General features: G+C 51.8%; 1 protein-coding gene across 1 annotated transcript; it reads right to left on the bottom strand.

Annotated features, from left to right (window-relative positions):
• Window positions 1-35269: 35269 nt before the first annotated feature.
• Window positions 35270-47697, bottom strand: CPLX2 (complexin 2). The gene is made up of 4 exons (XM_058546273.1): window positions 47576-47697; window positions 40506-40624; window positions 40196-40371; window positions 35270-39493 (listed from the first exon to the last, which is right to left on the bottom strand). Exons 2-4 carry the CDS (start codon window positions 40534-40536, stop codon window positions 39296-39298), a joined length of 405 nt encoding a protein of 134 aa, XP_058402256.1. The 5' UTR covers window positions 40537-40624; window positions 47576-47697; the 3' UTR covers window positions 35270-39295.
• Window positions 47698-70709: the final 23012 nt, after the last annotated feature.

Below are 70709 nucleotides of genomic sequence, written 5' to 3'. Positions count from 1 at the left end.
TAGTCATCTCAAGACTTGAATGATGCTGAGGGATCCACTTTCAAGCTCATTCCATGGCTGATGTCTGGATGCTTCAGGTCCTTGCTTCATTGCTCTATCCATAGGGTACCTGAGTGTGCTCATGGCACAGCAAATGGCTTAGCCCAAAGCAAGGGATCTTACTTAGTGAGAGAGAGAGAGTGCAAGAGAGTGCCCAGGATGAAAGCTGTAATCTTTTGTAACCTAATTGTGGCAATGATGTACCATCCCTTCTGCACTAGGGTATTAGACACCCTGACCAACCTGGGTGTAATGTAGGAGGCCACTTCATTAGAGTGTAGAGGTAGGGATCATTGTGATCCATCTTGGAGGCCGGCTGCTTCATCATCTAATACTCATTCCATATTCAGATTTCTTATATGGCCTAATTATTTTTTTTAAATCAGGATCCATTGCATTTGGTTGTTATATCTCTTTAGTTTTTTTAATCTAGAACATTGACTTTTTGAAGAGGCCAGGCCAGTTATTTGTCTTCTAGAATATCCCACATTCTAGGTTTGCTGATTGTTTTCTTACTTGACTTGTTCTTCTCATCCCTGTATTCCCTGGAGACTAGAAGTTCAGTCTAAAAGCTTATTAGATTCAGGTTAAACATTCCAGCAAGAAGCCTTCATAGGTGAAACTATGTACTTCACTTGAAGTCCTATTATTAAAATAATGTCAGGAAGTCCTACTATTAGTGATGCTAAGTTTGATCATTTGATTCCAACTGCTTCTTAACCAGACTTTCAACCAATCCATCTGTTTTAAGCATCACCTTCACATCCCTGTCAGAAGTTCTTGCTGCTTTTACTTCCTGAGGCTTTCTGAAGATTCATGGTTCTAATTGTTAGCTTCTGGGCATCCCCCACAATTGGCCTAGGTTTCTGTTTTCTCTGGTCTGGGAAGACAGTTATGATCCATCCAGTTTCTTTCCAGTGTCCATAATTTTATTAGCTCCTTTGAGTTAATGCCCTTTAAAGCCTTCTTTGTCACTGTAGGGGCATTTTGGGAGGGAGCAGAGGAATACGTACATGCTTAATCCACCATATCAGACCAGAAGTTCATCTTTACTCAAGATCATTAGCTTAGGATTTTGTTACTTTAACTAGAGTTCTGACCAGTAAAATTATTACAGTCATGTGTCGCTTAATGATGGGGATATGTTCTGAGAAATGTGTCATTAGGCAATTTCATCATTGTGTGAACATCATAGAGTGTACTTACACACACCTAGATAGTATAACCTACTACACGCCTAGACTATATGGTACTGATCTTATGGGATCACTGTCATATATGCAGTCCATCGTTGACTGAAATGTTGCTATGCGGCACATGACTATTTCTTTTTGCAGATAAAGAATCTGAGGCCCTGGGGGGGAGCTAATTTATATGCCCAAAGTCACACAGCTGGTAGTTGGGGTGATGTCAGAATTGGATCTCGTATCTGCCTGATTCCACAGCCCGTGTTCTTCCCCAGTCCCTTCCACATACCCCCATGCCCAGTCCCACTGCTTCTAGCACTTAGATATTTTAGTAAATCAAAAGTTAATAAAATTCAGAGGAACTGAATCATGGAGGCCAAACATTTACATAAAAGTCTGACAAAAATCTGAAGTCAATATATTTTGTTCAGTAGAGGTGGGAGGTGGATAGCATTTTACACTGACTGGACGGACAGTGTCTGCATCTGAGGCCTCCCTTTTCCTAGAATTACAACGTAAGTGAGCCATGGGGAATCATAATGAAGTGTCTTCATGTCCAAAAATTCAGTCTGGTTGTGTTGTTATCAGCTGAATTGTGGCCTCCCAAAACGTCATATATTTGAAATCCCCAGTACCTCAGAATGTGACTGTATTTGGAGATGGGGCCTTTCAAGAGATACTTTAGGTAAAATGAGGTCGTATGGGTGGCCTTAATCTAATAAGACTGTAATCGTTACAGGAAGAGAAGATTAGAGACACCAGACACATGTGTGCACAGAGGGGGGACCATGTGAGGAGATGGCCACCTGCACTCCAAGGAGAGAGGCCTCAGAAGAAAGCACACCTGCTGACACCGTGGCCTCAGACTTCCAGCCTCCAGAACTATGAGGAAATAGATTTCTGTGGTTTAAGCCGCCTGGTTTGTGGTACTTTGTTATGGTGACCTTAGCAAACTAACACAGAGGGGTAGTAATTACTCTTAGCTTCTTTCTTTCACAACAGAAATACTGGTGTTGTGTTAGTCCACATTAATACCAGCTTCTGTAACAAACACCCCCCAAATATATAATGGCTCAGATAAAATCATACTTTATTTTTGCTCAAAATAGATATTTCTGATTGGTGGGCATTTCTCCTTCAATTGGTGATTCAGGGACTCGGGTTCCTGCCGTATTGTGGCTCCATTGTCCACCATATTCAAAGCTTGACCTCCAAGATGCTTTGTCTGCATCTAGCCACAGAAGAGGAAGAACATGGAGGAGAGTGCAGGGAAGGGTTTTCCGGGCAGTCCTGGGAGGGACATGCATTACTTCTGCTCACATTCCTTTGGTCAGAACGCAGTCACTGGGCCACGTGGAACTGCCAGGGAAATGTAGCCTAGTTGTGTGACCAGGAGGAAGAAGACAAGGTTTGGGGAAAGCCAATGATTTTTTGCCACAGATATGTCACAGAGAATGACCCCTTACCCATCCTGTTATTCCAGTCTGATAGGATACTCTGAATAAAATATGATTACATGGCTCAAATGTTTTTAAGAAGACAGTCTTTGGTTCTATAGCTTCTCAGAGATCCTGTTCAGAACCAAAGAAAACCAAAACCACATGTTGACTCTTGTTTCATTCTTGTGTCAGGGTGGCATTTTCTAGATTCCTTGGCTAAGACCTATGAAGCTTAGGGAATGACCTTGTGAGGAAAGTATTTTAGGCTCCATTTCAGAGATGTGGACATAGGTGAGGTTAAGTCATATAGTCACACTTGGCAGAGTCCAGATTCAAAACCAGGTCCCTTTGACTTAGAGTCTTTGTGCCAGAGTGTAGTTGTAGGGATGTGTGCTTTAAATAAGTGGAAGTCATTTGTAGAGGCTTTAATCTATCATCAGTTAATAGGAATTGATGGTTGAGTCTCAATTCTGTCTCTTATTAGCTTTGTGGGCTTGTGTGGGTTTCTTTGCCTCTTGGAGCCTAACGTTTTTCATCTATGACATGTGGACAGTAATACCTACCTCACAGAGGTTTCTTGTGGGCTAAAGAGGATGGTGCCAGTGAGCAGGCTTTCTGCGGTGCCCTGAGAATGGAAAACAGGGGACCTGCCTCACGTGCCTGTTGACTCCAGGCTGGAGATGGACATCACTGCAGCTTAGGAATAGGCACTGTGGGGACTGCGGGGGCTGGAGGACACTTGACAGGTGCCACTGAAAGGGACAAGGGGCAGCTGCAGTTCAGTCTCAGCTGACTGTCTCCACATGTGGAGACTTGACCTCAGAGTGTAATAAATCTTCTAATTTTCCAAGAGAAGCCAAAAACCTCAATTTGTTTATGAACTCTCTCAATTTTTGAATGTTGGCATCTAATTAAAACAGAAATCACATGAACTGAGCAATGGGTTCTCAACTACAGGCGAAGGAGTTTTGGGGAATGGAGTTCCTACAGTGTGCCAGGCTCTGTGCCGGGCCAGAGGAGACAGATGCAGGTCAGCCTGGCCTCCCCTGCGGCCATAAGCCAGCGGTGAGAGCAGCCTTCTATACAGGACAGTGGCACTGTAATAGGATTTGGCGTAATGGGATTTGACCCGCATTATCCTTGAACCCCTTGGCCTGGACCTGCAGAATGCTTTTTGTGGCTGAAATTGAAACAGTAAAGCAATTTGCAGCACTCGGAGGGCATGTCTTGGGAAACTTTTCTTGGGCTTTAGTGTTTCCTGAGGGCTTTCACTCTCTCATTTGATCCATTCTGTTAAATGAGCGGTAATCCCATTTTCCTGGTGGGGTGACCAAGGCTCCTAGAAAATAAGGATCTGAGTGTCACAGGAGCTGGCCTGAGACCCAGGTCTTGTGAGTCTGTTTCCCCCTCTCCCACACAGTGACTCAGGTAGGGCAGAGGGCGTGGGGGCTGACGATGTTTGAACATCAGGTGTTCATACTGATCTAGTTGGATCCTCCGTCAACCCTGCAGGGTCAGTCCCATTGTCCCCACATTAGAGCAGTGACTGAGGCTCAGAGGGCTGAGATGGCTCATCCAGAGACACAAGCCAGGGAGCTCAGGAAAGGTGTCAGACTGTCCGTGAGCTCCTTGAAGTCATCTGCAAATGTTTTACGTTTGCACTTCTGTGTGTTTCTCAGGGAAAAGGGCATGAAACTTCACATAGGTTCTCAAAGGTCAATGATTCCAAAGTGGCGAAGAGCCACTAATGTAAGCCGAGGTCTTTCTGACTCCAAAGGCTGAACCCTGAGTCCTCTGCACTGGATTCTGGTTAAAAGAACATTCTTTAAAGTCAAACTGACATAATCTCTGGGTCTGCATCGGCTCTACCACTTACTTGCTGTGACCTCATTTCCTCATCTATAAAATTGGGATTCATTTATTCAACAAATATTTCGTTGAGCCTCTGTTCTGACTCAGATACTGTTGTGGGCACCGAGGACACAGCAGCGAACAAAACAATGTCCCTGCTGCCATTGGTCTTATATTGTAGTAAGGGGATAAAGGCAGTGAACAAATAGATACATGTGAGGTGGTGATCAGTGCTGTGGAGAAGACCGAGGTGGGGTGAGGGGGACAGGTGTGCCGTGGGGTGGGGTTGCGTGACTGGTTTTATACAGCGTGGTCAGGGAAGCTCCTCTGTGGCCATTTAAGCAGAGACCTGAATGAAGGGGAGCATCACTGGGCTATGGAGCAGAGCCTTCCAGGCAGAGAGGGAAGAAGTGACGGCTGCATGTGGGGGAGGTGAAGAACTCTCAGTGGCCCGCAGAATCAAGTCTGAAATCCTTAAATTGGCATTCAAAGCTTTCCTCAGTCTGGTTCAGAATTACTTCTGATCCTCCTCCAGGTTTATTCGCTCATCCTTGTAGGTTTGCTTGAAACTTTTTTCTTATTAGCTAACTTATTAATCATCACTCATCAATACCCAGTTTGTGCCAGGCCAGTACAGATACAGAGGAGCTCCCTGTCGGGGGAGGGAGGACAATTAGGAAATGGCTAATTCCAACAGAGTTGGATAAACGTCATGAGATGGGGCCACTCAGGGGCTATAGGAGCACAGAAAAGGGAATAACTAGCCCTGCCCAAGAGAGAGGAGAGGTCTGCATAAGACTTCAGTGAAGAGGGGACGTTTGCATAAGGTCTTGAAGAATGAGTAGGAGTTGCCATGTGGCTAAAAAGCAGAGATGAGATAGGATATTCTGGATGCACTTACTATGAAGGGTCTCCTAGCCAGGAAATCACCACATGTTAGCAGTTAAATATACCTTGCTATTTTATACCTATTCTGTGGGATAAGCAGAGGTGACAAACCCCCGTCTCCAAGGTTCAGGCAGGTGAATGAGTCTGGCTGACTTGGTAGGGGCTAGAGGGACCTGGACAATAAATACGCTGCCTAAAGGGGGCTGTTGGTTGTGGCTTTGCAGGATTGTAGGTTCAATGTTGATAGAACTTCCTTTTGCTGTTTTTAATTGAAGCATAATTTACATACAATAAAAATTTACCCTTTTTAGTGTATAATTCAGTGAGTTTTCACAAAAAATATACAGTTGTGTAACCACCACCACAATCAAAATATAGAACAATTCTATTACTCCCCAAATTCCTCCATGCCCTTTATAGTCAGTCCTTTCCCCCACCCTTATGCCTAGAAGCTACTGATCTGTTTTCTGTCCTTATAATTTTGTCTCTGCAAGAATGTCATGTAAATATAATCCTAACATGTAGCCTTTTGAGTCTGGCTTCTTTCACTTAGCATAATACATTTAAATTACATCTGTGTGTACTGTTCATTTCTTTCATTTCTGAGTAGTACCCATTGAATGGATGTACCACAGTTTGTTTATCCATTCCCCAGTTGAGGGACATTAGGACTATTTTCCAGTTTTTGCTGATTACAAATAAAGTGACTATAAACATTTGTGTGCAGGTTTTTGTTTGAATATGAGTTTTCGTTTCACTTGGGTAACTATGTGGAAGTGAGATTGCTAGGTCATGTGATAAGTGTATGTTTAACCTCATAGGAAACTGCCAAATTGTTTTCCAAAGTGGCTGTTTGTATCATTTTGCATTCTGACCAGCAATGCTTCAGAGTTCAAGTTCCTTAGAGTGTTTGTCAGGACTTGGTATTGTCAGTATTTTTTTTAAAAGGCCATTCCAATAGGTGTGTAGTGGTATTTCATTATGGTTTTAATTTGCATTTCCTAATCACTAATTATGTTGAACATCTTTTCATGTGCTTATTAACCATCTGTACATTTTCTTTGGTGAAGTGTCTATTCAAATATTTTGCCCATTAAAATTTTTGTTTGTTTATTTTCTCATTATTGAGTTTTGAGAGTTCCTTTTTTTGAATAGGCTTATTGAATTATAATTTGTATACATAAATTTACTCATCTAAAGTATACAGTTCAATGATTTTTAGTATAGTCAAAGAGTTGTGCAACCATCACCACAGTTGACTTTAGAACATTTTCATCACCTCACAAAGAAACCCCGTACCCTTTAGCTATCACCCCAATCCCCCATAATCCCCCTTCCCCACCCCGAGCAACCGCTAATCTACTTTCTGTCTCTATGGATTTGCCCATTCTGGACATTTCATAGAAATGGAGTCATGCAATCTGTGTCCTTAAAGACTTGGAGGTTCTTTATACGGTCTGGATACAGATTGTTCTAAGTCAGGTATATGATCTGCAAACATCTTCTCCCAAGTGTGCGGTCTGTTTATTCTTTTAACAGTGTCTTGAAGAGCAGAAATTCTTAATTTTGATGACGTCTAATTTATCAACTTTTTCTTCTGAGTCATTCTATTAGTGTTATAACCAAGAAATCTTTGCCAAACCCATGATCACAAAGATTTTCGCCTGTGTTTTCTTGTAGAGATATTTTTTTCTAAAGAGAGACCAGAAATCTGTTTTTGATGTGAAATATCTCAATTTGTAAGTGTTTTTAAGATAAAACATGTCCATGGTCTAGGAAAGGGCCATGGGCGACCAGTTTTCATACATTAGCTTATGTTATATGCAACATTGCTTGTATTAGGCTGTTTTTGATCTGTTGAAATAGGAATTTCCTATGTTTCAACTTAATGCTCTTTGCAGGTTCTTAAATGACAGGCAACCAGCTGAGTCACAGATGTCTGTGCAGCACAGTGGCATGCCTGGTCTGTCCTTTTGTTTTTTTAATTTTTATTTCTCTGGTCAGATCCCTTGAGTCTGCTAGGCCATCCCTATGACAGAAGAGAAAACCATGGCCTAATGAAGTGAAGCCTCTTGCCTGCGGACACCCAGCAGGAGTCCATTTAGGTGCCCAGTGTAAAGCTCAGAGGTCACCTGGCACTGTGCTCTCCAAAGCAGAGGCCTCCAAAGACATTACCCTTGAACTTCACATTTTAAATGTGGTCAACTATTTAAACATCGTAATAAATGCAACAAGAGCCCTCAGTTATGTTGCTTGCGAAATATTAACATTTTGGAGAGGGCCAGCACTTTTTTTATGCTGTTACCTTGGTCGTGTGTAGGCTTGACGCTGAAGTTTCTCCTCCTATCTCTGTGTAATTAAAGAGAATATTGAAATTGCAAAGCAAACTTTTAAATACCGCTAGCATTTCCAATTCCTATTTCTTGCAACCTGGGATTTTCTTGATATTTACAATTTTAAAAACGATAGGGCTTTAAAAAGTCAGTGCTGAGGCTGAAACATGACTGCACCTGTCCTCCATAAAATCTAATTTCCTATTCTTTTCGTCCATTGAAACAACCTCATTGTTCTCAATGATTGACCTTATAATAAGTAAATGTTATAGAGTTTGGGGCAGAGGTACCACATTTGTGTCATTTTCCCTTTCCCAGCAGAGGAAGACTACATTTCCCAGAGTCCCTGGCATTTGAATTGAGGCAGGTGACTGGATGCTGAGGCCACTGGGATGTGGCTGGAAGTGGTATACCCTCTTTCTTCCCTTTCCACAGAGGCCAGGGCTTTGTCATAGCAGATCACAAGATGGTGGGATGGTGAGTGGCTGGGGGAGAAGGAGATGTGCCAAGAAGAGTTCCCTGATCTGCACTGAATGGTGACATGAGCAAGAAACAAACCAGTGTGTGGTTAGCCACTGAGATGTTGGAGTTTATTTGTTATTACAGCAAATCCTGGTCTACCCTGACTAATACAGGATTAAACAAATAAAATTCTAGTAAAACATCACTCTTATCTCTTCTATGGTGGGTTCCATGTATTATTTATTGAAAAGTAAAAAGTTCTGCTGCTATAAAAGATGTAAAATTCTGTGATTAAGTTTAATGTCTGAACTTTACAGGTGAGGAACTCAAAGGTCAGAGAGGAGCAGTGACTTGTCCAGGGTCACACAGACGAGGCAGGGCTAGAATCCAGTGTGGGGACATCTGACGCCTATAATTTTAGCCTGCCTTTCCTTTTAGTAATGGCAGTCAAACCTTCCCCATCCTCACACTCAGGCTGGATGCTTCACGCAAGACTCATCCTCATCCCTCACCTCCAGGCCTGCCTAATCTATGTAATCTATTCCTCAGGCCTCAACAATTAGCTTGACGATGGACATATGACCCAGTCTGGACCAATCAAAATTAATCCCTGAATTTTTGCTGGAGCTGCTGGAAAATAGTCACTCTTTATGGGTTATCGAACCAATAGGAAATAAATCTCAAGCTGCTGAGGGCCATCTAAGTACATCTAGGTTGAGAATGAAGCTAATGCAGGGGAAAGCAGAGCTGAAAGATGGAGAGACATATGATGCTTGATGATGTCGTTTGAGCACCTGGATCCAGCCATGCCTGAGCCTAAGCTTTTAGTCACATGAGCCAATCAATTTCCTTTTTTTGTTTATGTCAGTTTTGATTGATTTTCTGTCACTTGTACCTGAAATTACTCAGACTTATACAAACCATTTTGTGCTTTTTTTCCACTAACAGACAAGAATTACTGAATTTTTCTATTTTACTGATAAGGAAATGGAAGGCCAGTCCATTTGGAATCAAGTGCTTCAAGTCTCACAAGATTCAGGGTTTGGTGACTCCCTTTTGTCTTGGGAATGTCCCACACAGGAACTCTTCGTTATTTCCAGCCCCCACCTGGGTGTGGACATACTTTATCCCAAGTTTCATGAGGGGTTGTTGAACATAATATCCACCACAGGGTCGCTGCTAAAACATTGTGGAAATGAAACAAAGAAAGAGCACCCCTACAAAAAAGTGTACAAAGTGTACGAAGAGGCAGTTCACAGAAAAAGAAATACAAATGACAAACACACCTGAAAGATGTCCAACCTCACTAACAACTAAGAAATACAGATAAAAATGAGATACTGTTTTTCACCCACAAGTTTGTCAACAAGCTAAAGGTTGCCTACTATCTGAGGGGAAAGAGGCATCTTCATGAGCCGGTGGTAGGAGCGTAAGATGGCACAGCCTTTTTGGAGGGTAATTTGACAATGTCTATTAAATGTGAAAATGCACAAGCCACTTGTCCCCCTGCTTGAAATTTATTCTACAAATAGACTCCAACAAATATGCAAAGATGCGGGTAAAAGGCAGTTCAGTACAGTATTATTTGTAGTAGCAAAAAACTGGAAACAAATGGCCCCAAAAGGAGACTGTCTGCATGAATCACAGTACCTCCCAACTCTGGGGTAAACTCCAGCTGCTGAGAAGAATGAGGTGGCCCTGGCTGCGTGGGTGTGGAAAGGACTCCAGGGTGACCGCACTGGGGAGGGGAACAGCAAGTGTGACACAACGCTATTTGTGCTGAAACGAAAATGAAACTTTACCCAAGTTAAGATGAGGTTTAGTTGGAAAGCAGGATCAGAGGGTCAGGGGACCCTTATTTTCAACAATTCTTCTTTACAGTTTGATTTTTTAAAATTATGAACATATATTACCTAATAATTTTGTTTCCTCATTTGAATACCTAATAATATATTAATAATAAAATAAAAAAATAAAATAAAATAATAAAACATTCAAAAGGCACAAAGAGGAGGTGTACAATTTTCCTCTCCAACAACCTGATATAGAATTAATGTATTCCTAGAATACATGTATTTATTGTATTTAAAAGGAGGAGGGGGAGGAGAAATGAGTGAAAGAGTGGAGGGCATTGACTGCTGCCCCGTGGCCAAGTGGAGGCTGGGCTGCCCTTCTCGGGGTCACTTTGTGTCCTTGGCTTCTCGGCATCAGGCCTCCTGGGACCCCACTGCCGCGCTGCTGCAGACCGTCAAGGGTGCCCTGGCTGTGGCTCCTCCACGTCTGGGTCCTGCACCAAATGCCCCGAAGAGTGAGGCTCTGGGGTCCCCCAGGGCTGGCCCCCGTCCTGCCAGCTCCTCTCTGGCCAGGCCTGCCTGGCGGATGCCCAAACCTTCCTTAGGCGAGATAGGTCTGTAGGCAAATATTTACCCCTGTGCAGCTGTGGGCCCAGCAGAGGCCACAGGTGCGGGGTGGAGCCCTGTTTACCCAGCGCTGAGCGGAGCGGGTGCTGCCTGTTTGCTGAGCTGCCTCCCGGCCTGGCTCAGGTGCTCAGGAGGAAGCTGGGGCAGCAGAGGATGTGCCAGGAGGGGAGTCGGGGGTGACTCCCTGGCAGCCAAGCCCAGCACGGGCCTCAGTATAAAGTCCTGACCTGGCCCCCAGGGTCGTGCGAGGCCGGCCTGTTCCTCTTCCTCTCTCCTCTTGCAGCCTTCCCCTGCGCTGCTCGCCAGTGGCTCCTTCTTCCCCACCTCTGCCCTGCGCTGACTCCTGCTCATTCTCGGGTCTCCCTGACCGCCTCCCACCCCAGAGCGGTAGGCGCCCTGTTAGCCGCTGCCGTGGCCCCGCAGCTCTTTCCCCCATGCTTTGCTGGTTAACGTTTGTCTTCTCTGCTAGAGGCCAGAAGAGCAGGGATAGAGGCAGTTTTGTGACTGACTGTTTCCCCAGCACCTCGCCTAGGGTCTGGCTCCTGGTAGGTTAAGCGTTAGCCTGAGGGAAGCCAGGCAGAGGGAACTGCCGGGCAAAAGCAGAGAGGGGCGAGGTTGAGGAGGGCTGTTGGGGGGGGGGGGGCGGCGGCGAAGAGACTGGAAGCTGGAAAGTGATGTGGGGCGGGACACGGGAAGGCCTTGAATGCCATGCTAATGAGTTTGGTTTTATCTAGTCAGAAATGGTAAATTGTTGGGAGGTAGAGGAAATGTAAATAATACAACACATGAGAAGATGATAAACTGGGTCCTTCAAGTTGAACTGTGTGAATCCTGAAATCTTACAATAGCCTACAAGGCCCCATATCATCTGCTGTCCCCACTGCACCCCTTTTCCTGTCATTCTCACCTTGCTCACACTGGCCTTGCTGTTTCTTGAACACCAAAGGTATACTCCAACCCCAGGGCCTTTGCACTTGCTGTTTCCTTGGTCTGCAGTGCTTTTCCCTTGGATTTCATGATTTACCTCCTTACTTTGTTTAAATCTCTTACCAGAGAGGCCTTCCATGACACTGTAGACAAAAGAGCCCCATTCGCCAGTGCCCTGATCCTGCTTTGTTTTCCTCTGTAACACTTGTATCTGTTTGCCCGTCGTCTGTCTCCCCTGCAGGGACATCAGCTCCAGGAAGGCAGGAACATCATCTCTTTTGTTCACTGCTATATCTTCTAGGCCTAGGACATGTGCCTTTAGGCTCTATGAAAGCCTGGTGAATGAATGAATGAATGAATGACGGTGTAATATTGAGTGGAGCCACCCAGCTCTGTAATGATGCTGACTGCTGCTCCCCTGGGCCCAGCTGTCTCCTGTTTCCAAAGCCCTCACATGGCCGTGAGCCCCTGTGATCTGCACATCAGCCAGGCGGAAAGCGCAGGACAGGGATTGTTATTCGCCTTAGAAATGGTGATCTACAGCACAAAAGTGTCGTGGTCACACGGACAGAAACCAGGATGAAATGCCCGCAGGCTCATGACTGATAAGTCAATTTTTAAAATTTGATGTGCAGGAGCCGTGGGTTAGAGGAAAGAGTCTGCGTTCTGAGGCAGGTCTTCCTTGCGTTCAGTTCCCGGCTCGGCTGTTCACTTACTCTGTGACCTGGGACAACTCGGGCCCCTTCTCTGAGGCTCGGCCCCTTCCTGTAAAATGGAGACAAGGTTCCCTCAGACAGGTCTGGTGCAGAGGCGTTTTCACACTGGCGGTTCCTGGGCCACACCGTCTGCTGTGCATCCTTTTCGGCAGGCATGTAATCTTCCACCTAGTGGCTTTGCTCGATCACTTGACTGTATGGTGACGTGGTGACAGTGACCACCCGCCATCGAGCCTGGGTCCTGCTGGGCCCGGGCCGAGCACACACCTGTGCCGCTCGTTCAGGCGGCACTGCGACCCAGGCAGGTGCTGTTAACTCCCCCATTTTGTGGAGGAGGTGAAGCGGCCTGTCCCAGGCCACACAGCCCATAAATGGGGGAGTTGGAATTGGAAGCCAAATGGCAGACCTGAGAGTTGCATCCTGTGCTCTAGTGGGATTTTTGTCCCCATTTTATAGATGAGAAAATGAGGCTCAGGGAGGCAACACCGGCAGGGCTGGGATGAGACTGAAGCCGGGTCCTCCCGGCCCTGACCGTGCTCTCCTCCAGTCCACCCCTTTGCACCCTGGGGCAGTGTCCACGTGTCTCATTCCTCTTGAACCGCAGGCAGCAAGGAGCAGAGCAGGGAGTGGCCCTCTGGTTTCTGCCCCATAACCAGCTGAAGGCTTGAGGACAGGGGAGAACAAAATCACTGGTGAGCAGAGGAAACCAGTGTCTACTCGGGAAACCATTCTTCTCTTCCTCCCCCGACTCCCCCTCCCCTCCCCTCCCCTCACCTCCCTCCAAGAGCTCTGTACCAATTAATCAGCTGACATCCGAGGCTCCAGCTGGGACCAAGTGGGCCGGACTCATTAGTACAGAATGACATTAATATCAAAAAAGATTTTGAGACAAATGCAATGATTCAGGGCAGGTGCCTGTGTAGGGCTGGCTCAGAAGCTGGTGTGGGCAAAGGAACCGTGCTAAGAGGACGAGAGGGAACAGAGCAGACGTGGGAGGAGAGCCGGGCCAGGTCCCCAGGATGCCTGGTGGGAAGGCAGGAGCAAGGCAACTCTCACGTGGACAGTGTCTGTCCTCTTGTACAGTCTGACCGTCCCTCCTCCCTGCTCAGGAGGCCTCCGTGGACTGTGCTCAAAAAGAATCCAGGGCACATCACACCCCTCCCCCCTGGGTCGTCTTAACCATGGGCCAGTTGGAGAGGCAGCGCCGTGTGGCGGCCACATCCCAGCTCCATATGCTCTCACCTCTCACCATGCGGCCTTCAGCAAATTGCTCCATCTCCTTGGGCCTCAGTCTCTCCATCTGGACTAGGGGTCACAGAGGCCTCTTGGGGCTGGTGAGAGGACCGGGGACTAGACATGCTCTTTGGAATGTGAACCAGAGGGAGGGTGCTGCATATTCATCTTCTCCTTCTGAAAGCTTCTCCTTCACCATTCTTTCCCCAGTAGTAGAAAGCAATCCTCTTTACCGTTAGGACAGTAGGAATCAAACCAGCCCCCAAAGGGAGCCTTAGAAATATAATTCTATTTGTTTCCTACGCCATTCATTTCTTCACTCACTCGAATATTTACTCGTTCATCAACACATTTACTGAGCACCCCCACATGCCAGCATCGACAAGGCATGGGGATAAAGGGTGGGGATAAAGGGTGAAGGGGGCACGATTCCCACCTTGGATTCTAGTGGGGATGCCAGTAAAGGGAGAGAGGATGAATATAACACGGGGTCAGGAGGGCTGTTGATTTCAGGACTCTGCAGCCTGGATTCTCTCCAGATATTCTGATTTCAAATCTCTGTCTCACGGTCCTCATTAACACATGGCTTATCACTGCCATTTTTTTTTTTGAGTTTAGGAAATGTGGCCAACACGCTTGCAGTTCTTTGGCCCTGTGGGAGTGGGTAACCCACCCCGGGGAGCTCGCGTGGGGGTGGTGTTCTCCGCCTGGAACCCCCATGTGTGACCAGGGGAGGCCCCGGAGGAGACGACGTGCAGCCGTCCCTGTGGTTGGAGGAGTTGCCAGGCGGCCTCGAGGGGGACAGCAGGAACATGGTTTATTCAGAAAATATTTACTGAGTATCTGCTAAGTGCCAGACACTGTTCTGAGTGTGGAGACACAGCTGTGAGCAGACAGACAAAGTCTCCCCCAGGGAGGTGACTTTCTGGTGGGAGGTGGTAAGTGCTGTGGAGAAGGACAAAGCAGGTGACAGGTGCCATTTGGGCAGAGACCTGAAAGAGGCAAGCGAGTGAGCCACATGGATATTTGGGGGACAACTTTGTAGGCAAAGGGAACAGGTGTGCACAGACCCTGAAGTGCAAGAAAGCTTGCCGGGCCCTGGGGAAAGCAGGAGGCCGAGCTGCAGGGGAGGGTGGTGGGCGATGTGGGTCGAGGGGAGCAGCGGCAGGCCCAGACCTTCTCAGGCCTTGTGGGTCTGGCTGCTGGAAAAATACAGGACACTCAGTTAAGTTTGAATGTCAGATATAACAGCAAGTTTTTTTTTTTTTTTTTTTTTTGGTGAGGAAGATTGGCCCTGAGCTAACATCTGTTTCCAATCTTCCTCTTTTTGCTTGAGGGAGATTGTCCCTGAGCTAACATCTGTGCCAATCTTCCTCCATTTTATATGTGGGACACTGCCACAGTATGGCTTGATGAGTGGTGTGTAGGTCTGTGCCTGGGATCCGAACCCCTGAACCCCGGAGCCGCTGAAGCGAGCACGTGAACTTAACTGCTACACCACCGGGCTGGCCCCAACAAATATTTTTTTAGTATAAGTATGCCCCATGCAAATTTGCCTTTCTCTGAAATTCAAATTTGACTGGGTGTCCTGTATTTTTATTTGCTAAATTTGACCACCCTAGCTGTGGGCCTCCATAAGACTTTGTCTTGACTCTGAAATGGAAGCCACTGGAGGGTTTGGAGCAGAGGAGGGACAGGACGTGACCAGTTTTAGAGGGATCCTCTGGGTTGAGTGCTGTGTTGTGACCAGATTGCAGTGGGCAGGGGCCTGTCAGAGGGGAGAGAAGGGCTGGGTGTGTCTGGGTGGCAGTGTGGAGGTGCTAAGGGGGAGTCTGGACGTGTCTGGAAGATAGAGCTGAGCCCATTTGCTAAAGGGTGGTTGTGGGGTGGGAGAGAAGGAGAGGGGTCCAAGAGGACTCCAGGGCTTTTGGCCTAAGAAACTGGAAACATTGAGACGATCGCAGAAGTGTGTGTGTGTGCGCGTGCGTGTGCATGTGGTTGTGTTTTTGGACACACTGTTGTGACACCTACTCGAGAACCATGAGGAGATGTTGAGTGTGCAGTTAGACACATGGGCCTGGAGTCCTGGGAGAGGACTCCACTTGTTTGTCACCAGGACAGATGTCACTGACAGCCGTGCGCCTGGTGAGAGCACTGAGGCGGTGTGTAGATGGAAGCGGCCCTACCCTGGGCATCTGCAAAGGCGTGGAGGTGTGAGGGTTCGGGGTGTGCTTGGGGCGCAGAGGGGAAGGGTGCTGATGGCTAGGCCAAGTTGGTGTGGAAGCTGAGATTGGCATGCCTTGGCGACTGGAAGCCATGAGGGTTCTAAGCAGGGAAGAGCTGTGGTCAGATCTATGTGTTACAGAGGTGCCTCTGGGGCAGGGTGGAGGGAGAGAGCGTGGAGCTGGGAGGGCGGTGAGGAGACTGGGTGCCTGTGTCAGCAGGAAGTGGTGAGGCCTGACCCAGGACAGCAGTTGGGGCCGGGGGCCGGGGCCCCAGAAGGGAGGATGGGCTTGTGTGCTTCTGATGGGGCCGGGTGACAGGCTGGATGTGCGGAATAGGAAGATGCGTGTCCAGAGCCTTCGAGTGGCTCTTGCAGGGCTGTGGAGGGCAGGGAGAGGAGCGCAGAACCTCCCCACCCGCCCCCAGCACCCCATGGCCGCTGTGCTTGTTAGCAAGGAACACTCCTCAGAGGGAACATATGTGCTGTTATTTTTAGGTGATTAGCCGCACGTCGTGGAGCGTTTGTTTGCCAGTCGTGGGTAAACAAAAGCCTTTTGTCAAAATGAGATGTTCCAGCCTCTCCTCCCCTCGGCAGGCCAGTTGCCTCGCTGTGAATTCCTGTTGCATCAGCAGCGAGGCTAATTAGCTCCACAGCTCGTGAATAATAATGGCCATATTCACAGAGAGGTGTCTGCAAGCTGGGATCCATGCACACGGGCAAACCTTGAAGCTGCACAAGATGTGCACCTGTGGGTGCACATTTGTTGGTCCCTTTATTTTGGAATTGGGGAAACGGAGGCTCAGGGAGGTGGGGAGACTTGCTCAAGGCCCCCAGCCAGGAAGTTGAGGCTCAGATCTGAATGACCCCAAGCCTGAGATGGGTCAGGGGTGGCTCTGTTCTTACTGAACATCTGCCCTCCCCATCCCGTGAGCAGGGACTCAGCAACACCACCAGTCACCAGTCAGCATGGAGCAGCTTAGGTAGTTGGACTCACATCTCTTGTATGGAGCCTAGATCTGGCTGCTGTGAATTCTATCAAGAGGCCTGCTCCGTCTCCCCTTCTGGATCCTGCACGTACTGACGTTTCAGGTCTCTGGGTAAAGGAGGCCCGATGCTCTAGGGGAAGGCACGTGGGCCTTTGGACCAGGACAGCAGTGGGTTTGTGGCTTGTCTCTGCCACTCCAGCTCAGTGTATGGCCTTGGGCAGGTCTCTGCAATGCAGCATGCAGGGGATTTTTCAGGGGATGCTCTTGAGAGCAATACCTTTGGAAGGGAGGGGACAGACATAGATTGGCCAAAGGGGAAGCAGACCTATGATGCTGAATCAGTGGAAGCTCAGCTGGCCCTGCAGGGAGTTCTGAGGATGAGACGGCCCTTCAGGGCTGTCCTGAGTTGAGGCAGTAGGGCTGGGCCTTTGCACCCATGTTGATCGGTCATTGGATGTAGGCCATCCTGGGAATGGAGCATGAGGGGCTGATACCTGTCTGCCAGCGGCATGCCCTGCAGCTGGGGTAATAAGTCCTTTATTCCTACAGCGGGGCCTGGTGGTGCCTCACAGGGTCCACCCCTTGGGTCACTTCTGGGAGAGGCTCCTCTGGGAGGGAAGTTGAAGAGGAAGGCTAGTGGATGAAGTACAGCCCCCACTGCTGAAGCTTTTGTGGTCTCAGGGCTGCAGCGGACACTCCTCAGCTCCCTCCTCCGCTCCCCGCCATAGATGCCCCTCATTCTCAGGTGACATCACCGTGGGGGCTGAGACCCTGGACACCATGCCCTTTTCAGGCCATGGTGGCAGCACTTGTCGATTTACTATCAAGATTGGGAAGGGAGTGCCAAGGGGTGCCCAAGGGGATCACCTGGGTGTCACCATAATCTTCCCTGTCCCCAAGTATAACTTCCTCCTGATGACCAGGGTCAAATTGCCACGGCCAGGATGGTGCCTCCTCTTCTTGCCCTGTGGTCCCCTGACACCAGGAGCCCGAAGGGCCAAAGAGGCAGCTGTAGCTCATAGTTTAAGGGACTCTTGCTGTGTCCACTGGCAGAAGTGTCCTTTCTTTGGGAAGAAGGACCTCGAAACCCACAGAACCCAGAGTTAAGGGATGGAAAGCACGAATTTTCTAAGTGAATGGTCACTCTGAGGGAGTGATGGTGAGCAGGGCCACTTCAGCTTCTGCCCCTTGGTTCCTAGACCCGTGTACTCTACCCTCTGGGGACACAGTGGGACCACATACATGGTATTTGATTAAAGTGATACTACATCTTGGAGGAAGGTGCTAAAACCTCATGGAGTATTGTCTCTGAATTGGCTTCTCAGCTGTGTCTTAGGCTCTCGCACTGCTCCATGTGGCCAGCAGCTTTGGGTAATGAGGTGTGTGACGTTCCCGGTGGATCTCACAGTTGTGAGCCCACTCCCACACCTCCTAGGTTATTGGTATAAGAGAGGTGATTTGGTCTGATGTGATGTTATGTGGGATTGTGGTGCCAGTGGATCAAACACTTAATAAGCCCTTGGGTAGAGAGCCTGTGGGCAGGAAAGGCAAATCTATATCTGGAATGTCTCTATTCCCGGTTTTCCAGGGTGGAGGGGTCCAGTGTAGTCATCTGCCACATACCGAGCCAAACCAGTCTCAGGTTTTGTCTCCCTCCTCAGCTGGCAGCACAGGAGGCCGTTTGTAGGAGCTGAGGGTGCCGGTGCAACAGTGGTGGATGACGAGGGGTCTGGGCTACCAGCTGGCACAGCTTTCTGGTGAACTCAAGTCCTGCTCATGCTCAACCCAGGATGTACCTGCTTTCTGACTTGGTGGGTCTGGAGACCCAGTTCATGACAGGCAGTTCCCGGTGCATGACCACGCAGTGTCTTAACGACTGGGCGCTCTGTCTCTACCAGGGCCGGGAGCATACCACAACCTGTTTTTTAAAAGGTGTAAAATTCTTTGCTGCAAATTATATGCACTTGCTCCCAAATCCTTGGGGTCTCCATTGTGATTCTCTCCTTGCAGCTTGCCCTACTTCACATGGCATCCTTTCCTATCACTCATATGCCTAATTCTACAGCGTCTGCTGAGTGACAGGGCTGGCAGTTCCAGCAGCCTGAACCTTCTGCAGAGTCCTCCCTTGCTCCCGGCAGTGGCAGCCCTTCATGTCACCTGGCATATGTGGTTAGAGCAATACTCCCGGGTGTGGACACGTTGCCTCCAGACCCACCTATCAGATGTGCTCTCTTCTTTATGACGGGAGGTGAAAGATGAAATAATTCATCTTTACTTTGGAGGTATGTTCTCGTCCTCACCAGACTGCTGGATTCCTAAAAAATTATACTGATGTGGTGGGCCCCTGGGTCTTCATTAGTTTTCTCTCTCACCCTTTGGCCTTCAGCATGCTAGGTACCTCTTGCTTCCCTGCCGGATCAGCATGATCGTCAGTGTAATGGATCCATGTGACGCTCTGCAGGATGTCCCGATGGTCCCGATCTCCTTGCACTGTCATTCTATCACCATTTGGTGAATGTATGTTGTCTTCTATTCCTTGGGAATGTGTACTGTTTCTGATTCTCTTTCTTGATTGGGATAGAAGAGAATACATTTAGCAAATTAATGGCTTCATAATACGTACCTGAGTTCATATTAATCTGCTCTATCAGCAATACCACACATGGCAAGGTGGCTGCAGTTGGGGCTGCTATGTGTTGCATTTCTGGGAGTCTACGGTCATTCTTTAGGATCCATCTGGTGTCCATGGGGGCCAGATTCGTGAATTACATGGAGCTATGATAAGAATTCCAACCCCTGTATCCTTCAGATTTTTAAGAACAGCAGTAAAATCTCTGCCATCACCCTGGGGATATAATAGTGCTTTTGATTTACTATCTTAGCCAGAAGGGGCAATGTCAGAGAATTCCACTTGGCCCTCCTGCTATGACAGCAAGAGGACATACATGTACCTCACAGGATAAGGGGCGGGGTGTCTGCCAATTACTAAGTACATCTATTCCAATCATATTTGGAGACCATTGGTGGGGCCCAGTAGACCCACTGTGGGCTGGGCCTGGGCTGGAACTCCATTTCTCATCTGGCCCCCTTAGCAGGGGCCATGATAATGTTTTGTGTTTCCAGGGATCAATGTGAACTTCAATTCTGTGTCCAGCTATTCTAGAATGCTTGGGTATTCCTCTTTCCCCAGTATTCAGTATTCAGTTACCTAAGTGACTTTGGGGAGGACTGGAGGATCACGGCTGTGTATTATTGTAGAGTCCTTCCTCTTGGAGACAGGGGCTTTCCTTCAACCATTGGGTTTCAGGTCCAAAAACCTGCTCAGGTATGACATTGGGGAAGGGATTGTTACTGCTTATTGGGGTCACTGTCTTCAGCCTCCTGACCACCATCCTTGACTTTTTGGTGTGCAGGTGGAGTAGGACCCTGGTTGGCTGCCCATCTCTGCTGCCTGTAGGGATGCTGTGTTCTAGTAACTCCATTACTCTCTGCAGGTCAGGCTCCTCTGGCTGCCCCTCCACCTTACCATTCATCACGAAATTGCATCTTCCTGCTTTCAGGTGGCTACTATCTTTTCAGAGCCATATCATCCTCACTGTTGCGAGTGGGCCCAGGTCTACAGTGGGGTCTCCCACCACCAGCCCCGGCCTAGGAGAAGAGCTATTATCGAACTTCCAAGTGGTGCTGGGGGCTGCCCACCAGCGCACTACTGACAGCCTTGCTGAGTCGTGTGTCCTCTGGGTCGTGTCTGTAGCGTAGGCCTCTGGGGGGGTTCTGGCCTCACATAGCACATCTCCTGAGGTGTGTCCACTTCTGAGCCTTTCAGTCTCTTCTTCCACCATCTGCCGAGGCACTTCTCACTCTGTGGGCCACTGCTTTTTCCATGCTTCTAGGAGCCATCGCAGCAGTGAGTTCGCACCGTCTCCTGGGGTACTTGTGAGAATGTTAAAGCCTGCGTCCTGGGAGTATTCTCCCAAAGTGATACACGCTCCCTCCTCCAACCTTATGTTCTGGCCCTCTTGATCAAACCCTCTCCCAATCCAGTCCCATGTTGACTATTTCCTGCAGCTCCTTTGGGGTATAGGCCCCCATCTTTCCACATCAGGCCCAACATGCCCACAGCTGGTTCATGTTGAGACTTAACCCTAGTTATTGGCCCAATGGCAGCAGGAGAAATGGGGCAGATCCTGAGTGGGGATACATTGTCTTGAGGGGGAGAAGCTCTGCGGTCTTCAAGTGAGGAGGGAGTGCTGGTCCCCAGCAGGCTCAGAGGTCCAGGGGAATCTGGGAAGTCAGTCGTTTGCAGGGCTTCCACCCAGATGTCCCCATGCCGTGTGGGAGGGTTCCACTCTTTCCCAGCCAGGGCCCTGACCTTGGCACAGCAGACCTGCTCTGGCTGGCGTTGAACCCTCTTTGGAGCCTGGGCCGAATTCTCCCTTCCTCTGCCCTCCCAGGGAAGGAGATGACAGCCTCTCTGGCTCTCACATTTAGCTTCTAATTGCTGATTAATCACGCTCAGCTCTTTGTTACCTGTTTCCAGATCAATTGGGTTTAACAGTAGCCACTCAATTCAGCTGCCCTTCTAGTTACTGTTTCCTCCATATTTCTCCGATGCATCACACCAGTTAATGGGTTCTCTGTCACCCGTCTGCCATCCTACTTCATCCTCCATGCCAGGGGCTCTCTGTGACAGGGGCCTCCTTGCCAGCTGGGCAGCAGGTGATTCAGCTCCCAACTCTCATCCCAGTGTCTGCTTTCCTGAATCACTTTGGTACCAAGTGTATGTAACAGGTTGGGTTCCCGGAAAGCAGGCTCTGTGACAGAATTCAGTGTGCCGGATATTTATTAAGAATTATTCTTAGGATCAACACCTGTGGAAGGGAAGGGACAGAAGCAGGATTGAGCAGAGGGAAGTCAAGCTGCCATACTGCCAATTGAAGCTTCAGCTGACCCTGCGGTGAGTTCTGATCTTTTAGAACTCTTCTGAGTTGGGGCAAAAGGCCCTGCCCTTTATACCCCCGTGTTGATTCGTCACTGGATGTAGGCACACTGGGAGCAGGGTGTCACCTGGGGTGAGGTGGTCCTCTCCTGCTGAGGCCGTCCCTGAGGGTATTGAGGCTGAGGGCTGTCTGATGGCAGCACTTCCTGCGGCTGGAGAAATAGGTCCTTTATTCCTGAAGGGGGACCTGGTGGGGCATCACAGTATCCACCCCGACACCCATGAGTCCACTTTTCTGTGAGATAGGGATAAAAAGTCCTGACCTAGTGCTTGGATATTGATAAGGACTCCATAAATGGTAGGTATTACATTTATTTATATTATTTATATATTTATATAAATTATATATATTTAGTATTTATATTTATATATTACTGTATAGGTGGTTATTTGAGGATATTTGCAAGTGGTAAAACCTTAACTCAAAAATAATTTAAGTGACGAAAGGAATTTACTTGTTCACATAATTAGGAAAGTGGGGTGATCAGGAATGGATGGATCCAGGAGCTCAAAGGATATCATCAGGATGGATCTCAGTCTCTCTCTCCCCACATGCACACCTGTCTCTCTAAGTCCTAATTTTCTCTGTGTTACTTTACTCTCAGGTGGTTTGCCCTTGTGGAGTTAGGGATAGCCCCCAGCAGCTCCAGGCCTACATCCTGACAGCACAGCAACACTGGCAGAAAGAGCGGGCCAAAAACCCCTCAGTGATGAAGAGCTCTAGGATAAATCCCAGGGCCGATACTCATTGGCCACGCCTGGGTCGTGTGCCCATCCCTAGAGCTGAGGGGATGAGGTCACCTCTCTTGATGGGAAGCTGAGGAGAGGAGGTTTCCCAAAGGAAAACTGAGATGCTGTCAGCAAAATAAAGGAGAGCAGATGCTGGTAAAAGCAGACATCCATGCCCTCTCCACCTTGGAAGACCTCTTCCATTCCACCTGGAGGCGTGGAAGGGTGTGGACTGGTCTTTCCTATGTGGGGGCATGTGCTAAGTTCAACAATGTCTCACATGTCTACAGTACCTGTATGGCCCACTGGCCATGATTCTGAGATTCATCAGGGTGCGTTCAGGCGCTGAGGCCCAGTCCAGGTGGACTGAGAGGTCACCTCCAACTCCAATTTGTCTCTAGATTATTTCTTCTGCCAGTCTTGTTTCCATTCAATACACATTTATTAGCATCTCCTTTTGCAGCCCCGGTGCTGGGTCCTGGGGTGGTGTCTGATGGCTGCTCCTGGTGAGGACCCAGGTGGCTGAGGATCTGGCCACGTTGTTTCCCGTGGGACAAGGTGGCTGGGAGCTAGACACTGAGGGGCAAGCCGAGCAGCCTCTGAGGCGATCTGGCCCTCGGGTGTGCTCTCTTTGGCCAGCAAGCGTTCTAAAATATTTATTTACGTTACCATTATTGTATTATTTCATCAACTCTACTATGAGACCGATTGCAGGGCGCGCCTCTATTTTATATACCATTAAGGGGAAAAAGCCCACCAACTGCGACATGCCAGCAGTTGTGAGATGAACCACGTCTTCAGTGATGTTCATATGTGAAGATACGTGCTGCTTAGTATCAATGAAATACAGTGATTACCAACATTTAAAAATTGGGCTCTTTCACATTGAACTCCTGTATTCTGGTTTCTTCTGAATAATTGCAAACTCCAGCAACGCAGGGCCCACATGTTCGCATGGCGATAGTCAGCTGCAGATGAGTGGGGCTTTCATCTTTTGTTATTTAAAATTTTTTTATTTGTTTATATTAAAAAGATAATAGATTCTTACGGTGCAAAAATCCAAACAATACAAAACAGTATAAAATGAAAAGTCTAACTCCCACACCTGTCGCCACGCACTCTGTTCTCAACCCCTCTCCACAAATAAACCCTTGTATTAGATTCCTGTGTAGCCTTCCAGTTTTTTTTTTAATGCAGAAACAAACAAATATGAATAAATATACCTTCAACTCTATTTCCTTTATAATAGGTCTGCATTTGCTTTGGTCACTTAATGGTGTGTCTAGCAGATATTTCCAAATCTGTAGAGATGCTGGCCCTCCAGAGGGGCCGGGTTCTCCATTAACTGGAGTCTCCCTACCACCAGTTTTCCTCTTTGCATACTCAGTGGGCCTCTGGGAACAGTAGAGTTTAGCCACCCCAGCATATCCTGGAGACACTCAGTGAATGCCAGGGCCTAAGCGTGGGGACAAGCAGGCAGGCAAGGGGGCGAGATGGATGGGAACTCAGAGTTTTTCTTGTGGTCAGCACGAGCATGGATGCTTCAGTCTGGCGTAAAGACTCTCTGGTGAGTGGACAGGGGTGCAGGGACGAACAAGGGTCAGGAGCTCAGAGTCCTGCTGTATATATATATAACAATTATAAGACCAGAGTGGAGGGTATGATCTTGGGTAAGTTTAAACTCTTTGGGTTTTTGATGTCTCATTTGCAAAACAGGGATATTTTAGTCCCTACCTTTTAGGGTTATTGCGCAAGTTAAATGCAACAGCAGAGCGTCTGGCATATAGTAAGCACTCAATATGTATTATCTCTGTGGGGGCATGGTAGAGGGAATAAGACTGCTTGGAGGTGACGCTGAGCGAGGTTTTGAAGGCTAAGTAGGAGTTCATAAGATGGAGAAGTGGGAGTAGTACGTTCTAACACAGGAAATAGCATGGAGTCTCCTGGTTTGCCTTCAGGTGTTAACTCCATTTCAAAGAGGAGGTAACTGAATCTCACACAGAAGATGTGGTCTGCCCAAGGTCAGGCATGCAGGAGCGCAGAGCAGGGACCCACATTCAGTTCTGTCTGACTCTGAGCCCAGTGGTTAACGTTCACCTCTGGGTGAAAATGTGAGTGCTGTTGCTCCCAAGACTCATTCATTCATGTTGCAACTCAGGGCTGATATGTCGGGTTGTTGTGTAATGTGGGTGGCCTTGCCTCTGAAGGAGTAGAGAAGATTGTGTGGTGCTCAAGAGCTGAAACCCGCGTCTCTCACTGCCACTCAGCTCCACTTTGCTCTGTGTGAGTGTCCCTCCAGGGTGGGTGTTCCCCATAAGGTGGCAAGATTGTGGGCTGCTGGCAGCTCTGGGCCCTCATTGGGCCAGCTCAGCCACTGCACAGGAGAGGTAGCCTCCTCCCCAGTGGTTCCAGCTAAAGTCCCAGGTAGCCTTCTCACTGGTCAGACCTGGGTCCCAAGGCCTTTGCTAAGCCAATCACTGTGGCTAGGGGAATGCGGTCCTCTCACTGGTTATACCTGGGTCATGTGACCATCCCTGAGCCAATCAAGTGGCTGAGGGATGTGGCCCTCTCACAGATCAGATCTGGGTCATGTGACCATCCCTGAGCCAATCAAGTGGCTGAGGGATGTGACCCTCTCACAGATCAGACCTGAGTCAATGGCCACATCTGGAGGCAGGGGAGCCAGAACTACAGGGGCTGAGAGTGGAAGATGGGTGGTCCCCAAAGTAATATTGGGGTCCTGCACCCAGAAGAAGGGGAGATGGGTGGCCAGCAGACTTGACTGGTGTTCCTCACAGAAGCCCAGAGGAGGCCCAGCCTGGTCTGTGGAGACAGCCCTGTCCTTTGGTCTCTTATGACTGGGGGCTGAGGGAAGCCTGGGCATCTGAGCTGGGTGGTCAGGAGAGTCCTGGTGGAGCCCTTCAGGGAAGGGCATCTGGCCCCAGGCAGCAGCATGCATGAGGGCACGATAGCCCCCAACAGAGGAGGAGCTGTGCCAGTGTGCGGGCTTGGGCACGGTCAGCCCCATGGGTGGGGTGGGAAGCATCCTGCCTCCTCCCGCTCTGTCCTGATTGCAGTTTGGAGTAAGGAGGTGTGATGGAAGGATCTGAGCCCACGATGCGTGGGCCCAACCACCAACTCTACCTGACGAGGCCCTCCAGGGACTCGCAGCGATTAAGCAAGAGGAGGAAAAGGGTTTTACGAAATAGTACCAACTCCTAGAGATAGAACCAGCCTAGGGGAAGCCAGAGAGGGGAGTCCAGTCCCCCTGGCATCCGCTGACCCTTTGTACAGAGAAACTTGTGTTTCCAGGGCAACCGCCACATCCTGATTGGGCACCTCTTCTTGCCGAGGAGTGCAATTTGAAACATTCTGGCATATAATTTATTGTGAACATTCTGTGCCCCAGGCCCCGTGTCAAGTGGTTTACATATGTGACCTCCTTTCATCCTCCGTGTGTGAGGAGGTGTCATCGGCCCCACTTACAGACAGAGAACCAAGGCTCCAGGAAGTTAGGAAGCTTCTCCCAAGGTCACACCCTGGAAGGTAGTGACGTCCGTTTGACGTCCGAGCCCCAGTTCTTCCAAGCTAGGGTCCCTTTGGTGCTCTGGCCAGAGACCCAGTTGCAACCCGATGCCCCCCAGAAATGTGGTGGGTGGGCCGTGCTGCTTGTCACCGGCAGCTACTTCACAAATGTTCTGAGGACACTCAAATACAAGGGACAAGCAAGGGCTTCACTTTCCAGCCCCAGGAGCCCCTGCCCTAGACAGTTCCCTCATCTTGCGGCCTTTCTCAGAGCCTTGGGCTCCCTTTCTCACCTAAAGCCCAGCAACTTGCGGCCCAGATGGAGGCCTCTCAGGCCTGAGTGCTTTGCGGAGGGTGGGAGGTTTAAGAGAGGGACAGAAGGGGTGGGGTGAGGCTCAGAGCCCAAGGCTGGAGGAGGCGGGAGGCAGGGAGGCAGCTCCATTAGTCTGTCCCCAGGGGACTTGGCAGCCAGTTATTAAATGCTCCTTAGGATGGTGAGCTTGGCGGGTGGAGAAGAAAACAACTGTGGGAATTGTAGCGGGTGGGGTGGGGTTGGCTCTGCCTCTGTCTGGACCAGAGTACCCCTTCTTCTCATTATATGAGGGGAGGGCTGAGTTTGGGGGTCCTCTGGGCCTAAAGCTGTCACCATGGTGCAGGCCACTCCTCGGCAGTGGGGATGGTGTCCTGGGCATCCTTGGATACAGGCAGGGAGCTGGATTGTCCCTGGGCCTCTCCAAGGTGCATTCCCACCCTGGGAGCTCGTTGGCTACCATGATGGCTGGGCTCGGGGCTGTGGTGTCCACTGGACCCTCACTCCCTGTCCCGTGTCTGAGAATCCTGCTGATTCTACTGTAGTGCTGAGGCGTCTTCCTGCTCCTAACTGTAGACCGTATCATTTTCTCTCTTCTAGCGTAGAGAGAGATCTGTGAAGTGAGCGAGTTCCCCAGGCCTCTTCTCCTCTCCCTTCCCTCAGCCCCTCAGGCCATCAGCTTGTAGGGTCTTGAAGCTCAGCTTGATCACTCAAACCCCTCTCTCCACCTGAGACTCTTTGCTGAGCAGCTGCCTCCTGGACGTCCCCTGGGGGTGCTCCCAGGCTCCACAGACACTACTTCTTCTCCTCCTCCCCTCAAACTTGCCCCGCCTCCACGGCGCCCCATCTAGGAGAAAGGCTCCACTGTCTGCCCGCTAGTCCAGGCCAGACCCTTGGTTCCCAGCTCCGTTCCTTCCCTGACCTGCCATGGGCAAGCCACACCCAGCCTGTTCCACTTCTTCATTAGCTCTCCAACGTCTCCTTGCACTTCTTTCCCACTGCTGTGCCCTCGTTCACACACTTTTCCTTCTTTCCTGGAGTCTCCACGTTGGTCTCTGAGCCGCTGGTTGACCCTCCATGCTGCCTGTCCCTATGTCTCTCCTGCTTAAAATTCTCGGTGGCTCCCCAGCGCCTGTGGATGAAGTCTACACTCCATATGCTGGCGTTCTGGGCTCTGCATGGCCTGGCTCCTGCTGCAGCTTCTGCTTCCGTGTCTCCTCCAAGCCTCGGCATGCTCCAGTTCCCACAGTGTACCACGCTCCTTCACACTGTGAGCCTTTGCTTATGCTGTTCCCTCTCCCTGGAATGCCTTTCCCCACCTTTGGATGTAAATCTCAACCAACTCGAGAGTAAGCTTGGCTTTTGACTCCTCCAGGAAATGCTTCCTGAACATGTCACCCTCCTGGCCTTCAGCAGGTTTAGGTGTGTCTGCTGTGGGCTGTCGTAGCAACCCACGTGCTTCTGCGTCAAGGCACTTGGCACTCTATCAGAGTTGACTGCAGATCTGTCCCCTGCCCCCAGCTGGCTGTGGGAGCCAGGAGGGCTGGGCTCGAGTGGCTTGTTGGTCTTGCTGTTTCTAGCATCCAGCCCAGAGTCAGGCATGTGGTAAATACTCAACCTGGGCTGCAGGAAGAAATGAAATGTGGACCAATCTCTCAAATGCCAACCTCAGGGTCTTTTGATGTGTGTATTAGTTTCCTGTTGCTGCTGTAACAAATGACCACAAACGTAGTGGCTTTATTCTTACAAACTTATTCTCCTACAATTCTGGAAAGCAGAAGTCTTACGGGGCTCAGCCTCACTGGGCCAACATCAAAGTGTGGGCGGGCTGGTTCCTTCTGGAAGCTCCAGGGGAAAATCCATTCCCTTGCCTTTTCCAACGTCTGGGGCCATTTCTACTTTCCTTAGCTTGACTTGCTCCAACTTCAAAGCCAGCAATATTGGGCTGAGCCCTTCGTGTGCTACCGTCTCTCTGGCTCTCTCTTCTGCCTCCCTCTCCCACGTTTAAGGACCCCGGTGATTACACTGAGCCCAACCGGATAATCCTGGATATCATCCTACCTTAAGGTCAGATGATTAGCAACCTTAATGTCATTTGCAGCCTGAATTCCTCTTTGCCATGTAAAGTAACAGCATGTTCACGAGTTCCAGGGATTAGGACACGGACGTCTTCAGGGGCCATTGTCCTGCCCATCACAATGTGGAAGAAGCTGGAGAAGCAGTGCCAGGTGGGGAGAGAGACCATGCTCTGTGAACCTCTAAGAGTGGGGGTCCAAGGGCAAAAGGATGGTGGGCGTCAGTGAGCAGATAAGAGAGGTGCTGGGAGAGCCAGAAAGGGATTCCTGTCTATAACGGTCAGGCCTGGAAGTGACAGAAACCCAACCCAAACTGGCTTTAGGCACAAGGGGCATTTATGGACTAATGAAACCCAAAAAACCACAGGTAAGAATTCCTCCAGGTACGGCTTGGTGGAGGGTCAGAGGATGTCCCACAACTCCATTTCTTTTTATCTCTCAAATCTCCTCTCCATCCCAGGTTGGCTTCGTCCTCAGCTCACATGAGATGGCAACATGACAGCAGCCACTCCTGCCCCTTGGTCTGCAGATTAAACGCACCAGAGCAACTACTAGGTCTCAGCAAGTCTCCCTGCCCCGTCTTGCCTCGCCTGGGTCCCGAGTCTACTCCCGACCAGTCATGGGGCCAGGGGATACTTGGTGCTGAGTGGGTTGGATTTCAGCCAAATCATGGAGAGAGAACAGGGGAAGAGTGGACTCCCAAAGGAGATTCTGGGGCTGTTTTACCAGACGGGTGACTCTGCCTGTGCTCTCTAGGGAGGCAGGATGGGGTAGCAGAGAAAGCCCTGGATTGACAGGAAGCCTGGGTTCTGATTCTGGTTCTGCTGCTGACTTGCTGTGTGACCTTGAGCAAGTTACTTATTAACTTCTCTGGGCCTGGCTGTGAAGTGAGGGGGAGAGGTGGGATGCTCTCTAAGGAACCTTCCAGCGTCAACAACCTTACCACTCGGAGGCCTTTCCCATCTGTTTAGTCCATCTGTTTTCTCGTGCCTCTAGATACTAGTAGTAAAAATCCTTAGAAAACCCAGTGGGTTTTCTGTATGGGAAGCTGCGGAGAGGAGAGCTAAGTTTGGGATCTGCGGCAGGGCTAGAGAGGCTTCATTCTCCACATGAAGTGCTGGGTTTGTGGGAGAATTGGGGCCTGAGCAAATGGCCAGGGACTATCAAGACTGAGGACTTGTCTGCCAGTGGGGTTCAACCTCACTTTGTGCTTGGTGTTGGGCTCAGGGTGTGGCCAGGCTTGGGGTCACTGTATGGCTGAGGTGAAGACTCCGTCTGGATCTGGGGTGGGGACCAGGAGCTGGACAGCAGTAGACAGATGGGGCAGGTGCTGGTGTATGGGTGACCCAGGCGTCATACAAAAGTGACTTTGGTCATACAGAAGTGACTTTGCAAACACTTATTCTCATCTAACATATTCTGTATTTTACTTATCCTTTTGTTTCTGTCCGTCTCCTTTGCTAGAATGTCAACTCCAGGAGGGCAACCACTTTACTGTGTTCTCTGTAGTGTCTCCAGCTCCTCAGCAGTGCCTGGCACCTCGTAGGTGCTCAGTAAACATTGTTGAGTGACTAAGTGAATAATGCAGAAGTACTTGCAGCCAGGTGAGGCCAATGCTGTGTGCATTAGACTAGCAGTTCCCCAACCTTGCTGCACATTTGAACCACCTGGAGACCTTGTAAGAACGCTGATGCCCAGGGTGCACCCCTTACCAATTGAATCAGAATGTCTGGGGGCCTGTGGCAGGCATTGGTATTTTCTAAAGATCCCAGATTGTTCCACTTGCTGCAGAGTTTGAGAACCACTCACTGCATTAGACCACGTGAGATGTGGGGCCACATGCCGTCTCGAGAGGACCCGCCAGCAGCCTGCACACAGGCAGGAGGAGGGAGGGGACCTGAGACAGCTCAGGGAGCCTCGGGCTCTGGGTGGTAGGATGGAGACTTTTTGTCCTAGATCTCTATCACATACTCCGGACACCCGCCACGGGGGTGATTACTTTGCTATCACAGAATGGATTTTGGCTGCGAGTCAAGAAGAGCTCTTGCTTCCCAGCTAAACGATGGCAAATCAATTTGAGGTCTCGGCTGGAGCTGCTGATTAGGGCTGGCAGCCAGGGAGCCTCTGGCTGTTGGAGCTACAGCAGGGCTCGGCCAGGCCTTTGGGAGGAGGTGGCAGGCAGGAGCTGGGTCCAGCCTTGGGGTGCAAGAGCCCAGCCTTCTCTTGGGGGGCAGAGGAAGCCTAAAGGGGGCTGCTTTCTGGGTTTGGGAGTGCGATCTCCACTTATTTAGAGTGGTAATGTTAATAGTATTAGTCACCATTTATTTCGAACTTGCCATGTGCCAGGCACTTTACTACATTGGTTGCAATAAATAGCTAGTGCAAACATTATTATCCCTTTGTTTGGAGGCCCTGCGGGGTAAAATAATATGCTCAAGGTAAAATGGTTTCGACATAACAAGGCGGGCTTGGAACCAGGTCTGGAGAGAAATCCAGATGTTTGCTCGTATGTCTAGACTCTGAGCGCCTGTGACCAGCTCAGATCCGGGTCTGAAAAGCAGCACATCGCCCCGTGTTTGATATGGGGAGGGCACTTGGGAAGGCTTTGCTGAGTACTGAAAGGAATGAGGAAATGTCTGCTGAGTGCATGGATGGATGAAGGCGGGTTTGCTGACCAGGGGCTGCAGGTGGGCCTCCACGATGGCCACCAACCCCCAGTGATCTTCCCTCCTGGTATTCATGCCCTATGTAGTGTCCCCCCACTGTGTGACCAACAGAACACTGTGTGGAAGTGATGGTGTACGACTTCTGAGGCTAGGTCTTGAAAGATGTTGCAGCTTCCACCTTGCCCTCTCAGACTGCTCACTGTGGCGGAGGCTTGCTGCCATACTGAGAAGATACTCAAGAAGCCCTCCAGAGAGGCCCTCCTGGAAAGAGAGCTTCCTGCCAGCAGCCAGCACCAGCTTGCCAGCAATGTGACCAAGCCATCTTGGAGGTGGATCCTCTGGCCCTGGTCAAGCCTTCAGATGGGACTGCAGTCCCAGCTGCCATCTTGATTGCAACTTCATGAGAGACCCCAATCCAGAGCTACTCCATCAAGCCACTTCAGAATTCCTGACCCTCAGAGACTGTGAGAGAAAAGAAACGTTTATTGCTTTAAGCCACTAAATCTTGGGGTAATTTGTCATGCAGCGACAGATACCTAATATACATTGCTAAGTCTCTTTTGAGCTGAAGAGATCTTCCTGGAAGAGATAGTTATTCCCTTCTGTCCCCCTTCTCCCTTGTGACCCTTGCCTCTCAGCTTGGCTTGTGTTCCAGTGAAAAGACATGAGACAGATTTGATTTGAAATCCAGGCTTCCCAATTTACTGTTGGGATGATTTGAGGATTTTTTTATTGAAATTAATCTTCTTATCCTTTTCACATCTTTTCTCTCCTTTCCTCTACTCATCTTGTCTTCAATCTCACCATAGTAATAGTAGCATGTCACAGTAATGGCTGCCATTCTTTCAGTATCTGCTGTGTGAGAGGCACAGTGCTCGGGGATCCACCGACATTATTTTATTTAATAACCTCAACCACCCTGGTGGTGTTGTTGGGGTTAGGCATTATTATATCATCGTTTCTTAAAAAATTAAGGAAACCAAAGTTCAGAGCAGTTGAGTCATCTGCCCAAGACCAGACAGAAAGAACCAGGATTCAAAGCCAGGTTTGTGAGAAAACCAAAGCTTGTCCTCATTCCCGTTATATGCCTCTACTTCTGAGCCTCAGTGTTCTCATGTGTAACATGGGTATAATCCTGACCTCAGATTCCTGTCAGGATGGACAGAGGTGGGACCTTTAAAGCAACAGCCATGTGGATGGCCTGTAGCAGGGGCTTAGTGAGTGGAGGCCCCTTGCCCTTCCTCCTTTTTCTCCCCCAGTTATGCACTTTAGGGTGAGCTGTCTTGACCCTCATGTAGTGCCTCTCACTATGAGAGCAGCGGGGAGTTGATGTCCCTGAGAGCTGGAGACCGCTGGGCCTGCCTCGGGGCAGGGTGGATGCCCTGGACCTGGATCAAGGAGATAGTAACATCAGCTCTGGCCCCACCCATCGAGCTATTCCACGTGTCATGTCTGTGCCCGAGCTCACATGGAGAGGAAGGGAGGCAGGAGTCTGCATTCCCACTCAGGTCAGTGCCCGTGGAGAGGCTGGTGCGTAGAGACGGCTCCTGCTGGAGGATCCTAGCTGAGAAAACATTGTCCTCAGGGAGTATCGAATCATCTCTCAGATCAGGCGAGAAACCCCAATTAATTACACGTGCTAAGTGAGTGGTCTGGAAGCAAGGTTTTGCAGTCAATTAAAGGGATGCTGGAGGAGGCTTCATTAACCCCCTGCCTCCTGGCAGCTTTTGCTGTAGGAGTCAGAAGGGACCTGTGGGACTGTAATGAGCGCCCCCACACTGTGGGGAATGCAAGCAGAGTGCCCTCTACTCAAGACAGCAGAGGAGGGATTCCTGGGCTGTGTGGGAGGATGGATTTGACTTTAAATCCTCTTCCCACTCCAGGCGTCTTGATTTCCTATGCTTTGATCCCTGTGGTGAAGTAAATGGTCAAGACATGCTCCATTTGGGGGCTAGCCCAGGCAAAGCATGGTTTGTGCTTCTCCTGTCTTTCTCCAGTGTGGAGAGAAGATGGCCCACTGGACTCCCCCCAGGCGCCTCAAATCCCGAAGCCCTAAACCAAACTCATTATCTTCCTCCAAACTTGTCTCCCGCCAGTGTTCCTGATCTTGGAGAATGGAGCCCCCCGGAGATGGAGACGCAGGCACTGGCCTAGACCTCTCCCTCCTCCATGCCCCCCACATCCAGTCCTCAAGTCCTGCCAGTTTGCCCTCCTATATAGCCCTCCAATCTGCCTACTTCTCCTGGTCCTTTCACCACTGCGGGAGGTCAGGCCTCACCATCTCTGACCTTGACCTTGCACCAGCTCCTCCCTGAACTCCTGGCCTCCAGCCTCTTACTCCCAGTTCATCCTCCTCACAGCCCTAATGATCTTCCTCAGTCTGCCCATCTCACTATGTCACACCTCTGTTCAAGAGCCTTCAGTGGCTCCCCATTGCCTGCAGGTAGAGCCCAAGCTCCATTGCCTGGCACCCTGGTTGACATCTCCAGCCTCTCGGCTTTTCACCAAGAACTCAATTAGTTCCTGCAGATATCCCCCACTTCTCCCTCCCCACTCCCACCTCCCGTGTCAGACTACTTTTGTCTCCTCCAGGCCTCTGCTCATGCCAGCTCCTCTGCCTGGAGGGCGCTCCTTCTCCACAGGTTCACTCCTCCCATTGCACCCTGAGCTCCCCGAATGCCAGAGCCCGGGGGACCTGCTGCTCATAGTGCACTAGCCCAGGGCCGTGGGCAGATCTGGGAGAACAGGCAGGAGGGCTGATGTTATGGCACAGAAGAGAGAGGGGTCAGGTTCTGCCTCCCCTCCCCCTACTGTCCATGGTGCAGAGATCTGAAGGAAAAGTGACCATGGCCACCGTGTAGATGAGATGGAGACCGATTGCTTGGGCCCTGAATCAGCACTGGGGTCCTGAGTACCCACTCACTGTAAGCGAGACTCTGTGGTGGGTGCTGGGAGGCAGTGGGCTCCAGCCAGCCCTGCCCTCACAGAGCTCAGGAGTTAGCGAGAGAGAGCGTTCAGGAATGTAAATCACAGCAGAATTTGCAGAGTGCCGTTCACTGAATGCTTGGCATGCGGTGCTGAGTGTGCGAGCAGGACCCCATGTACTCCTCACACCTGCAGAGGTCAGAGCAATTGCTACTGTCCCATTTCACTTGGGAGCAAACACTCAGAGGGGTTAAGAGGCTCGTTCAAGACCACTCTGCTGGCAGACGGAACCCACCAGCAAACCCAGTGCTGTCTGAGCGCTCAGCCCTGGTGCTGTGTCGTGTGAGCATAACAACAAACTGCTGTGGGCAGGGGCCGGGGGCTGTGTCGGGGTGGGCTTCACACAGGAGGTGACATCTGTGCCGAACTTTGAAAAGTTAGAAGGGTGCACCAGGAGGGGAGGGTATCATTCGTTCCAGGCAGAGGGGACAGAACATGCAAACATGAAACAGCATGGTATGTGTGGGGACCGGGGGCACTTGGAGCAGAGTTGGGTGTGGGTCAGACCTAGCAGGCTGGGCCATATCACATAAGGCCATCTGGACAGTCTTGGTGTTATCCTGCAGGTCATCGAAGGGTGTTGGGCAGGGGAGTGACGTGGTTACATTGAGTCTTTCGGGTGAGGGAGAGGACGGCAGGGAAGAGGTAGAGGCTGGGAGACCAGTGTGTGGGCAGTGGGAAGTGCCTAGCTAAGCGGAGAGAAGATGAGGCCTAGCTTAAGTTAGGGCAATGGCTGGGGGCAGCCGAGGGAGGAGGGGGTTCTGGTCTGGTCCTGACTCCTCAGCAAGGCCTGGGAAGTGTCTGTGTCAGGACCAGTGCTGAGTGGTGCCCTCTCTGTGTCTCGAGCCTGCTGTGCGCTGCCTGGCAGAGTAGGAACTCGATGGATGTTGGTGGGATGACCAATGGCAGACCTTTGCTCATCCATGTGACTTGGCTGCATGTCGAGATGCCACGCCCTGAGGAACTTGGGGGGAATGTGGCCAGAGACAGAGTGTGGGTGTTGTGACCAGGCTGGACCACCAGCTCCTGGGGTTGTGCAGTTGGCTTTGGCGGGTGGGAGGTGGGTGGGCCTGAAGCTCTGGAGCCAGCTGCCACTCTAGCCTTGATTGATTTCTGGGGTCATTTCCACAGTGTCCTGGCCAGGAGCGAGGGTAAAATGGAAGGTTTTCTGGGGCCTCCTGAATTCTGTGGGTTGGCCTCCTCTCCTCGGCTGGGCCCCATGTAGCTGTGGTGGAGCTGAAGGACAGAAGAGGACAGGCAGACCAAGAGCTGCTGTACATGGTCTTCTCTTTGTTGTCACGATTGGTTTGGTACATCTTAGCATCGCGTCATACAAAGGGGGAGCAACAGCCATGGCTTTTGGTCAGGTTCGGGGGGCGTGAGGGGGATCCCTCCCCTCCCCCAGGCACTGACACATTTAAAGGAAGCAGAGCAACAAGGACACAGCACAGATGTGGGAAAGGGATTGCCCCGCACGAGCAGGATGGTCGTCCTCACCTGGGTCTCGTTAGGACCCCCGCCCCACCCCAGGGCCTGCATGAGCACCTCCCATTCTTTCCCCGGCGAAGAGGGTGGGCAACAGGTGCAGGGAACGTGTGGGGGAGGCATGTCCTCAGGCCTGGGAGATGTCCCCTCATCTGAGCCAGTCGGACCCCCAGCCCCCCTGTCTAGTCAAGGGCCTGCAGGACCCCAGAAAGATGGAGCAGTTGAGGGGTGGGGGTAGACAGCCCTGCCAGCTGGGTGCCGGGGGCTCTTGGGGCTGGAGGTCTGCCCCATTTCACTCTAGCCACAAGCCTTTGGGGGGGCTGCTTTGCCCACCAGCTGCCCCACCTGAGGGGGACTGGGCTGAAACACTTCTGTTCTCTGTCTCTCTTTCCCGTTCTCTCTCTCTTTCCCGTTCTCTCTCTCCCACACACACACCTGGGAGGGTCTCTTGACTTCCTTGCATTGGAGGAGACCCCACACAGCTTTGCCGTTAAGGACACCTTCTAGGAGCTTCTAGACTTGGAACAGAGGATGTCCACGTGTGGAAATCCCGCCCTGTCACCAGCGCCCAGCGCGGGAGATCCAGAGAGGCCTTCTCCCTTCACTCTGGCGGTGAGCTCGCAGGCACACAGCAGGCGGCGGCCTCCCTGCAGGCACACATGCCCACACTGGGCGGTGCACACTCCCTTGCATTTTGCTCTGTTGTTACCCGTGCACAATGACTGCTCCTTCCTATTTCCCTAGCTCGGGGATGTCTCCTTTATACGTTGTGTGTGTGTGCGAGGGCTGAATTCTGGGGCCACTCCCTCCCTGCCCCTGCCTCCTAAGTGTGTCAGGTGCACATTGCCCCATTTGTGCATGACACACTCACCTCCCTCCCATCCAGTGGACCACACACTCCTCCTGCCCCAGGTACATCATGTGAATATCCCTTCCCTGCTAAAGCATCCCACACATATTTTGTGCCCCCCTTGAGTGTGTTGCACACGACATCCTCTCTGGGCCACACATTAGCTTCTCTCCACAGTCAGGTCTGTGTCAGGAATGACAGTCATCGCGTCCCCCTGGACCCAAGAGTGATCACCTGGCAGTTGGAGCCAGGTATGCTCCAGGCAGAAACTCCCCCCTTGTTTCCATCTCCAGGAAGACCTCCAGTCCTGCTGCTTGAGAGCAAGCTGGGGAAGTCGGGAAGAGTCTGGGACTTGCACCAGACTAAGCCAGCCAGCCTGGAGGGCACTATTATATGGGAAAAGCCCTGAGCCTGCTTGGGGGGTGCAGAGGGGCTGTGAAGACCAGCAGGGATGCCCTCTGAGGGTCTGGGGTCCCTCAGGCTCCCCTGGGATATATCGTATGGCTAGGTTCCCCTGATCATCTGGAGCTCCCTGGCCTCGGTCTCCGCTGCCCATCTGGCACTCTCTGTGCCCTGGCACCACCTTCAAGGTCTGTGAGCCCTTGTCGAGGGGGAGACCTTTCTGAACACTTGGGATCCACTCCTGTTTCCAGGTGGGGCTCATACACAGGGTCTGGGGAGGCCTGGGGTCCCTAGACTGGGCCCTGCCTGTCTCTGTCCCAGGACCCCAGGGCTCTAGAGAATGACCATCCTGCCCAGGATAACAGACACAAACAGACGAGCAGACAACAGGGCTGCGAGGTGGCTCCCCATCACAGACACGGACATGGGCCCCCTGGGGGGCAGGACACAGGGGCACCGGGGAGGGGATGGGGTGGGGGAGAAGGGCAAGTCCAGGGAGCTGGCATTGCTGAGGCCCTGCTCCCCAGAGAAGGGATAGACCAGGGGACTTTTCTGGTTCCCTAAACATATGGATTGTGTTGTCTCATCTTTAAAGTATTGCAGTCTAACTGATATGGCTTTAACTATTGGAAACGGACAGAGGAGACACTTGTCTCTCTCTGAAATAAAAGCATAAATCCACTAAAATTGAAAACCTGCAGAATGCAAACTGGGGCCAATGGGGCAGGGGCTTTGAGGGCAGGCAAGTCACCCCCTCCCTGGCCCCTGCTTTTGGGGTTGGCCCTGGCGGGGGGCCAGCATGGCTTCTTGGGGCACTGCCTGGGTCTGTCACAGCAGACTTCTGAGGACTTCAGGCAGGAACCCCCCAAGGGTGGGGGGACTCTAGGCCAAGGACAAGGTCTCCTATTGGATGTGACCACCTGTGACCAATGGTCTCGGGGCTGAGAGGGGGCATCTGACTCATGTTCTTTCTCCCCAAGCACACGTCCCTGCACACAACTGCCTTTTCAGACCGACACACACATACACAACAGTCTCAGCACTTCTGACAACTCTCTCACATACACACTTCTACAACCTCTAACACATACCCATCACTCCTGACACACATGCTGTTTTGAAAACACATGCAGATACAAGCTAACACATGCCAGCTCTAACACACACGTGAGATAGTTAGCTCACACATATGACACAATCTCAACTCATACACACCACCTTACACAAGCCCACGTATGCAACGCTGCCTAGCATACACAGTCTCTAACACAGGGATATGATGACCAACACAGATACACAATCTCAAGACACACACACTCTAACCATACACATATATGTACACTCTCTGGACATACAATTGCTGATGCAGTCTCTGCTACACACACTCGTGCATGAATGGACACACACTTTCCTCTCTCATGTGCTCCATGGCCCCCCAGTTCTCACACAACCAATTGAGCAGGAGGCCTTGACAACTTTGGGGGTGAGGGACAAATGCCAGTCTCACTCATCCCAGAGGAGAGTTTGTTCTTGGCCAATGAGAAGAATGGACAGAGGCCTCTGTTAAGTGGGAACTGGCTTCTCCCCAGAGGCTTGGGGCTTTGGCCAGGTAGGGTCCTCCTGGGGAGCATGGGGCTCTAGAAACACATGGACAGGACAGGGTGGGGAAGAGGGGTGGATAGAAATGGGGGCAGCTTGGCTGCACCAAGGGGAGGCTCCCATGGCATGGGCCATCACTGCCCAATGGCTCCGAGTGTTTTCTGGGGGGGCCTGGGCAGCCCCTCAGCTGGGCAAGCTGGGCCCAGCCTGGCAGTGGGGCACCAGGACCTAAGTGGAGTGGGGGGAACAAGGGGCTGCCCTACCCGGGGACCCTCCACAGATGAGTTAAAGTCCAAAGAGGATCCGTTTGGAGGGACTGGCTTGGCAGGGGCTATACCTCTTCTGGTGGGGGCTGGGGGAGGGGTGCTCCTGGGCTGGGTGTCGTCACGGGGGCGGAAGAATAAGAGCCCCAGCCTCCTGCCCAGACCCAGGCCTGGCCAGAATACAGTGGGGCCTCTCAGGGCAGGGCCCTTGCAGGGCAGGCTTACCCTGACTCCCTTCCTCAGAGCCAGGCCATTCAAGGCCCCTGCTCTGACCTGGGTGTCAGAGGCCAAAGGTCAGCATGCTGGGCAGGGCTGGAATGTGTCATTACTTTGGCTGGCTGGGGACGGTGGTCCTCCTGGCAGTGGGGCGCATGAAGGAATGTAGGGGGGTTACTACACTAGCACGGACTTGAGGCTTCTGGAGGGGCCCCCCTTGCCTCCCACACTGGGTTCAATGCCCCCTTCTGGGGAAAAGCTGTCTTCACTTTTTCTAGCAACTTGGGAGTGAGGTGAGGGCTGGATCCCTGGGATGAAGGGGTGTCAGGGAGTGCTCAGGGGGAGAAGCCCCTGGCCAGGGAAGGGGAGCAGAGGCCAACTGAGGTTTTCCCCTTCAGAACTGAGACTTAACTGAAAGAAAAAAAAAGAAAGAACCAAAAAAAAAAAAAAAGTAACAAGGGGAGTGGGGGCGGGGCAGGAGGCTGGTTACTTCTTGAACATGTCCTGCAGCGGCCCGGGCAGATATTTGAGCACCGTGTCCAGGATGCTCTCCTCCTCCTCCTCCTCCTCGTCCCCGCAGCCCGCGGGGATGGCCTTCTTGGGCCGGGTCAGGCTTCCCTCGCAGGGCTGCTCCAGGGCTGCCTTCTCCTCAGCCTCCTTCTCCTCCTTCTTCTTCAGCCCATACTGGGGAGGGGAGGGCAGAGATGAGCGTGAATGACGAGGACTGGGCCTCAAGGTCATGCAGACTCGGCTGCGGCAGCTCATGAGAACTCCCAAGCATCAGTCCTCTCATCACAAAGTGGGGATAAGGACACCGTCCTTGTAGGACTGGGCCTGTCCTCAGTAGGTGCTCAATGAGAGAGAGTCGATTTTCTCTTAAAATCGACACCTGCTCATAATAACTTCTCTGCACCTTTGAAATCCCCTGAGATCTGAAAACTGAAAGTTCTCCCATATGTTTGGGGCCAAATTTCGGTGACAAAACCAGACTGGAACTGATGGAAGGTTACTTACAGCCTTGATCTATGGCAGTGGTGGGACCAGACACGTGGCTGATAACAGTAACAGGTGCTCAGGGCACTGCGGTACTTTCCAAAAGTCCCCACTTCTGGATTCTAAACATATTTGGTCTCTGGGGTTTCGGGTATGAGATTGCGGACCATAGCAGCAAACATTAGGGAGCACTTCCTATGTGCATTATCGTGTTCAATCCCATAACGATTCTTGAGGGAGGTGTTCCTGCCACACCCATTTTTCTGATGAGGAGAGTGAGGCTTAGAGAGAGCTAGTCTAAGGTGAGAGCTGGGACTCAGGGGAGCCCGAGGCTTGGGTTTGGGGGCCGTTTTACCCCCGTGCCCCGCCCTGGCGAGGGCAGGCGGTGCTGACCTTGTCTCGGATCTGCTGCCGGACCTTCTCTCGTTCGGCCTCCATGCGCGCGTGCTTGGCCTTGCGCTCCTCCTCCTGCTGCCGCAGCGCCTCCTGCCTCTCCTCCTCCTTCTTCTGCGCGTCTGGGTCCTTCTCCTCCTCTCCCCCCAGCATCTTCCCCATGTCCTTGGTGGCCCCTGCGGGGGATGGGTTGGGAAGGGAGAGGGCGGGGTCAGGGCGGGCCAGGGGTGGGGATAGAGGGGCCTGGTGCGCTGAGCCCCCTCCCACCTGGGTTGGAACCCCAGTTGCGGGTGAGGGGTGCGGGGCTCACCTCCAAGGGCCTGCTTCATGACGAAATCCATGCCTACGACTCCGGTTAGCGTGCCCTAGCCCGCAACCGAATTTGCATGCAGCGCTCCCGGCAGGCCTGCCTCGGGGAGATGTGGCAACCTGCAAAAGAGGTTGGGGGTCAGGTGGGAGGGGCCTCTGCACAAGCAGGGCGGTGGAGTTACACAGACGGCGGCCGCCCCCTGGTTCAGGCACCGGCACGTTAGTCTGAGGCCACGACCCAGTGAGGTGGTACCGCGGGGAAGGAGCCGGAAGGGGGCAATTTCCTGAACAGCACGTGTGTGCTACCAAACGGCTTCTGATCCCCATTTTAAAACCTTCATTTGACCGTATTGCTTTAATTGGGTTGAAGCCAGGAGGGTTAGAAAGAACCTGGAATTGGAGTCGGGCAGAGCTGGGTTCTAATGCCACCCTGGCTGCTTATTTACCATGTGACCTTCAGCCCGTTACTGAACCTCCCTGAGCCCCCGTTTCCTCCTCTCTGAGGCAGAAATGGCAGTGCCTCCGTTCCCAGGGCTACTGTGGAGACTGGAGAGAATCCAGCCTGGGCCACTGGATGAGCCCCTGGAGCGAAGGAGCCTGTGCTCCCGCCCCGCCACAAACCAGAGGCGGGGGCTGGGGGAATGAGAACAGCCAGCGTAGAGGAACACATCCAGACTTCCGAAATTAGATAAAGGGAGAAATCAGTTATTTTTATTGCAGCGTACTGTAAGTTTTGTGTTTTATAGCTTAATATTGATTTTTATTTTGAATTACACGTGGGGGGTTGGAGACATGATAATCTTCTTGGGGCTTAGGGCCTTTACAGTACCAAGCTCTGGCCTTGGAAGCACTCAGCTTATGTTAGTCCTCCTTCCCGTCTCCCTAAATCACCGACTTTCAGTTTTTATTTAATTTTTATTGTTATTTTTTTGCCTCAGAAGATTTTCTCCAAATAAAATCTTAATGGGAATCTCAATATGCAAAATATATCAACGTGGCACTGTTCCAGTGTTGGGGGAGGAGGAGGAGGGCCGAGAGCCTGGAGCCTCCCGCCACCCTGGGCTACCTTCTTACCCACTTCTCCGCATCCCTGAGCCTTTGAGCCCCGATGCTCTAACTCTTAGAGATTTCCTTTTTATTTTAACCAGTTTCACTGGTTCTCTCATAGGCAGAGCCACCACAAATCCCTTCTCAGGTGTGGATGGGGACATCCCTGAGCTATCCAAAGTGTGACGTAGCTTGATGGTCAACTGAGGCCAGGCCTGCTCCCAAGGCCGTTCATCCCACATAGCCTTGGGGTCTCTATGATTTGCTAGGAGGAAAAGGCGGTCCTGGGAAATGGTGGCCGAGAAGCCAGGCCAGATCTTGCAACTAGGTTGAGTTCAAGGTCACTGGATGTTTGTTGATGACGGATTTTCCTCATTTCTTTCAAAATGAGAAAACATATCGGCAGACTGAGATCTTTCCATAAATGGGTTCCGATAGTTTATTTGAGGACTTCTAAATGATCAGAACACCTGAGAGGTTGTTTTGAGGAGAGAAAGTCAGGATGAAGTGGAAAAGCATCCCCAGGGGCTTTGGCATCAGACACTCCTGGCTTCAGTACTCGTTGGCTGTGGCTCCCTGGGAAAGCTTCGGTTTATTCCCTGCAAATGGGGAGTATTAAGCCAACCCTTGTTTTGATGTTTGAAGGAGAAGAGAAGATACTGGTCAAGTGCCTGGTGTGTAGCAGTGCTCATTAATGTTTGCTAGAGCAGACTGCATATTTATGAGGACACGCCAAAAAGGAACAGGATTTCCAGGAAATGCGGGAGAACCCACTCTGACCCAGATTTCAGAGTTTGAAGGCAGCTCAGCTAAGTCAATCAAGATGTTTTCCTTTGACTCAAAACATTGCAAAAAGACTGCATTTCTAAGAACAGGAAATAAACCATTTAATAATCAAATGATTTCAGGAACTATTGGGTTCCTCTTTTGTGTTTACGTGCAGCTCAACGAATTGCCAGGTGGTGGTGGAGGATGCAGAACTCTAATTTGAGATGTTTCAAATTGGTCCACAGGGCGCCTGGGCTTTAGGTCCAGCCTCGTCCCTAACTTGCTGCTCTGACAAGTCTCTCTGCTGGGCCAGATGATCCTCCGGGCCCTTTCCCCAGGGCTTCTGCTGGAGCAGTTCTGCAGCATTTGAACTTCTGGCCACTCCACTGCCTCCTCAAAGCCCTCTCCTCTCCTGGTTCTGTGACTCAGTCCTTGCTTTTCCCCATCTTCTACTGCTCTCTCTTCTCCGGCTTCTTCCTCTCCCCTCCTCTTCCTCTCTCCCCCTCCCTCTCTCTCTCTGTCTCCTTTGCTGGCTCCCTTTCTTCCTCTTGTCTCTTCAATAAACATGTTCCCCAGAACTCTTACCTCAGTCCCTGCCTCTCTTTCCACGCTAAACTTTCCCTGGGGAAACTCATCCTTTCTAGGGGTTTTAATGACCACTGACACTGATGACACCTAGACGTCTTATCTGGGCTCCAGACTCTTATATTCATTCATCCAGCAAGTATTAGTTGAGCACCTACTATGTGTCAGGCAGTGTGTTAGGCACTGAGGACATACCAGTGAGCAAGACAGACAAAGTCCTGCCCTCATGCAGATTACATTCTGGGGTGTGTGGGAAATAGGCAACAAAGACGTCAACAAATACATTTGCCTTCCTCTTGCACACCTCCCCCTGAATGTCCCATGGGCCCCGCTCAAACTCAACATGCCATCTCTCTATCACTAAACCATCTCCTTCTCCAGATTTCTCTGCTTCCATGCATTCATTCAGCAAACACTGATTACCAACACCCCCAATAAGCAAAGTACTTCTGCTCAAGGCCTGAGTCCTCAAGATGTAAGAGTGCTTACATCTCTTACATCCCTGTTGCTCCAGGTGCCTCCTATTCAGAGCCTGCTGGGATTATTTAGCTGAGCTTCTTGGGTCCACCCCAAAGTCCTGCTGCTGATCCCCAAATGGTCCTCTCAGCTGTTAAGCAATTTCTTGTTCACTCTGTCGAGACTCCCCTAACCAATTTCTCAAGGCCTAATCTACTGCAATCCCATCCCTCTCAGCAGTGAGTTCTTTCCCACTTCATGTGGTGCAGTGGAAGGCTCATGAGCTAGGGGGTCCGGCACATCTGACTCGGATCCTGAATTTGCTACTTTTTAGCTATGTGATAATGACGTAAATAATTGACGTGAATAATTGACGTAACCTCTCTGAATCTTGGTCTTCTTTATAAAGTGAGAATTATAATACCACTTTGAAGGGTTAGAAATAATCCTTGGAATGTGTTTGGCACATGATGAGGGACTCAGTAAATGGTGGCGATTGTCATTATCAAAACGACTAATGCCAGCTGGTGTGAGCTCCTGCAACCTCCCCTCCCAGCTCCCGAGGAAGATGTCCCCTTTCTTCCCCCTGAAGCCAATCCCTCTGCCTGTGCTCCAGATTTTCTCTCCCTAAGCCTCCTCCTTGACCCATCATCGCTTCCTCTTCCTCAGGTTTCCATTTCTTCTCCATAGGTCTCTTTTATCCCCTTCCTTCTCCAACTCCTGCTCTGAACCCCACCGTTCCCTTAATCTCTGCCCTCTAACTTCATGATGGAGGAGTCTCCACTTGGTGTCTCCACTTCTTCACCTTCCAGTCAAGCCCTCCAGCTCTGTGAGATCAGAGATCTGCTGCCTCTGCACTGCCCCCAAAATTGCCCTAGTCAGAGCTGCCACAGGCTCCAAAACGCCAGACCCAGCAGCGTTTCACAGCGCTCCTCCTCTATCTTTCCACAACATCAGATGCTGATGATGACCCCCTACCCCACCACCGCCACCCTCCACCCCTCCATCCCTCCCCTCACCTGCTTTTCTCAGCCTTCTTCTTGAATCTCCTGAATTCCATGACCTAGCATTCTGCGGGCTTCATCCTACTTGTCAGACACGTCTTCTCTCTCTCCTTGGCTGACTCCTTTCCAAAATGTAGATGTTCTCTAAGCAATCTTTCCCTCTCCTCTCCCTCCCACTGCCCCTCCCTCCCCCATCGTCTCCGCTGGGAATCTCTCCTACCCGCGTTGGTTTAGTGCCCTTCTTCAGCCACAGATAACTCTTTCTCTCTCCCCAAACCTGCACATTTGACTCTGCTGGATATTGTCACATGGATAATCTCAAATTCAATCTGTCCAAAGATCAGTCTCATCCCTGCCTCCCCCACTTGACCGTCTTTTCCTCCAGCATGCCTTGTTCCAATTGCCTCCACTGGAATCTCCAGAGTCAGCAAATTCTTCACTTACTCACTAACTCACACTACACATATTCTTTGAGCACCTACTCTCTGCCAGGCACTGTTCTGGGTGCTGGGCAGCGGCAGGGAACAGGCAGTCCCAGTACTGGCTCTCACAGCATTTGGTGAGCTGGGAGGCAGATGCTGGACAAACCCACACAGGGAGTCGGTGAGTTACAACTGGGATAGGGTGCTGAGAGAGAAGTCTGGAGACTGTAGCTTCACAGTGCTTCCTGCATCCACACCTCCCTCTCCTGTGGCTGCTGATGCCTCGGTTGTGGCCTCGAGGTTCTGGATTTGTGCATAACCTCTAACTCTGTCCGTCCTTTAGCTCTTATCCATCCTCCACATGGCCGTCTGATTAATCTTCCTAAAGGGTAGATCTGCTCATGCAAACACACCCTGCAATGGCTCCCCATGGCCTTGTTAAACCGACTAGAGTCCTTCTGCTGACCTTCAAGTCCTACACAGTCTAGCACCTGCCTGCCTTGCCATCCATTTCCCATCCCTTGCTCGTGGCTCTGCTTCCGCTATACCTCAACACATATTCTTTCCAAAATCCCCTGGGCATTTGTTCATGCTGTTTCCACAGTCTTGCAACTTCTTAACCTCATCTCTGCCAGTTTAAATCCTGGCTCCACCACTTACTAAGTGACCTTGAACAAATGACTTAATCGTTTCTCATCTGTAAAATGAAGACAATACTTATGCCCAAGATGTGTTGTGAGCATTAAATGAGAGAATGCTCAGCCCAGTGTTTGGCACATAGTAGGTGCTCAGTACATATTAGCTATCATCATCATCATCATTGTCATCAGCATCATTATCAGTAGCAGCAGTATTAATTTTCAAAGATTTCTGTCAAACATCACTCGCTCCATGAAATTTCAGGGATCTCCTCCATGAGATGTGACGGTGTCCTCCTCTTCTGAGACCCATGGCACTTTCTAGGGCAGCCTTGCCTGCCTCCAGCTCGTGTGCTCTGTCTGCCTAGGTGTCTTTCTCTTCTTGGTCACCCTGAGCTCCTCCCGGGGCAGGGCCTGTATCTGGTGCATTTCTCCTCTCCCAGAGTCTGCGACATCTCCTGGTTCACGGTAGCTCCTCAGGACATATTTGCTGGATTGAATTTAATGTTGTGTGTCAGCGAGTATGTGAGAGTATACGCATTCAAAGTGTGATTGTGCGTTTCTAACTGAACTTAGGCATTGTGTGAGTCTGCGTGAGCGTGTGCGCGGGCGTCTGTGTAGATATTTTGCCATATGCCTGTAGGAGTGGTGAGGTCCGGCAGTGTTGCGAGCCGTTGAGGATTTTGGCCAGACCGCTAGGAGGCGCTCCTCAGCGGGTCTGCGGGAAGCCTTGGTCTATCCCTGCGAGGGAAGGGGGGTGGTGGTGGTGGTGGTAGTGGGGATGCTGGGTTGGGGGCGGGGAGAGGGAGATGGGGTGGGGGAGGGATGTTGCAGCAGCACCAGGTTTCCGTGCCTCCAGGGCGCCCAGGACATAGGGCGCGTGCGTCTTCAGCGTTCCCTCCCAGACCATCCCAGCCCGAAAGCAGCGGAGGCACCTCCTCAGGCTCGGCCGTCTGAGCCCCAGGCGGGTTTCGGGACTGGGGCCCACCATCTGACAAGCAGACTCAGGCACCTGCAGTGTTTGTCCTTGTCGCTGTTTTTCTGTTTTTTTATGGCTCAAGTCCGGGCTATATTCACTGCAACTCAATTCAACACACATGTGCTTTTTGCAGGGGACCCTAGGCTAATGGCGATGGCAGAGACAGGGGATGTCCCTCTACCCCCATCTCACCCCCCAGCGCTCTGGAAGGGAGAAGCACTGGGGGAGGGGAAGGGGCAGTGGAGGATGGGAGGGGTAGAGAACCGGCTCCCGCAGAGGAGCGGAAGTGGCGAGGGCTTTGCCGTTTCCCCTGCTGAAGAAGGGACAGGAATCCTGGCGCCCCTCTCCCGGTTCCCCGCGGAGACCAACACAGCCAGCAGCTCTGCCCCGGAGCTCTCGGGTGGCCACTGAGAGCTCCCCTCCCCCCAACACACATAGCTCCAACCCCAAGACCCAGCCCGGTCTCAAACTTTGCTGGGGGAGGGGGCAGAGTGGGGCGGGCGAGGGCTTAGAAGAGATCGTTCCTAACGACCCCTGGCAGCGGACGTGAGCTGCCCAAACCTCGGCTCCCCTCCTCCGAGGACAAAGAGTCTCCCTGGCCCCCCACTCCTAATCGACGTTTAGGTTCTCCTCCCCTCCACCTTCGGTCTGTCCGCCCCCCTCCCGCCACCCTCTGACTCACTCCGGGAGCCCGACTGTACCCCTCGGGGGCGGCTCCCTCCTCCGGGGCGAAGAGATCCCTGGGGGCTTCGGGTTAACCACGGCCTGAAGTCGCTTAGATCGACGTCCCCCACCCCCACCCCTGAGAGCTCGGAGTTGTTATCTAGGTTCTGACTTGAGTCTCCTGCCGCCCTCGGAGCGGTCCTGGCTCCCCAGGAGCCGGGCAGTTTCGGGCTTCCGCCCGGGGGTCTCCTCCCTTCACTCCCTTTCCTCCGCCTGCTCGCTTCCCCCTCGCGGGGAGCTGTCCTTTCAGCACCACTGCGAGCGCGCCGGGAGGGTCCCTGCTGCCGCCGCGCAACCTCCCATTCCCGCGCCCGGGCAGTCTTGGGGAGCTGTCTCCCCAAAAGCCGTACTCCCCAGCTTCCCGGGCTGTCCTGCGGCCTCGAGGCGAGAACCGGGACCCTCTTGCCCACAACGCGGCTCCGCCCTCCCAGCCCGCGGCCAGCACCGACCTGGCGGTCCCCGCAACCGTCTGAGCCACTGCAGGGCTCCGGCCGACTGAGCGAGGCGGTTCCTTCTGCTATTCCAGCTCCCGCCGCCGCCGCCTCGTGCAACTCCACCGGGCGAGCTGGGGCCGCGGCTACCGCCGCGGGCGGCTGCCGGAGGCGCCCTCCAATCACGCCCCTCAGCCAGGCCCTGACGTGCTACCGCTCCCCTTCCAGATGGGAAATTCAAATCCTTCTCTCTCTCTCTCCCCCTCCCTCCCCCCTCCCTCTTCCCCTCTCTCCCCTCTCTTCTTCCTCCCCCTCCCTCTCCAATTCCCATTCCCCTTCTTTCCTCCCCCTTTTCTCGCTCCACTCCCCTTCCTCCTCCACCTTTTGCTGCCCCCTTCCCCTTGCAGACACTCCGACAATCCCCCCCGCAGCCACCTGTCCTGGCCACAGCTCTTAGGACCACAAGCCTGCTGCTTCAATGCCCCTCAGGGCAGTGGGGGTCAGGGGATGGAGGAAGGGTTCTTCAAGCAGAACTGAAGGGTCTGGAAAGCCCCCTTTTTGATTCCTCCAGGCAGAATTGGTGACATCCTCCTCAGAGCTCCCACCACCCCTAGACACACCCCTGCCTCAGGGTCCCTGTTCCTCTGTTTGCATGCCTCTTGCTTCTGAGCTCCTACAGAATGGGATCAACATCAGATCGTCTTTGCAGGCCCTCAGCATTGTGTCCTGCTGCAGGACACAATGAGTGTCCGCAGGAGCACTCAAGAAACATTGATGGAGCACTCATGTGAGTGAGGCCTGATAGGGGTGAGTAAGCCTCCATGTGGACCCAGAGGGAGAAAACTGCTGCAAAATTGCAGTGGACCTTAGATGAGTCACTTGACAATTCCTTCTAGATATGATATCCTGTGGAGAAGGAGTCCTTTGGCAAACTTTGTTCTAGAAGACCATTTCTTTTTCTCCTATGCCCAGGGAAGAAAAGAGACCACCAAGAGGCAAGGCAACATCTACCCCCACCCCCAGCCTTTCCTGATCCTCTCATACTCATTTTTCATTTTATTACTGTCTCCTAATGAGCTCCATTCTGCCTGCCATCTTTTGGCTCTAAATACTTCCTTTAATCCAGCCCTATTTGCAGGAAAATGGCTTTGGAGAGGAGGGGCCTTGCACCAGGTCTTTGAAAGATTTGCAGGAGCTTATGCATCAGTCAGGGTTATGTCAGAGTGGAGATGACTTCTGCTTCTGTAAGGGGATGGCTTCCTTCCAAGAAGGGAGCAGCAAGAGCTGCAGAAGGACAGGATCTGGGAGAGGAAGGAGGCGTGATTTTGTTCCAACCAGGGGAGACTATTCACTATTCCTTTACATATGTTCACAGCAGAGGCCTCAAGGTGGGGGGCCCACACGTCAGAGGCTACTGGTGGACCCACCCTCCTCACCCAGAGAGTCACCTTCTGAAGCTCATCTCTGTTCTTCCCTTACAGGCTGTGGGGCTGGGTATTGGGAAGGCCCTTCCTTTATGTCTGAGTTCTCTGTTTCGTGCTGTCTTGGCCTATCAGCCTGCTCATTCTTTATTTTTCTTCCCTTTTCTGAAGCAGACACTAATGGAGGAGGGCAGAGGGGAGGCTGTTTGATTAGAGGGACTTAGACTTGCCACTAATGCCTGAGGGGAGTGCTGGGCAGGAAGACCTGACATCATGCCATTTCAAGAATCACAGTCCTCCTCTCTCTCTCCTTCTCCCTCCTTTCTCCCTGTTTCTAGAACAGAAGCTCTGTGAACAGGACCTGGCTGGCAGCACTCTAGTTACAATTGGGGTTTTTCCACAACAGGCATTGCCTTTGACATGGATGTTGACCAAACTGGCCTCGAAACCCAACTTAGCCTTCAGAAGAATACTGGGCTCAGTTCTGGGCACCAAAATTTAAGAATTTAATAAGCTTGAGTATGTTTAGAAGAGAAGGGAGTGATTTGGTGGTGGGCATCTGGAAATCAGGTCCAATGAGGGAAGGTTGAAGGATTTGAGGATGTTTCACCTGGAGGAGAGGATGCTGAAGGGGCATTAGCTCTTGGAGGGCTGGCAAGTTTTTGCAATTTGTAATTCCAGCCCTTAGCATGGTGCCTGCAAAGTAGGTGCTAAGGAAATGCTTGTTGAATGAGTAAATGACCATTGCAAGGAAAGAGGAGTACTATTGTTTTTACTCGTGATGAAGACAGAATTAGGGCAATGGGGGAAAGGTAAAGGGAGACAGACAGAAGCTCTAAGGGGAAGAACCTTCTACCAGTTGGAGCTGTCTAGTCATAGTTGGATGCCTCATGTGACGACGTGAGTTCCCCATCCCTGGAAGACGGCAGTTGGGTGGCAGGTGACAGCTAAAGTCCCTTTTGAACCCAAGCTTCTACGAGTCTATAAAAAACTGCACGAGCTGACATGAATCATGTCTAGCTGCAGAAAATCCTACTGGTGAATAAAAGGACAGTTCAGTCAAGTCTTGGTGGCTTCATCCTGTTGAATGATAAGGGGTAAATCATGACACTTTAGCCATTGATGCTTCCTATCGAAGAAGGAGGATGGAGAGATAAATTCTTGCTTCCTGTTCAGTGTTACCAGCCTGGACATGATTCCCAAATACTGCACTATCATTGCAGAAAAGTCACTAAATATGATAAGCATTTCTTAACTATTGCAATACTACTAAACATAGCAACCATTGGGCCCCCAGTATGTCTCAGGCGCTCACTGTGGTGCTTTGCGTAAAGCACTTTTGTTCACATAAACCCCTATTTTCACGATGGGAAAGGAAAGGCACAGGGAGATACAGTGAAAGAACCGATTCCAGCCCAGGCCTGCCTGACACTGAGCTCTGGGTCCTTCCACCACGCCGGGCTGCTTCTCTTCTGACACATCCCACAGCCTATGGAAATGTAACTTTTGCTCTGCAGATTTTTTTTATATTGACATTTATCGCCTTCCCTATTCTCCAGTTTCTTACTGAAAAAAAAAAAAAAAAACCTACCGTGAATTCACACCCAGATCGGGGTCCTCGTGTCACGTGTGTTGTCAACATTTCCTTCATCTCCTGCGTCTCCTGCATCCAGCCTGCTGCCAGCACCCCGCCCCGGCCTCGGCCCCTGCAGAGCCTGCTCTGTAGACAGCTTCTAAGAGTCGCCTGGTAAAATACGAACGTGGCTCTGCTTAAGGTGTCTTACCCTGGCTGGTGCTGAATTTCCACTTTTATTTAGGAGCCGTAGGCTGGGGCAAGGGGCCAGATCTGAATGGACTTTTAAATGATATGTACATGCCTTGAATGTTCACTAGGAAGCCAGTCAAGAGCGCTAATGTCAGTAATTTGTGTGAGGATCAAGGAACAATGTGTGAGGAATGACAACTGTCACAGTCCATAAATGTGGTGATCAGCGAGAATGGTGCTCGTCCAAAGGTCAGCCCCTTTCTTCCCTGCGGTTGCCTCAGTCCCTCTGGAGGCCGAATGAAAGATGAAGGTGAGCTTGCCAGCTGGGCCTGCGCCTCAGCTGGGAGCTGAGCCGGTGGGTGTGGGGAGACCCTGGAGGCTCCAGCCGCTGACTCCACACCCTGCAGTTCTAGCTTGAGCCTGCAGGGGCAGAAATGGTCTTGGTTTGAGGGGGTGGCCACGTGCTGGAGGCAGAAACAGATTGTGGAGGTGGTATTTAGGGAAGGGCTCTAGGCCACCTTGCTCACCTGATGAGTGCCTCCCCTCTTGTCACTGATGATGGCTAGGGTGCCATCACTGTCAGGGTGTGAGGTCAGGGTCCAAGTCTCTCTCCTTCAATGTGGAATGATGGTGTGAAGGCAAACCCACTAGTGTGTAATGGTGCATTTGTGTGTGTGCCCACCAGTGTGAGACCATGCAGCTGATAGTGGGCAGCATCCACATGGAGGAACACAGGTGCTAGTAGGGCAGGTGTGTGTCTGTCACCATGTGACTCTCAGTGTGTGCTGGTGTCTCCTTCCTGGTGGGAAGTGTGAGTGTATCATCAGGTGTTGAGCTAAGTGGCTGTTGTCAAAGTGGAATATGTCAATGGCATTGTGTGATGGTTCGGTTGTAAGGCAAAGATACCACATACAGCTGTGCAGGTTGTGCAGTGCACAACTGCAGAGGGCACCGTTTACATAGACTGTGCCAGACGCAAAGGCTCTGGGGACATGTCACCATTTCTGTGTAATGGTGTATGTCTAAGTGTTGCTGTCAATGAGAGATGATAGGTGATAGGGTGTTACCATCAGTATGAAATGGTGCCACCATCGGCCGTAAGGGTGCAAATGTGTGTCACAGTGAACTGGCACATGTGTCACTGTCATTGTGTGAGGCAGAAGGGGTGTGTATGTGCAGCCAGGAGTGTGTCATCACCACTGGGCAGGCATACAGGCTAAATGTGTCACCAAGAGTGACTGATCCCTCCTTTTCCTTTCTCCCGCCACCAGAGAGGCCCTTGGCAACCCAACCTGCTGGCTCCTGCCCAACCTGGGAAGCTGCAGAAACCTCTGGATTCTCCATTCTCCACTTCTGTTTCTCAGAAAGAGGGTCCCAGGCTCCCCATCTGAACCCTGACTCACTGGTGGTGCATAAGGTGTGTGTGTATGGGAACCTCCTGAGGAGCCCCTCCCCAGACCAGCATCTGCCTACCAGCTTCTCAGAGGCCCTCCTCGCCTTTCCTCCCATCCACACCCTCCCCAGATGCAGGCACATATTAGCATGTCAAAGCAGTCCTCTTCCAGCCCACACATTGTACCCTGGGATATCCCCACACAGTTAGCTCCCTCTCATTTTGAGCTTTCCTGAAACCTTGCATTTTCATGTCTGCCACACCAGTCTGCAGTTTCCCCACCATCCGGCACAGGGAGGATGTTTTGGTGATAAATCCTTTCTCCCTTGCCTCTGGTTCTTTTCTGAGCTCTCTGCTGTGACTTCTGCCTCCCCTCTTCCAACCTCAGCCCCTCCAACTCTTCAGGATGTGGTTGGACGTCCCTGTCCGTCAGGAATTCTTCTCTGATGACCCTAGATGCTCATGTCACCCCTGAGCCAGGCAACGCACCCCACCAAGCCTCCTCATTTCTGAGTCCTAGAGCTCACTTGCTCAGGCACAATCGGTGCAGCATCAAAGCTTGATTTCTGTGTCCTCAGGAGGCTCTCCTTCCAGAATGTCCCTCCACCCTCATGACACTTGGTCCCTTTTCCCCTCCCCATGTGAAACCCGTGCTCAGAAAGATAGTCTTTACACCTTAGAATCCTGTCCTTGGGCATGTGGAAACAGAATAACAGAGTTCCAGAATGCTAGAATCATAAGCAAAAGGCCATTTTAGAATCACAGAATCTAGAATGACAGGCTGTCTACAACACTATATATCCAAGAGGGGCCCACTTGTACTCAGAACCACCAGAATGGGAGACTTACTAAAAAAATTGCAGATTCTTGGGGCTGGCCTGGAGGTGTAGTGGTTAAGTTCATGTGCTCAGCTTCGGGGGCCCGGGGTTCGCAGGTTCGGATCCCGGGTGAAGACCTACACACCACTTGTCAAGCCATGCTGTGGCCGGGCGTCCCACATAAAATAGAGGAAGATGGGCCTCTATTTCCAGCGCCTAACAGATGTTAGCTCAGGGCCAATCTTCCTCAACAACAAAAAAATAAAAAATAAAAAACATTGCAGATTCTTGGGTCTCATCCCACATGGAATGAACCAAAATCTCTGAGCTGGGAGCCCAGGAATTTGGCCCAGGAATTGCTTACAAAGCCCCAAGATGTTTTTGATAGCCTAATAGTTGAAAACCCCTTTCCTTGGGTCAATAGAATCTGAGAATCATATGATTCTGGGCCCTCGTCTTACAGACAATCTGAATCATGGAATCAGAGGACATTTTAGGATTAATGGAAGCATAGACCCAACCAATTACACACATTCACTCACAACTTCAGAGTCTTAAATTCTATGAACCTTCACATCTAGAATTGTGGGTGTGTAAGTGACCCTGGAGTGTGATTTTTTTCCTGTTCTAGGAGAAATTTTTCTTTTTCAGCCTCGCCGCTTCTTTTGGAAAGGAATGCTTTTTCCCCTGTCCCTTGAAGGCCTGCCTCCATGGTGTCGCCTACATTTGTGAAGATAAATGTTCTTTCCATCTTGGTGCAAAGGCAGCCGGCAGAACCCCTGCATTTAGGAAGCGAGTGAGGTGGAAACGACTTCTACTTTCCTTTTAGGACCAGCACACGCAGCCCACAAAGCAGATCATGCTCTTTGATAAGATAAATCTGAGGGGACGTTATTGCTGTTTTATTAAAGCAGGCCTATCTGAGGAACATGGACAACAAAGGTTAATAAGCTCGTGGAGATTCTGGTCAAGGAAATGAAAGAGAGAGAGCGCCGAGGGGCAGCAGGGTGCTATTTTGGAGATTGATGGGCACGTGTGTGTGTGTGTGTGTGTGTGTGTGTGTGTGTGTGTGTGTGTTTGGGGGAGGAGTGGAGTGAAGGGAGATGAAACATGCATAAAAAGCAAGGAAAATGCAATGACCATAAAAAGCAATGAACTTTCAGATCATCAAACCCAGTGTCCTCAATTTACAGATGGGGAAACAGAGGCCTGGAAAGGGGAAGGGACCTTCTCAATGCCACACAGTGAGTCAGTGAAACTGCTCACTCCCGGGTGAGGATTCCTTCCCTCTTATACTTGGCACACAGGTCCACACGTCTTAAAGTGCTTCCCGGGGGCCAAGCGTTGTTCTAGGAGCGTTACGCCGTCGGCCCTGTAAGCTGCACAGCAACCCTCTGTGGTGGAGATGTTTCCCTCAACTATTCGTTTATCAAACAAGTACGGAGGGCCCGTGACACTCCAGCCGTTCTCCCGTGCACACAAAGATATCTAGGAAGTGTTGGATTTTCTCTTCCTCTCTTTACTCCGCAGCGAGAGATGCAAATACTCCACAGAGAGACAACACATGGACCAATTCACACGCTCAAGATTCCTTCCAATCGGAACCTCTGATTCGAAGGACTCAGAATACGAGTGGGGAGAGATGCCCGCGGTCAACGATGATACAGCACGCTGAGTGCCTTCACGGTGAAGAGGCAGGTCTGAGGAGCAGAGTCAGATACACACGGCTTGCAGCCAGTTGGGGTTGGAAGCCCAAAGCAGGGAAGGGGCAGGGGGGTGGGCTCGGGGCCACCCAGGTCATCTCCGAGGTGCCATGGAGGAGGTGGCATTGGGCTCTGGCCACGTGGAGACGTGGGCTAAATCTCAGCAGCCCTCTGCTCCTTCCGAGCAGTCACGGCATGACTTTTCTCCAGGACTCAGTTTCCTCCTCAGTGAGATGGGGGAATGATCCTGACCTGCCGTGGTGATCATGAGGCTCAGAGAAAACAGTGTTTAGGGAACAGCAGCACAGTCTCGGCAAGCAGTAATTCTCTCTCCTTCTAACCCCCGAGCAAGTGGGGATTTCTTCTGGAGTTTGGGGCAGTGAGACCATTAGACAAAACCTCCTTTTACCAGCTGCTCGGTCAGAGAACTCTGCCTTGTGGTTCCCGCAGTTCAGTTAAGTTGGAATCAGAAACGAAAGAACCGAAAGCTTAGAGGAAAATGGGGGAGGTGTTTCTTCCATTTCTGCCCCCCTTTCTTGGGCTTCCTCCCTTGCCCTCCAGCTACAAGGGACTGGGCTATTGTGTCCCCAAATGGGAACCACCTGAAGGAAGTCCAGCGGGGCTTAGACTGCAGGCCGAAGAGCAGGAGGAATTTTCCACCCACAAATCTGAAAATGGCTGTCTGTGCCACTCAACTTCTGGTTTTTTCTTTCTGGCAGAAACACAAAATAAAACAAAACCACCTTTTATCTGGCAAACAAACAAGGGGTTGGAGAGGTCTTGGGAAGCTGGAGCCAGGGGAAGAGGCAGGGGCTGAGGAGAAGGCGTTGTCACCGACTGAGCCTCTCACTGCAGAGGGGGATCTGGAATCTTTATCTGATTCAATCCCCACAGCGGCGCCTCCATACCACACATGTTGTCACCTCCACTTTGTGTTCAGACAGGGATATTCAGATCAGAGAGGTTAAGCGCCTTGCTGAGGGTGACACGGCCCAGAAGCGATGGCATCAGCAGCATTTGAGCTTGGTGTGTCTCTACAGGTGGCCACGTTTCCAGAGTGGGCTTAGATGGGTCCTGGGTCTGCAGCTTCAGGACCACTGGTCCCAGAGTTTGGGTGACCCTGCCAGGGCACGTTATATGGGGACATTGCCATAGGCTGGTCCTTCACGGGGCTGGGTGTTCCAGATCTAAAGGTGATCGAAGGTGAGGGAGGCTGCAGGCCGGAGCCCAGGGCCTCTGCCCTAAGGATTTACATAGAAACCCCTCTGTGGCAGCCCTTCGTTCACGTCTGCTCGGTTGGGCTCAGCCTGGCCCTTAACACCAGCCATCTAATCATTGCTCCTGCCTCTGCTCTGCCTTCAGATTGCCGTTCTGACTGGCTTCCAGATCTGTGGGAGAATTTTAGCTTTCTGAAACACGGGTCTGGTTGCATCATTCCCCTCCTTAAAACACACTGTGGTCACAGCTTATTTTGCCACCTAGCACCCACTCCTCCCTCGTGTGGCATCAGCTCTGGAGGAGCCAGCCTGTGTATATCCTTCGGACCCATGGGCGGATCACATGACCAGGGCTAAGCCAATCAGCACATACTGTCCCCCTCACCCCCCAGATCAGTTCAAGGATAGGCACACGACCAAAATCAGACCAGTCAGGGCCAGAGAGACTGAATTCTGGGACTTCTTTTTTTTTTTTTTTAAAGAGTTTTTTTTTTTTTTAAGGTTTTATTTTATTTACTTTTACTTTATTTACTTTTTCCCCACTAAGCCCCAGTAGATAGTTGCACATGACATAGATGTCATAGCTGCACATCCTTCTAGTTGCTGTATGTGGGACGCGGCCTCAGCATGGCCGGAGAAGCGGTGCGTCGGTGCGTGCCCGGGATCCGAACCCAGGCCGCCAGCAGCGGAGCACGCGCACTTAACCTCCAAGCCACGGGGCCGGCCCCTGGGACTTCTGATTGAGCTAAGGGAAGTGGACTCTCCTTTTAACTCCGCTGTGATGTGAATTGGGGTTCCCAGGAGCCACCATATGGAGCCTCAGAATGGGGACCAGCTCAGAGCCAGCAGAGCCAAGAAAAGGAGAGCAGGAAACCCTAGCCTGGTGACATTGTTCACACCTTGATCAAGCTGTGCCTGCAGCTTTCCTAGATCTTGTCATTTTTATGAGCCAATAACCACCCTTTCCCTTTTGTTCTTGTTAAAGCCACTTTAAGTCATTTTTTTTTCTTTTATTTGCAACAAAAGGATCTTAACTGATACAAAATTCCTTTAATGTCTTCCCATTGCCTTCAGGAGAAAGTTCAAGTCCTTTAAATTGGCCTTTAAGACCCTCCACAGTTAGACCCTGAGCACTGTCTCCAGTTCCATTAATGGCCACGTACGCTCCATGTCGCACCTGGACACATCCTCACCTGGCGAGTCTGAGCCTTTGCCATGCTCTTTGCTCCCGGAGGAATGGCCTGTCTGCTCTGTTCACTCGGTGAGCCTTTACTTTGACCATCACAGCTCAGCTAAAGCATGAAGAAATCTCTTCTGGGAGACAGGCCTGAACCGTGGTTTCCACTGTGCTCCCACACAGAGCCCTTCGTTGTAGCACCAACGACACTAAACTTGACACTTAAGGTTGGTTTTCTTGTCTGACTTCTCTAGATTTTGAGCTCGTTGGGGATGGGGACTCATCGAGGATGAGGGATTCATTCACTCAGCAAAGAGATCTACCACCTGCCAGAGCCTCCTCTAGGCGCGGGGACACAACAGTGAACAAATACACAAATTCCCGTCGTGTCTGGAGGGAAGCAGATGCCGCTCGAGTAAACACACGGGGCCGGGTCGTTTCTGAAGGTGGCGGGGCTACGACCTACTGAGACAAGCGGATGCCTGCTTCATGTCCCTGGGCTCAGGGCTAGAGGGGGCCAGGCTCAAAGCAGGCCCTCAGGAAGTGGCCCTTTAATGAATGAAGAAGGAGCATCCCCAGACACTCCGGTGCCCCCTGCCTTCCTCTATGACTGTCACTCAGGCCTACCCCAGAACCTCTTCGTTAGTGATTTATCCCCATTTCCAGCCTACACCCCCTCTTGGGGGTCATACTCATATAATGACATTTCTTGTGTTGTGACACTCAAACACTCTCTTTGACTTCACGGCGCAGCTCCGTCCCGGCCTCGGTCCAGCCGGAAGCCATGTGCTCCTCTGCCTGACTTTGATCAAGGCTGCCCTGGCCTTCATCTTTCAGTCCTCTCTCTTCCATCTCCCTCCACAGGCTTGTTGCCAGCCCTTTGATCGTCTCTGTGACTCTCTTCTGAGCTTTATCTGGCTCCATTAGGACGATGAAGCTGCTTCTTGCTTGTGTCACTCCTATGCTCAAAAGCCTTCGATGACTCACTACTGCCGACCGCATCAAGTCCAGACCCACGAGGGCCTCCATCGAGCTGACTTCTGCCTCCTTTGCAGCCTGTTTACCACGACTCCTCTCCTACATAGCACTCCCTGCTATGGAGCACTCAACGCCATCGATGTTCATTTTAGTCCTCTATTAATTCGCACATCCAGTTGTCTCCTCCTGCAGGGTCATAAGCTGCTTGAGGTCAAGTACCGTGTCTTGCTCATCCCTGAATCCCCAACATCAAACCAAGGCCCTCCCCATAGTGAAGCTCAGTGACTGTTTTCAGAGGTGAAATCCGTGCACGGCATTGCACCACCTGCTTGGCGTTGAAATGGCTTGTCCTGGCCCGTGGGCCTTGAGGTCCCCATCTTAGGGGTGGGACGTGCAGACCTAGGCCCATGCTGGCCACAGACCACAATAACAGTGCTGGCATCCTTGTTTAAATCTTGTAATTGTCTCTCTTTTTTTTTTTTTGCATTCTCAGTCCATACACATAACCCCACGATTTCCTTCCATGCTTGGGCCCCATCACTGTGGCATTACGTCATTGGGATGTTCTTGGTGACATTTGCTGCGGTGACACATGTTTTTGGCCTGTGTGGTCTCTCTCTGGAGTCCCTGTCCTCCCCTACTCTCAGGCTTTATGGTCTGGGTGGGGCTGACTCCATGCCCTACTTCTATGGGTGGGCATTAGATCCATAGCCAGTCAATTAGAGCACAATTAATTCTGGCCACAGTGATTGGCAACAAGCTAAGCCAATGAGAGTCAGCCCTGGGACTTTAGCTGGAACCAATGGGAAAGAGGCTTTCTATTTCTGTAGGACTTGTGGGGCTGGCAGAATCTCAGCTTGAGCAGCTGGACAGTTTTGCCACCACCCGGGGAGAGGCTGCCCGAGGGTGATGCCAACACAGAGAAGACCAGAGCCAAGAGAAGGGAAGGAGACAAATTCCTGATGACAGTATTTGAGTGCCCAGATCCCGATGTGCCTTTAAGCCTCATCTGCTCATGTACTTTTCCATCATGTGACCGATAAATGCTGCCTTCCTACTGAGTTTGTTTTGAATGAGGTTTCTGTCTCTGCCACCTGCAAGAGACCTGCTGGACTCTGTAACTTTGGAGCTGTGTCCCCTCCTTCAGAAAACTTCTAATCAAGCCGGCCCTGACCCTAGAAGGACCCCCTGTTTATTATTCACACATTCCAAGAAGGGACTGATCATCCTGGTCTCAGCTGTCTGTCTCCAAGCCGCCTCCTCACCGTACAACGTGGTCCTTACGGTCACGTTGACTGTGGTTAGAGAAGGAGCCCATGATGTGGGCCTTGCTTGAAGCTTTGCCAAAGCTCAAGCTTCACATCCACAGCCCCCCATTCACGCGTCCACATCCCCTCAAAAACGCACATATTTTTGGCCCACAGCTCTGCAATTTCACCCTTGAGTGGCATCAGTGTTCTTGGGCTGGTGCCATCCACTCCTGGCGATTTGTCTGCATCTCGTTTGTCAGTTGGAGTTGGAACATTTGCCCATCAGAGCAGCGCCTTTGGTGCCCCTACTTCTAAAAGACAGTTTGGGAGCAGGAATTTCCCTGAGGTCCTCCTCAGTCAGGGCTGAGGCCTGGTTCCTTCAGATCTTCCGCATACCTCTTTTTCATCTCTCAGCTCCCTCCCAGAGCTGTGATCATCAAGCATCTTGCTGGTCCTTTATCTGACCTCTTTCCATTTGATGGATTTGAAAGGCCTCTGATTTTTGGCCCAACAGTCCTTCTCAAGGTGACTTCGAGGGTGTCTCTGGACTGCAGCATTTCAAGGCCTCACTGCCCCAGGTGGGCTTCCTGATTTCAAGTCACCAGTTTGTAAAGGTTTTCCAAAAGGTGGCCTTTTCCTTGCAACATTCTCTCAGATGTCTCTCCTTAGCTGTTGTTTTGTTTTATTTCTCGCTGTAGGAGTGAGACCATGCTGGGCTGTGGTTGGAAGAGGGAGGTGGTTCTGTGCCCTCTTGTGATGCCACCATCTCAAAATGTGGCTTCCAGGGTCACTGTGGTAGGAAGAGAGGTCCCCATGGCCCCAGCTGGGAGGTGATCTTGCGGGCTGGCTTCTGTTTGCTCCTCCAGATCCACTGTCCCCCTCCCACCCTGCTCTGTGCCCACGAGGCTGACCTGTATGGACCGATTCACAGGCTCCCTTTGTCCTTGGGCTTCTGGTTGGGTGTTATCAATGCGAGGTACTGGCAGGGATTAGAGGCAGGAGGAGAGCAAGACGAGAGTGTCCCTTGGCTGAAGGCCACCACTCCTGTCAAATGGTCCTTCCCACACATGTACCCTCTCCAGCCTTGGCAACCATGTCCTCCTTACCCTTCAGGCTTAGAGATGGCAATGGCTCCCCACTGATGCTGGCTCTGGGGAACTGCACTGTCCCTCACGGGCCCTGCACGCCCTGCCCATGTCTTCATGAAGCTCTCCTCCAATGGCCCACATGGAGCATTCCATGTTTCCTGCCAGGATTCTCACGGACATCCACACTTCTGCTCACCATTCATTGGCCAGAACTAGTGCCTTGGATTGGCCGGCTACAAGGGGTGGGAGGCATGTGCTGCTTGAGCTCAGGGAGAGAGGTAAGCCGGATGTGGGTGTGCTGGCCATCTCCACCACAGGCACACAGCTCCCAGTCCTTGGCACGGAGCACTCTGGGATCCCGGCAAGGTCTTTCCAAACGAGTCCTCACACCTCCTATGACCTACTGCTCTTCAAAGCTCTGTTCCCAGGGCATGGCAGAAGGGAAAAAGCTTTAGGTTCCTATCCTGACTGCCAGGTCCTCACTGTGTGACTTTGGGCAAGTCAACGCCCCTCTCAGAGCCTAAGTTTCCTCATTTGCATAGTGGGTATTGCCTCTCTCCTTGCAAGGACACTGCAGGGCTGAGACAGTGCATGCACAGGCCCTGGCACATGGGAGGCTCAAAGGAAATGGAAGCTAGAATTAACCATCACATCCCTGCCTTGGAAAGATCGGAGTCTACACACTCATTTAACTCTGTTCCCAGAGCACCTGCTCTGGGCCAGGCATGTCTCGGTGTTAGACTATGGGGTGAACAAGACAGAGGAGGTCCCCACCTCCTGGAGTGTCTCTGTTGTGAGTGGACAGGTGATTAACAAATAAATAGAAAGACAGATAATTCAGATAGTGGTGAGTGCTCTGAAAAAATAAAACTGGGTACGGGCCGGCTCTGTGGCTTAGCAGTTGGGTGCACGCGCTCTGCTGCTGGCGGCCCGGGTTCGGATCCCGGGTGCACACTGACGCACCGCTTCTCCGGCCATGCTGGGGCCGTGTCCCGCATGAACTGGCTGGAAGGATGTGCAACTATGACATACGGCTATCTACTGGGGCTTTGGGGAAAGAAAAAAAAAAGGAGGAGAATTGGCAATAGATGTTAGTTCAGAGCCGGTCTTCCTCAGCAAAAAAAAAAATAAAACTGGGTAATGTGAGAAAGAAAGATGGGGCAGGGGTGTCATGGAGATAACACCTGGGCTTGAACTGAATGAGGAGAAGAGGCCTGTGTGACGACTGGGGGGCAGAAGGTTTGGCCTGAAGGACAATCCCCTGAGCTGGGTGTGGCCTGTTCCTGGGACAGGATGGAATCCAGGTTGGGGTCGGTGGGGAGAGGTAGGATCCACCGAGGTCAGAGAGGCAGGCGGTCCAGGTCCTGTGGGTCCTTATCAGCTATGGTGAGGGGCCTGGATGTTACTGAACTGGGATGAGGGCCATCCATTGGGAGGTTTTAAGTAGCAGGTCAAACTTGCAGCGAGTCCCTGGTTGAATTCTCCTGTCCCCAGTCCCAAGTTCTCTGACTTCATTTGCAAATTTCTTTAGCAAATTGCCGTTTTTGGAGAACTGAGAGCCTCCGTTAAAGATGCAAGCATGTTCCTCGCTCAGTTCTGGGGAAACTGAGGCCTACGATCCCCGGGGTCAGTTCCCTCCCACTGAGGGAGACCACAGCCGCCTGACTCCCAGCCTGAGGGCCCGTGTGCTCCCAGCGTGGTGCCGGCCCTGCACACACACACCCATGTCCCAGAGAGGCTGGCGTTATCCTCTCCATTCTGTAGATGAGGAAACTGAGGGCCCAGCATCTCCCACTCCCTCCTCACCTCAGGACGTCTCCCTCTCTCATGCAGCAACCCACACGGCATCCTGTAAATAACTGCATGTTCCCAACACCTCTCCTCCTTCTCCTTGGAAACATGCTCTCTCTTTGGACGCGGGCTGCTGGGTTGCGAGATTCCCCGGCTTGGCTCAGTGCAGAGCGTGGCAGGAGCTCTGAGCAGCAACTGAAGGCCTGGGCGGGGCACCGGCTCCCTCGTTCACTAGCTGGGTGGCCTTAGGCAAGTCACTTCACTTCTCTGAGCTTCAGTTTCCTCACCTGAAGCACGGGGGGGAGGATAGTAACTAACGTCTGTGATGGAGATTAAATGAGGGCTTGTCTTAAGTGCCCAGCTGAGCGTGGGACACACGCGGGCGTCATGAAAGTGAGCTTCCTCTTTTCTTCCTTCTCTCATCCTCTGTCCCTCTTTTCCTTCTCTTATCAGTTCTGTCTCCCGGATATTTTGGGGGAGGACAAGGTCCACACACTCAGATGCCTGCAGGGGCAGGCCAGTGACAGACAGGGACGCTGCTGGCCTCCTCGGAAGCTTCAGGCTGGAGAGGAGCTTGGGCCGGAGCCGGCTTCCTGAGCTGCCCACACAGAGCCTGAGATCTGGGGGAGGCTGGTCACTGGGAGGACATGGCCTGAGTTGTCCAGGGGCCTCTGATGCCCCTCCTGAGGGTACCCTCCTACTCAGGGCTGGCTGCGGCACCCCCAGATTGCAGGATCCACTCGCTTAGATTTCCTGCTGCCCCAAATTTTCATATTTACATTTAATTTCACCAAGTGGAAGGGAGAGGTCAAATGTGGCCTTTCACTGGCTTTGGGTGGATGTTCCGGAAGAAGAGGAGAGGGGCTCTCCCTGTGGGGAGGGTGAACCGACACGACCCCTGAGGTTCGGAGCCTGTGGATGATGATGACAACAGGAGCGAACTTCCTGGGGCTGCTTTGTGCTCACCGCTGCTGCACGTGCTTCACTGTGCCGCCTTGTTTATGCTGTGCAGCAACCTTAGGAGGTGGGCGTTATTAGTAGGCCCATTTCACAGATGAAGAAAGAGGCAGAGAGAGGACAGGACACTTGTCAAGGTCATCCAGCTAGAAGGTGCCGTTAAGGAGTTGCATCCAGGCTGTCTGGCCCTGGAGTCTGCACTCACCTCTCTGCTCTTCTGGGACCAGATGTCTGAAGGGGAGGTGGGGCTCACTCTGCGGCTGGGGGCAGGACGAGAAGACACCAAGTGATTATTCAGCACTGTCAGTGCGTCACCGTCTGCTGCTGCGTGGTCTCCCCGTCCTCTGTGTCACTGCTGTGGTAGACACAGGTTGTCCTGGATCCCTTCCTCTGTGTGGTACCTTAACATTCCTTTGGGGATCTACCTTCCCTCGGTCTGTGGCCTTGTGGTTTAGACGCAGTCCTCCAGTCCTCTTTCCTTCAAGCTCCAGGGAATGACACATAACCCAGGCTCAGGATTAAGGGGTGGACACAGGACTCAAGACAGTCCAGTGAGACTCAGTCCTGGAGCTTGTTCTGGAAATATTAGAAAAATTCTCCCTCTGTTGGAATTACTGAGCTGAGAAAGTGTGAGCCTGGAGCTGCAGTGTCACAGTGTGGAAAGAGCGTGCCAGAGGGGGAAGCCAAGCCAGAGAGAAACAGGACTGATAGACAGAGAGAGACTGAGCCCTGGTGATTTCACATGACTCCTGGATCAACCCCTTCCTGAAGGCTGGAATCTGCCCTGGAATTTTTCAGTTAGACAAACTAATACAACTCTTTTTTGCCCTTAAACCATTTTGATTGATTTTTCTATCACTTGCATTTAAAATAGGATTGACTGGTATTGTGCTAACTACTCCATGTACATGATTCCATTTAACCCTAAGAGGTAGTTGACATGGTGCCCATTATGCAGGTGAGGGAACTGAGGCTCTGAGTGTTATTATATTGGCTAAGGTGTCAGCTACTATGTGGCAGAGCTGGGATCAGACCCCAGGCATTTTGACTCTAGATTGCACCTTGAGCTCTCTGCTTTATGATAAAAGGCTGGTTTTATCCCCGAAATATTGTAATGTCTACTCTCCAGATCTCATCCAGCTGTTCTCCCTGCTTCTGCTCTCATCCCCTTTAATCCCCGCTTCCTGGTGGAAGAAGCCTTTCCTGGCTACACCCTCAATCTAAGCTCTGTTTCCTGATCGACATTTTTATGGCACAATGTACTTTTCTTCTTAGCTCCACTAAACTTTAATAATGATTTGTTCCAGGTTTATCTCTTCTGCTGGGTGGGAGTCCCACGGGGGCAGAGATGACGTCTGCTTGGCAGTTGTTGCAAGGCCGATGCCTGGCACAGTGCCTGGGCCCTGGTGGGCACCTGGTAAGCGTTTGCTGAATAAACGAATTGTGTGACTTTTTTTACTCTCACCGTGGCCCTGGATCATTGTGCACCTGTTTGACTGCAGTGTTGTATCATTCTGACACTGCAGAATTCTCTTGTCCTCTGCTGTATCGTAGGGCACCTGTGCTCTTGGATGCTGACTTATCTTGGTGCACATGTGGATGGCTTTCCCTACTAGAAAGGGAGGGCTTTGAAGACAGGGGCAGTGTCTCCGTGGTAATAATAACAACAAGACATGGAATGACACTAATAATGAACATTCGTTCTCTGACAGGCACAGCTCCAAGGCTTTGCACACACCAACTCATTGAACCCTTACACCAACTGGATGTGTATGTACTATTGTGACCCCATTATACTTAAGGGCAAACTGAGGCTCAGAGAGTCTATGTGGGCTCTTTTGCTTCACCATTTTGAGTTGGGGTTCTGTCTCATGCAATCAAAAGAGAACTGTTTTCCCAGTGACTTCAATGGGGGAATGCCAGGCTGGGTTGGAAGGCACCAAAAATAGCAGAAAGGCCGAAGGGGAGCTAACAGGTTGACCCCGCAGACAGAGGTCTGGCTGTGCCCTGTTGAAAGGAAAAGAGTCTTCACTGTGAAAATCAAAGGAGGGATGAGCAGTGAGAAGAGGGGGAGGCTCAAGGCAAGGGGGTGGGGGCAGGCAGAGCTCAGGGGCGCTGGAGAAAGGGCACCAGCAGGAAACTGGAGAGCCTGGGTTCCTCCCCTGGCCCCAGCAGTTCCTGGCTGTGTGACCTGAGGCAAGGCCCTGTACCTCTCTGAGCCCATTTGGCAGGGCTGATGATGCCAGGCTTGACAAAACACCCAGAAATTGCCTAGCCAATGCCTGGCATGGAGTAACAGGCACCGTGTATGTGGTGCAGGCCACAGCCGGGGCTGCTGTCAGCTCTTCCCCTGCATGAACTCAGGTGACCCTCCCAACAACCCAGGAAGGGGGCCCATGTGGATCCCGAGGAGGGGAGGGCAGTGCAGCCACTCGCTCAAGGTCACTCAGCAGGAACGAGGCCACTGGATCTGAGTGCTGGCTGTGTGGTTCCAGAACCTCCGCTTTACCATTCTGATCTTCTCAAGAAGATTTGAACTTGGATATTGGTGAGAGAAGGGGCCTCTTTTGGGTTCCGAGTTTCTGTTTTCATGGTGTTACCCTCAAGGGGCAATTCCCCTTCTCCCCAGCATGTCTCGGGGGGCAGTAGACAGGCATTTGTCAGCAAACCTGTGGTGGCCTGTGCTGGCACTGGGGCCCAGAGACAAACAAGACCCCGCTCAGCAGGAGCGGGAGGAGGGGCGTTGGGGCCAGGTTTCTCAGGGGTCCCCTCCGTGACTTCCAGGGTTGGCTGCGGGGCTGGGAGGAGCCAGCGTGCCAGCCTCCCTCGCTGGAGTGTCACCTGCACTGTTTCTGCCACATCTACTCACCACCTCTGCTCTTTACCTCACACTGCCCTCTAATTTCACTCACTTGCAAAAATAAAACACCTCACTGCATTTATTTAAAAAGGAAACCCCGTCCTGCCGCTTCACACTGGAAAAGCAGTGTCACTTGCTGTAGCAGAAGGTAACAGTGCACATTCGTGCCCCGAGAAGGAAGCCCGTGCCGCCGCGCGACTCCGTGCAGCTCCCTCTCCGGGGCCTGGGGCCGCCTGTCACCGCAGGGCAGGGCTGGTGTTAGGGACGCGTTAAGGACCCGCTGGCACCGGCTGAGACTGTCTCACGGGTGCTGATGAAGCACTGAAAGAGGACTGAAAGCGAGGAGTGAGTTCCTTGGGGTTCCACTCGCTGGTACAGCGGTCCTACCGAGCGCCTGCCGGCGCTGAGGGGCCGAGGGTCCCACGTCTGGAAACCGGCCGCAGACCCCCAACGGCCCACCCTGCTTCCTCTGGGGCTGGGGTAATTCTCCTTGGCCTCAGCTCCCCCAGCACCAAGGAGTGAAGGCCGGCAGCATGGGTGCTGGTGGGAGACCCAGGTTGCAGTGGCTCTCCTTGTAGCCGAGTGGGGAGGCGCCTTCTTTCTCTGATCCTCAGCTTCCCTGTCTAGAATATGGGATCGAAGTTCCTATGGCTAGGGCCATTTGGAAGATTAAAACGGGATGCTGTGTGTCCAAGTGACTCGCACAGCAGCTGGCACAATGAGCAGGGACTCGGGCACCATGTCTTCCTGCCCTTCAATCCTGACCTGACCAAAGTTAGAAACTGTTCGCAGCCACCATCGCCTCAATTCCACGTCCTCTCTTGCAGGCTCTTTCTTTGCACCTAGAGAATCTGACAGCCTCAGACTCAGAAATTCTCTCCTCCATCCCCTCCAGGGTCAGGTCATCTCTCTGAGCCTTGGTTTGCTCACCTATAAAATGGGAATAATAGCAGTTACCTCACCAAGTTACTGGATGGGCAAGAAAATACTTTGTCATTGGTAAAGTTGTGTACACATGGAAAGACTTCTTTTTATGATTTGTAACCCCCAGGGGAAATTATGTGAGTTTGAGCCCACACAAGAGACATCCTGAGTTCACGACAGGCTGCGTGCTGATGTCTCTCCCTGTCGTTGAGGGGAACGTTGCGGGCTCCAGCTGAGGCAGCTTCTGTTTTTAGCTGGAATCTTTGCCACTCAGCCCCCCGTGTGAAAAAAAGGCAGAAAATAGCCCGTCCCAGGGGCTGCCCAAAAGAAGGGCTTATTTTGACTCAGGATGCTGCAGAAGCTGTGGCAGGCTTGTCAAAATACATCTGCCTCTTCTCGAGCGGCCCACGGATCCTCAGACTCGTGCCAGGATCGAAGTGCAGCTGCCAGACGCGCACATCTGGAACCCGGCCCCTGGGGGCTGAGGACAGCCCCGGCTTCGATTCCAGCAATCACCACCTCCTGAGCACCAGAGGGCAAGAAATGATATCCTACACCGGTGACATGATGGAGCTCACCTTGGTCTCGCGGCTTATTGATCGCTGGGGCCCCAAGGCTGGCACAGGGCTGGCAGGGTCTGGCGAGTGGATGAGGGAGTGTCCACAGCCCTTCCTCCGTGGACCTTCAGAGGGGGCTGTACTGGGGTTATCACACCTATTTCACAGGTGGGAAAGCTGAGGCCCAGGCCACGCAGTGACTTCTTGTGGGAGCTCTCACTCCAGCCACCTGTTTCCTCTTCTCCTCGGCATCTGTGAGCTGCCGTGGCCTCTGCCTTGGATGCCCTTCCTCCTCTTGTGATTGTTCACGACCCAGGACACATGTCACCTCCCTGGGCAGAGTCGGTCCCCACCTCATCGAGACTTTGTGAGAGCTTCAAGATGGCCTTTACTTGCCTGCCCGGTGACTTGGCACAGCTGCTTGTCTCCGAGAGGGCAGAGTCATCTCTGAGGCGCTGGGCTGAGTCCGGGCCTGCTCAGGGAGGCCCTGACAAATGTTTGCTGAAGGAATGAACGGCGTTGGAGGGTTCCATCGAGGGGCTCCCCGGCTCAAACACAGGGGCTGACTGAGGGCTCGGTCGGGGAGGAGAGGACGCAGGCCCTGGTTCAGGCTCCCCAAGCTGAGGGCACCTCAGGGAGACAAGAAAACAGGCTCATGGCCTCCGAGCCTCCCCCACAAGACGCCTGAACTGGACTCACTCGTCTCCCACCAGAACTGTCAGAGGTGGTGGCTCTGCCACCTCCTGGTTCCTCAAGCTCAGAGCCCCGGTCAGGGTGGCTGTCCAGGTGCACGTCCGGACCACTCCCCCCATGCGTCTCTTGCCACCCTCGCTCCCTCCCCACTGCCTGTGGGGTCCTCAGCCTTCCCAGCGCCCCCCTGGACTACGGCCCGCCCTCCTAATCGTGGCTCCCCCCTCCGCCTGGCTCCCTCGGCCCCGACTTCATTCACATCCCTCACAGGGCTGACTCACAGATCCTCTGCGCGCTCAGCTCCGACCACGCAGCTCTGACCCTGCTCAAAACAGTCGGCAACTCCCTCCTTGCTCTGCTGGCGTTTCTCAAAGTGGATCGTGCAGGTATTAACAGGGGTTCTGTGAATAAGGGGCCCATAGTCAAATGAGTGGGGATTGCTGGGCTAAATGAAGCCAAACAGATTTTTTTCCCTGCAGGAATTTTCAGAGCCTTTAATGTGCTATTGTGGATTATGATTCTCAGAGAGGCGACACAGCGTGTGGCATTTCCTGAACTTATTTTGATCCCGGGACGTTTCAGCATGGGACATCGCGGGAAGGGGCGTTCTGAGGAATGCACTTGGGGAAACGCCGATGTGTTGGCCAGCGCCTAAACTCCTTCCCTTGGCCCTCAAGGTCCTTCTCGACATGACCTGAGCCTGCCTTTCCAACTGCTGCTCTGGCCAGTCCACTAACATCCACAAAGTTCCAGCCAAAAAGAACGTGCGGATGCTCCCTGTGACTGCTGCAGCTTTCCTGCCTCTGTCTGCCGCCCACTCGTCCTCCTGCCAGACTCACTCTGCACGTCCAACGCCACCTTGCCTTCCAGGCCCAGCCTGAATGTCACCCCTCCCCGAGGCTTCCCAGGTGACGATGGCGTGGGGGACCGCTGAGAGCCCACCGTCTCAAATTTGGCTGACCTGGGTCGTTCTGAGTGTGACATGATTATCGGGAAATCTTTGGATCCACTCTAATTTGCTAAATGATATCACTTGCCAACCTCAGTATTTTAATCAGCATTGGTGCAGGTCCCTCCCTCGTGATGCCTCTCATATGCTGACACGGCTGTGCGTCCCCATGCAGTGGCTCTGGCCTGCTGCACAGACTGTGCCTTCTCCCGGGCAACATGCTGTATGCGAGCACTGAGCCCCCCATCCCGCGGCAAAGGGACGACACGCGAAGCCATGCTTCTCGTACTCAGAGTCACGTGTTCGTTCTTCAAAGGGACAATTCCGTGAATATTCCAGGAGGGGACTAATGTTTACTGAGAGCCCGCGTGGTGCAGGGCACTGAATTCGGGGCTTTACACAGGTGGTGTCACCCGATGGCCGGAGCCGGGCCAGATGGAGGCTCCAAGGAGGAGCCGGAGCCTGGGAGGGGTTGAGGACCTGCCAAGACGTGGACTCAGCCGGGTCCAGTGCCAAAGCCCAGCTTCTCCTATTAGGGCCCCAGTCAGGACCCAGGTCAAGAAGGCTGCCCCCGGAGGAGCCTCCTTCACCTGTCGGACGAGGATCCACGGCAGCGGCGTTGCCCCCGTCCAGCGCCGCACCCCGTGCTCGGGCAGAGCCTCTGCTCGTGTGTCATCTCCCCGGCCAGGCTTGAGCCCTCAGGGTCAAGTCCTGTTTGTCTTCACACCTCTAACATCTAGCACGGGGCCTGGCGCGTGCACGATGCTGTGTGCCGGGCGGAGACAGAAATGCTCAGCCTAAGGGAGATTCTGGGCCTTTGTGTGAAGAGTCCTAGAAAGGCGTGGGCTGATGTCCAGTGCTCCGGAGCTCACCATCAGGCATTCCTGTGGAATCAGCAAGTCCAGGCCCTGTCCTCTCGCCCAAGGGTGGCAGGCCAGCTAGACAACTAAGGACACCACTTCGAGCTGCAGACACCCAACAGGAGGTGGCTGGTGATGACGGACAGGGCAGCACTACCCAGACAAGCAAACTGGCTAACTGTTGTTCTCTGTTGACACCCACTGACACGTGGGTGTCGTTACAGCGTGCACGGCAACGCCGATTGGCATTAAAACACACACCAACACAATCTCCCTGGCATGTGGAGGGATCCTGAGAAAACGCAAGTTAGATCATGGAACGCCTCTGTTTAAAACCCTCCATTAGCTTAGGATAAAACCACCACTCTCAGAATGAAATCCAAAGTCATTTCCTGGGTCTCCAAGGCCCCCCATGGGCTGAACCCTCTCTCCCCTCTGCCCTCCTTGCCCACTGCTCTCCCATAGCTCGCCCCACTCCAGCCACACACACTCTTTGTCTTCCATGAGGTGCCAAGCTGGTTGCTGCCTCAGGACCTTTGCACTTGCTCTTCCCTCTTCCTAGAACACATTTCCCCCACATCCTTACTTGACTGGCTCCTTCTTGGTATTCACTTTTGGGCTCAAATGTCCCTTCCTCAAAAAGACCATCCCTCTTTTACTCTATTTAAATTCTATTTAAACAATGACGTCACTTCCCATCTCATTTAATGAGATATCTCTGTTTAGTGGTCTTCATAGCACTTGCCACTGTCTG

This window comes from Diceros bicornis, chromosome 1, assembly GCF_020826845.1.
Source record: "Diceros bicornis minor isolate mBicDic1 chromosome 1, mDicBic1.mat.cur, whole genome shotgun sequence".
Lineage (NCBI taxonomy): Eukaryota > Metazoa > Chordata > Mammalia > Perissodactyla > Rhinocerotidae > Diceros > Diceros bicornis.
This window is presented reverse-complemented; position numbering and strand designations above follow the sequence as displayed.

Excerpts from the sequence above, each read along its gene's own strand:
- CPLX2 (XM_058546273.1), bottom strand. The coding sequence starts at position 40,536 with ATGGATTTCGTCATGAAGCAGGCCCTTGGAG. Across the intron at positions 40,372-40,505 it reads CATGAAGCAGGCCCTTGGAG|GGGCCACCAAGGACATGGGG; the intron begins GTGAGCCCCGCA and ends CATCCCCCGCAG. Across the intron at positions 39,494-40,195 it reads GGCAGCAGATCCGAGACAAG|TATGGGCTGAAGAAGAAGGA; the intron begins GTCAGCACCGCC and ends TCCCCTCCCCAG.